The sequence below is a fragment of the Diprion similis genome, chromosome 6 (genome assembly GCF_021155765.1).
Source record: "Diprion similis isolate iyDipSimi1 chromosome 6, iyDipSimi1.1, whole genome shotgun sequence".
Lineage (NCBI taxonomy): Eukaryota > Metazoa > Arthropoda > Insecta > Hymenoptera > Diprionidae > Diprion > Diprion similis.
In genome coordinates, this window is record NC_060110.1 from 23531712 (window position 1) to 23591677 (window position 59966).

Genomic DNA, 59966 nt, shown 5'->3' on the forward strand with positions numbered 1-59966 from the left:
CATCCTTTGCACTCTTCCATGTAAAAGCTGACTCCGGTTTTGATTTTGTATCCACGAGTGCCGGCTCTCTCCGAACAGCGAATTCAACTGTTTTCCAAAATTAACATCTTTGAATTCCATGGGAAATAGTTCATCGAGCATGACAATGCATCTCAATTTTTCAGAGGCAAGTTGCATAATACAATCACCAAAAAGTCTCTGCATTTTTCTCGACAAGCAGAAAAGGAAATTGGAAAATTGAAACATTACGGAGAAAGCAGATGATTCGACGCATGCCCTGTTGCGGTCAAATGTTTCTACTAAGCTAGTATGCAGGCACATACGTGTACCGTAAGGATCTATACTCATCTATAGATATACCTATACGGAATACGTAGTTCGTGGGCGTCGGTTTCGGCCTGCGCGAACGCCGCGGTTTTTACCAACCGTACAAAGTCCCTAGACGCCTCCCCAGCAGCGTCGTTAATGTTTTTCTCCTCCTTTTGGTTTACCTTTATTTTTCATAGCTCAACATCATAATACATGCGAGGTATTACGTGTCGTCACCACACGCTACGCGTAAGGACATAACCGACGGCGTCTGAGGCTGCAGGCTCCTCTCATGATGAATAACTAGCTCTCGCCTGCAGCGAAAAATCCAATTAAACCTAATTAGAATGCGAGCTTGGATGGAATGTGTTGCTCGGATTGTATTCTTATTACTGAAATTATCATTCACGAATATATATGTATACATATGCAAGAACATATTCACGGTAAAACCATTTTTTCTCGACGTGGTCGAGGCTCAGCGACGATTTATGGATCGATGTGTAAAACCTACGCTGTGGTGCATTCGTCAGCTGCAGTAAACGGAGGCCGGGTTCTTGCCTGCGACGTATTAGGAATAGCTGACAAAGAAATAAGTAATAAATAAACGAAGAAATGAAAACACAGAAAAACTAGAGTCATGCTGTTTTTTCGACCAAAATGTACGACGGTGTTCGAACACCACCTGCACGAAGGACGGTAGATATTGGTCGTATCGAGCTTACTATCTTCTAGCTAGGCATTGAAATCGCATTAGATAAACTGAAGTCAGCGCCGCATTTGGCGTATCGGTAACGAATTTCTGAGGAGATAATGAAAACACTACGTGCAGCTTGGGCAGTGTGCAAGTGGGCTCGAACGCTTGGGTGAATTTAGGTGAGGTTGGCAGGACTGAGTGACGTCGACCGACCTTATACGGGTGGACCAATGAAAAGCCGGCGTAGGGCGTTGCTCTCCCCCACTTTCTCGCCCGTTCGAGGCTTGAAAATCTGTAACGGGCGCCGGTGCCACCGCATTCGCATAAACGCTTCTCGGCTCTCGCGACGCGTACGAGCTTTCAGTTGTCAAGTAACAAGAGTTAGAGGCAAACCACCAGATCAACATGAGGGAGATCGTTCACATCCAGGCCGGTCAGTGCGGAAACCAAATTGGAGCTAAGGTGAGTCTATTATTCGTTTGATAAAATACACATTTTTTTGACAAGCTTTTCAGGGGTTCTGTAGCCGTAACGAGACGGAAAAAATTCATTAGTCTCTTCTTTGTTCGCAACTACTCGGAGATCGAGGTCTTGGTTGAAACTGCTCAGTGTTTATACACCGCGACAAATTTCCCCCAGTGCATGCCTCTGTGAAGTGAATTACAATTATCGGAGATACGCGCGTTCGAAATTCCGTGAGAAAGTGGACGAGACTCGGAACTCGGCAGTAGCGACTGAGAAGCTACGAGAAAGAATCGATTCGGGTATGAGAGTATAGGTATGCCGGCCGGTCGGCGTCCGACTTTTTCCACACGTAAAGGAGAATCTTGACGAGACGAAAGTAGAATTTATACGCGTTAGACGCCGCGGTTTGCCGATAGCCTCACAAAGTCAACATTAATTCGTCCCTAGCAACAGATCTTATCTAGAATTCCGTCGCCGGCAAGTGTATTGTAACGTAAATGTACCATCTTTCTCTCTGCTCCCCCCTTTCGCCGCGACTGTTGAGTTGGCTGTCATGGCGACAGCGCCGGCCGGCGTAACGGTTTTTTTTCGAACATCCTCGGGTCGAACGTTCGCGTTCAACTGCTCGTTGGGAGAGGTTAGAATCTGCTGCGGTCGCTTACTTATCCCGTGCATTTTCGCAGCCGAGCTGAGTTGCATCAATTCGTCACGTTCGATCGGCTATTGGCAATATGCATGGATTTGGGACAGGGTGTGGCTGAGGTGCGGATGCGACATTGCAGCATCGAGCGGCTGCGCACGCATCTCTTGTACCGTATGAGCGTCTCCTGCCACCGCGCTCCCCTAATGTAGAACGTGGACGCTGTTGCGGAGAGCAGGAGAGAGAAAAAAGGAAGAAAAAAGAGATAAAATTGAGGAGCGAGCGAGAAGGAATACCGGCAGAGGCGTTAGTTCGTGCACAGGATCGTTCTGCCCGCGCTCTCTCGTTCGCTTGTTTCTTCGATCGCTGACAAAATAGCGTTTAGAACTAGTTTCAAGCTGGCTTACCTTCGGCGTTTGACCGTCGTATTTGAACTGTTCTATCTCTCTTGTTTATTAATTTAGCTGTATTTTAACAAGTGGCGTCCAAGGACGATGTAGGCATGTATTTGTTGGATGAAAAATTTAATTCCGATAATGATATAAAATTTGTAAATTTATTTACGAAGGCATTCCTCCGTCATTTTTTATGAAATAAAAGATGGGAGCGAAAAAAAAAACGACAACCTAGCAGCGCGAGACGGAGTCACGTCATCGTTACCAAGTACAGGATTCAGAATAGTAAATTTTAGTACAAGGCCATCCAGCCTTGAGTCAGTGAACAGAATGTATACACGTCGTTTATTGAAGAAGCCTAAGGAGTTGGCTATCCGAATGTTCAATTTTATCGATTTTTATTAGCCTTGATTGTAATTTTTATCGAACTTAGACGAGCCACTCTGAGTCGTTTTCTTACAAAAAACACGCAATGCTTGCTCTGTCGGTTCTTATACTGCACACAACTCGGAAGTTCTTTCTCCATGTGAAATTTTGCCTGCGTTCCTCGGAGCAGCTGGTTATTGAGGACAAAGAAGTGCCAGGTGTTAGACGCAGAGGGTTCCATTTTCCGTTAGCTACTATCCTGACTGAAAACGTCTGCCTGTTTCACAGATCGCACGTACAGGGCTCCTGATATGAATTTATTGTTAGATTGACGTTTATTATCGAAGGGTCGTTATTTCGGTCTTGATAGCTAATCGGTCGATGCATCGATAAAATGATGAACTAGTTATTTTGAACTAGATATATTTGCTATCAGCTTGACAAATTCCTCTATTATAAAGCTCTAAAAATATTGCCCAAGGTGTTATTATTATGTCGTCCAATTAGCTGTTCCAAAGGTCGATGTCATTCCAGTGAGAAATTGAAATTGGGTGAAATGTAATCTGTCTCATATATGCATAATACTTTGATTTTCATCCTATAAAGCAGGAATTAAAATCGTCACAAGTAATTGCTGTACGGAAAATAAATATAATTGCATTTATTTTAACAATTTCACGACCTTTGTAGCTGCTTATCATACCATGTTCGTTCCTTAGTTGACTGGCACGGTTTGCGCCACTTGTGTATTTCTTTTTGCACTCTATTCAGAGCCATATATGCAGTCATAGGCATTGCGTAATAATGATGGCGAAATATTGGGTGGCAAGAGGAGATAAAGTTCACCTGGACCCTGATGCTAATTACCTGTTATGGCAATATGGGCATGATCATCATTTCTATATATAGCGGTGACATTGGTGACTCATGTCTACTTTATTATTCCCGGACTGTAGAGGGGATGACGTCCCACCGCACGATGCTCATATATGGTCAGCCATTAGGCTGCATAACTTGTTACCTAATACGAAATTCATAAGAAATTGCCTCGTTTTGGTTGAGCAATGGATTTAAAAGGCAAATACAAAATAAGCAGAAAAGAAACGAAAACACAGTTATCCCAGTGACCCGATTGATCCATAATGTTTTTTGCATTCTTGGCTTTCGTTCACCACTAAATTCCTACCTCTGAACCTCTTTCGGTTCTATTTATATTCGCAAAATTAATATTTATCCTGCGCGAAACTGCTGCCCGACCGCTGCATTTCCCGATTAGTCCGAGTTATGCTTTACCGGTGTCGTTGAACTCCTGCTACTCGAAGATGCTCCGTTGTTGCTCAGTCGAGTGTGTCTGATTGGCTAGTTGGCTGCCTGGCTCTCGAGCGGATGAATAAATCACTAATTAAATTTAATTTGCCGTTCGCCATAAGCCCCTTAGTATTTTCCCTGTTATTTGCATTTATGAAAATACACAAGGCTGTGTAATTTTCTTTAATGTAATTCCACACTCGCTAGATTACTCTTATTGTTAGTTGAACCATATCGGTTGCGGCGATGCCGATGATTATTGTTTTTATTGCTGGGGGAAGAGTTTTATTTTGATACGGAATTTTCAATCCAATATTTGAATAATAATTTTTTTGTAAAACTATTCAAAGATAAATAATGAATTTATAGACACAAGTGTTTGATAATTTACGGAGGTTTGACTGGTTTGAAGAAAAAAAAATTCGTGTTTGTTACACGTGATATAAGCTTAGATAAGATAAAAAAAAATGCATCAATCGACTGAAGCTATATGTTTGATTTCAGTTTTGGGAAATAATCAGTGACGAGCATGGAATTGACCCGACCGGCGCCTACCATGGAGACTCTGATCTTCAGCTGGAGAGGATCAACGTCTACTACAATGAGGCGTCAGGAGGAAAATACGTCCCTCGTGCGATCCTTGTTGATTTGGAGCCTGGTACCATGGACTCCGTTCGCTCGGGACCATTCGGTCAGATCTTCCGACCGGACAACTTCGTTTTCGGTCAGAGCGGTGCCGGAAACAACTGGGCGAAGGGTCACTACACCGAGGGCGCTGAGCTGGTGGACTCAGTTTTGGACGTAGTGAGGAAGGAGGCCGAGAGCTGCGATTGCCTGCAAGGTTTCCAGCTGACGCACTCTCTTGGAGGCGGAACCGGATCGGGAATGGGCACCCTGCTGATCTCAAAGATCCGCGAGGAATACCCCGACAGAATAATGAACACCTACTCGGTCGTACCGTCGCCAAAAGTGTCCGACACCGTAGTCGAGCCCTACAACGCCACCCTCTCAGTCCACCAGCTGGTAGAAAACACCGACGAGACATACTGCATCGACAACGAAGCGCTGTACGACATCTGCTTCCGCACCTTGAAACTCTCGACCCCGACGTACGGTGACCTCAACCATCTAGTGTCCCTCACAATGTCCGGAGTTACGACCTGCCTCAGATTCCCGGGTCAGCTCAACGCCGATCTCCGCAAACTCGCCGTCAACATGGTTCCGTTCCCTCGTCTCCACTTCTTCATGCCCGGTTTCGCTCCCCTCACATCTCGCGGTAGCCAGCAGTACCGTGCGTTATCGGTACCCGAACTCACCCAGCAGATGTTCGACGCCAAGAACATGATGGCCGCTTGTGACCCACGTCACGGAAGGTACCTCACAGTCGCCGCGATATTCCGAGGAAGGATGTCGATGAAGGAAGTAGACGAGCAAATGCTGAACATCCAGAACAAGAACAGCTCGTACTTCGTCGAATGGATTCCCAACAACGTCAAGACTGCAGTGTGCGACATCCCGCCCCGTGGTCTTAAGATGTCGGCGACCTTCATCGGCAACTCGACTGCCATCCAGGAACTGTTCAAGCGAATTTCCGAACAGTTCACCGCCATGTTCAGGAGGAAGGCTTTCCTCCATTGGTACACAGGCGAGGGTATGGACGAGATGGAATTCACCGAGGCTGAGTCTAACATGAACGACTTGGTGTCCGAGTACCAACAGTACCAAGAAGCCACCGCTGACGAGGACGCCGAGTTTGACGAGGAACAGGAAGCCGAAGTTGACGAGAACTAAAGCGTCGCCCTGGCCTTAGACACCCTAATCCCACCCATCCCTTCTCCCCTAAAAGCTTATTTTTCATTTTTTACTTCTCCTCTTATCGTCATTATAAATTTTTATTTTCCTTTCACATCTTCCCCCTTACCTGTTATTATTATTGTTTTTTTCTTCGCTATTCTTCTATATACCGACTCGTTTGTTATCACACAACCATGACAGCAGCCAGGACGCGCCGCGCTTTACTACCTTCATCGGTTTTCTCCCAACTTCCCCCTTGTCTTATCGCCCCTGTTCACACCTGTACACAACACCTGTATAAAAAAAACCCATATATACGTACGATGGGTTTTTTTTTATGTAACTGTTCGGCGGAATGTTTTCTGTAAAGATCGACGACGCTTCTTGAGAGAGACAGAGAAAGCGTTTGTTTTTTTTTAATGTTCTTTTTTTCTCATCGTTGAAAAAAAAATAACAATAATTTTCATAATAAAGACATCATTACAAATAATAATTAAATAATTGTCTTTTTTTGAAGGTTGCATTATTTTCTCAATTCTTTCGTCTTTACAATTTATATACAAAACGTTTAACGTATAGCAAAAAAGACAGGCGCGCTTGTCAGCCAGCTTTATTAATATTGGAAAAAAGGTCCTTTTCTATTTGGTATATTAGTTGTACGTATAAATATATTGTATATTTCTCTGTTGTAAAAACCAGCAACACATTCCGAATAAAACTATATAGGTATCGTTACTACCGTGTAACAAAGACTGACGCCTTGTGTTTTGTACTTTTCTCTTCGTCTTCTTCATAAGTTTTTTTTTCATAAATATTTTAAATTCTGGTTGCTTTAGCGCGTCTTGTATTTACCACCCTACAATTGTAGTATCATCAGCGAGATTGCCACAATCTTATAATAAATTATTACAAAATAAAAAATACATTTTATTAACACGTAATTATTATACATTATTAATCATAGTAATAAGTTACTATCCCGTTCTTCGTACCTATTCCCCAACTACGCACAAAGTAATCTTACAAATCCTTAATGTACGTTTCATCCAATTAGATAATAATTATTTAATTCAACCATCACTTCCTTTTCGTACAAACACTCTTCTCGGTGCTACCAGACGCAATTTTCTTATCGTTTTTCTTTATTTTACAATGCAGAAATATATCAAAATAGGAACACGTGTTGCTGCTAACTGCGTTTCTACAATACTATAAGCGAAAAGTCTTGCGGTTTTATTCTCGATGATCATACGACCTTAAGTCTTTATTAAAATTTCTTCGAGTATGCATTATTTCATATTTCTTACCTTTCCGCCTTCAGCATGAACCAGAAAATTGTCAACTATAATGCGCAATTCCATAAAGACTTTTGAGATCTGAGCAGTGAACTACGGCAGTCAAAATCCGGATCAGCAATAATAATTTATCGAAATATGTAAGTATTGAAAGAAATTCATTATCAAATATTTCATATTTTAATTAAATAAAATGTGATTCTAGGAAATATGAATTTCGGAAAACAAATGAGTAAGCCTTCTGCATGCATAGTTGAAGACCAGTAGTATAATTGCTGTAAGTAAAAGAATTTTTGTTCGATCAATACAATTATGCATATAATTTAGGATATTTCGATTATTATATTTCCAACGCAACGAGTTGTCTCCGACGTTAATAACATCCAATGTTTACTAGGCAACATGATTCGGTGATTGTTATACGTACACCAACTGCAGCAAACTACCTGCAAAATCCAAAAATCGCCGATGACGACCTGAGATTTATTTAGTTTAACTTTCTATATTACATGGGCACTGCGATATAGGCATTGAGATGGTCATAAATCATATTAGTGAAAACTTTTTTGCGATGATTTAGAATTAAATCCACCAATAGTGGTTATTGAATTATTGGCGCTTGAAATTACTTACTGAATCAACGTTCAAATTACTTAGGAAATATGTAGAATTATTGTAAGTTGATTGAAGTTAATTGGAATCAATTAGAGGGATAGTAGGTTTTGGTAGCCTTTGGAAATCTTTGGAAGTCACTTGTACATCCAAAATCGAAGTAAATAGCCCCTCGGTATACAGTTCTTGCGTCAAGCTACTCGGAAATCCGTCCACTTTTCACGTGGATAGCAGTCGACAACGGTTCTGTAAGGGTATAAAATTTTAATGGTACGAATGTGTGGCACTTTAATTGAAGTTTATTTAACCTTGGTGGCTTAGCACCTGACGATACGAATGCCAAGTTCACGTTTCATTATTCACCTAATTAAAAAGTTAGTGAAGTTAAGGGTATAATAGCAATTCCAATTGAAAAAATTTTATCGAGGAATGTTCCACGTCAAGAATTCATCATCAAAGTTAGATGAATTATGGTGACAGTTGTTTTTTTGCGATTTGAAATGCTTAACTGTTTTTTCAAAATAAAAGCAATAAGGATTTCTCAAAAAAATTATAGTATCTAGGTTTACATTCGAATGTCGATAAAAACTCTGCCGTCGACATGCGTCTGGAAGCTGCTTATCCGTATACAGGCACGTTGCACAAGTTGCAGACAATTAGGAGTTCTGACGTTGGCGGTATTTTACGTACTAGAATTATTCTCACATCGATATTCAATTAGATAGATAACGACCGCTTGAATTGTGAACAATTAAAATGCTAGATTAAGAAATATTTTCTGAGAAAATGACGATGATGGATCTAAATCTCTGCAAAAAATATAGGGACAATTGCTGTTATAGTGTATTTTGACGAAGTTTAGCTGTCCTTCCATCATACTTTTATAACTCACTCATTTCCTTAGACAATTGAATTAAGTTAGCTTAAGACGATAAAAATCTATAATTCTAAATGTTGAAACTATTGACAGCGAAGCTAGTTCTCAGCGTCACGAATTGGAATCGTGAAATTTCGCATAATATACAACGTCTCCAAGTGAACGTGCGAAAGTCTTTTATACGTTGTCTGGACTAGCACTGAGCTCGCGTACGGTTGTTAATGTCTCATGAAATTCTTCACGATCCAGTTCTCCGTTTGGGCAATGTAATACGAGACAAGACACGTGTGTAGCGTCGGTTCATATCCGCGGCTACATTACTTTATCTCGTCTAATTAATCAGACGATTAAACCATATTATTACGGAGATACGATCTCCTCAGTTATCCTCTGATTCTTTTCTCATGTCAAGGAGTCGGTTTTATTGCCACAACCAGCCGTGGCTCGAGGAGATAACGAACCCGCAGTTTAAATTTATCAAGATAAACTCGCGTGCCCCACTCAACTGATGTATGTCTCATTTTTTTTCTCACTTTTTCCTTTTTGGGGAATATCCTCATTTTTCCCTCTCGCGGAGGCAGGAAATCCTCAAATCCCGGTGTAATGTGATAAAATTGAATTTTATCTTCACAGACGCAATAAGAGCACAGCTGCGATCCGGAGTCAGTGTCCTGAATCACATCGAAAGCGAGAATGGCGAACGCGAGGGAATATTTATAGATGTTTTCCCTCGCTTCGATTCTCTTTGCGGTAGCCACGTATTGTTGGAAGTTAGATAAATCGCAGGAGGCTACGGATTAGGCGAAATCGTGACCGTTCAGCCGTGACTTCGACCTTGGGATCGTTCAGAAAAAGACTGGATACATGTGGATCTGGTTTTGACGACTCAATTAAATGATGATTTCAATTTTTAGCGTTCGTTATCAAAGTTGACGCGTGGACAAAATGCTCCGCATTCAAGGGTGTCATGATTTCTATGTATGACAAAACGCGCGAATTACGAACTGATCTCATCACCTGACACTCATCTTTCATCTTAGTTACCTTACCGCGATCTACGTAAAAATAACACAAGGAGGTGCTTGCATAATAAGGAGGAAACGATCATCGAAGGTTTCGATTCACTGCATCGACCTTGTATGGTTATATTGATTAAATTATGGTTTCACTGGGTATTATTAGCTGTAGCTAACCAACTGATACTCATTGTCAGCAGGCTGTTGTATTTGACTCATGCGAGAAAACCAGGCGACTGAGCGTTGATTGGATATACAGTCTTTTTCGCGCCCACTTTACAGGCTTCAGGTTGGCCCTCGATGCTCGATGAAAATCCACCCCAAACGCTTCCAAGAATTTATACCATCGCTTGATCCTCTACCGTTTCTTGCTATTTTTCCGAATGATACGTGAATTTTAGCATGTTTGAAGGGGATAGAATATTTGTTCAGAATCTGAATTTGAAACCAAAGGAATCATCCGTATATAACCCATACAGATTACGCTAACCGCGTTGAATATTCGATACGACTGTTGAAAGTGAAATGAAATAGTCACTTGATATACAGCTGAAAAATTGTGTTAGTAATCCGATATTCATAATCCGGCACCCGGAGGTTGACGAGTTCCAAAAACCACAAAAATGTTCCACTGGAATATCCAAGTGAAAAAAATCATGTTTTTTGTCATGGTTATAATAAGGATTCTGTCGGTTTTAAAAGCACTCTATTCTTCATCAGTAACTATTTGTTTTACTGTAAATTGAAATACACTTATGTGATCTGATCTGTGGTCTTTTTACGTAAGTTTAAGTACAACGAACTACCGACCGAATTCAAAATTTTTTCTTCAGTTTAACTGATCAGGATATTGCCTGTAAAGTAAAATTCATTTACTGATATCGATATCTGACTATGCTTGAAGAATATTAAAGAAGCAATACAAAATTGCTTTTTTATTTAAAATCAAAATTTTAATGTTCATTTCTGCATCCATGCTACGAGATAAGTCGTAAGAAGTATTTTAATTTACTCAAAACTGTTGCAAATTTTCAGTATGAGTTTTTGATGCAATTATGAAAAGACCAGGTCCTCAACAAATGCTGCATATTTGCATTATCTAAATATATACCAATTCAATTACTATCCCATTTCAATCCCACTCAAATACTTCACTATAACTTCGAAGTATCTAATTTTCCCCACAAAAAAAAATAAAAATAAATAAAAACCATTTATTTTTATCCCTTCCATGTATATATCGGACTGAAAATGTCGAAAAACGTATTCTGGCATTTCTCGAAGATCTATCTGGATCGAATTTCATGTTCAGGTTCATCAGTTTTTTTTCCCACAAAAAACAATTTAGGACATATTTTTTCCGACGATATTAAGTTATCGAAGAAAAACTCTTAAAGGATGTTAATATTATTCTAATATATACCCCATAACATATCCAAACAGCAGCCAGATTGAAATTTTTATCCTAAGAAAGCTCTTTCCGGGTGCATTCAGTGTAGTTTCGATTTAAATAACCATTGTGATTCATGAAATTTCCATCGGCAGTACCGCATCCGTTCTGCTCGAATTCCATGGAGTTCTTTAAGTCCCAGAGCCTCCTGGTGGGGATGGATGACGGGTAGCTGCAGGGCGCCGGGCGTCCCGGCGACAACGTCGACGAGACAGACGGTGCTTCTCAGCCACTCGCATTTCACCGGCGCACTTGATCGTCCGCACTTCTGGTGGTACTTCCTCAGCGACACGCTCCCTTACGCATCAGAACAGGAGACGGCTCATCGTCATCGCAACGCCAATTCGTCCAGCAGTAGTCGCCTTTCGGTAAAGACGTGATCGTCAGCCAGGACACTCCGCAGGAGACGCAGGACAGAAAACCCGACAATGAGGGAGATCGTTCACCTGCAGGCCGGTCAGTGCGGAAATCAGATCGGAGCCAAGGTACGAGACGAATTTCACCTCTTTTCAAATCCGAATCAAGCCAAGCGTTCCAAACATGGTTTTAGGAACACCGGCGGTTTTTTTTGAATTTAGGTATTCAAGGGTCTTGATTCCACATCTAAATACCGTTACGATTCAATACCGATTGTCTATTTTTGCACCCGACACTGTCAAACGAACGATTTTACGAACATGGTTTTAGGAACACTGGCGGGATTTTTGAATTCGGGAAATTCGCGGGTCTCAGTTAAATCCACAAATTTTGTTACAATTCATTGCTGATTGTAGGGTTCTCTGCAGGGAATACCTACTATAAAATGAACGATTTGGACATTGAATTTCTAACCCAAGGAAGTGTTCAACTGACACAGTAAGTTTCCTGTGCTTCCTGTCACTTCTCGACGTTTTATTTTTTATCCTCGTTCTCATACACGAAGGCAGTATGTGCGGTGCATATGCACACAGGCCGGAATAAGAAAAGTAAATAAACCAACCGCGGGACCTCTTAAACCGCAGACGGTACGCTCTGATTCCTTGACGATTCAAATCCAGCTCAGAGTCTCTTTCAGAGGGGGCTCTTGACATCCACTCGAAACCGGCTAATTTGATCCCCGAGGCAAGTATAAGATAACGTCGAGGCAGAATCTGACGCCGATTCTTGAAAATTAATCGTTGTATGAATCATCGGGAAAGAAATGATCCCATAAGTCATTCGTTGATGTTATATTGAACGAGAAATCGATCCCTGTAGCAAATTTTATTCTACATATCGAATTTCCAGTATAAATTGCATCTTACGATCTATAAAAACTGTGAAGTTTTTAAAACAAATGAGTATCCGTTGAATTTTTCCCCAACCCGCATTGCATGTAAAATATATTCATAGATATGTACAGGGCATTCTGTATATAATTTCCGGCGATGCGTTGGCACCGACGTGACGCTTGCAAAATATTGACGCCAGGATACGTGTACGTGTGCATTTACTTAATTGCGAGCTCTGCGTATATATCTTATCGACCCGCACTCAGGAATATCCTACCTGCGGTGTATAATATTACAATTGACGACAGCCTGTCCCGCTTCGTACGGTTCTTTGTCATGAAAAAGCGCTTGGCTCTGATGGAAGAGAAGTAGTTAAATCTGATGAAAAAGAAAAAGTTTGAGCAGAGATTATCGACCGTAAAAAACCGAAAATGATTCAGACCCGTTCTTCCGGAAGTTGAAGCACTAAACCGTAGATTAAAAGAGGAAACTGAAGCTCGCACACTTATCGTTAATTAAAACTTTCTGATCGCGTTTGATAAATGTATGATAATTAATTGCCCTCACGATTTAAAAGCATGAATCAAGAGTTTTTAAAATTTGATCACCGTTTTGCCAATTATTGAATTTAATTATCTTTTGTTTCTTATTTTCTGTACGCAGAATTTTTTCATTTTGTTACTACAATAATAATGTGACACAGTAAACGCTTTGTAAGCTTACGGGAATAAATATAGGAGCAATATAATGGTGAGTTTGTCTTCGGGTACACGGAAACAAGATAAGATTGCTCGAAATAACGCCAAGTGTTCTAACGGGATCGTGGTTAATTTTTATCGCGAATAAAACATTTTGAAATCGATGAATAATATGATGTTGCAAGAAATTGACACAGTTCGACATAGGAAAAATTGCAGGTGAATCTCCTGGCTGATCGTGAGATCGATGCGGTACAGTTTTGTCGTTTTTCAAACGTTTCTTTACGTTTTAATGCCCGTTCGAGTAAACTAGAGAATGTTAGAGTTTATTGAACTTTTTGCGAGCCAGTCGCAGTGAGCGAGCGAATGACTCAGAGCTGGAAGGCAGCAGTAGGAAAACGCTTGATTGTCCTTGGGTCTTGGATGAGGAATAGAAATAATTATAGTAAATTGACCTTTATTCGTTCCAAGACTCGCGGTTAAGGGATTAGCCAACAAATTGACTACGAAGAGTGCTCAGCGACCGTTTAACAGAGCAATTGCACGTGAAATTCGGATCGAGATTCTCCCGCAATTACCGGATCTTCTTTTTTCCCCCCGATCTTTCCCCAGCTGAAAATCATTTCCTCTTTTTTAGCCGTCTCAATTATCCCCTCGGGATTGTGCCAGAACATCCCACTTCAAAATCAAAACCATACGATTTTGTTTCTCGGTAAATTTTTTCCGCACCAAAGTTTCACCTCAACCCTAACACCTCCAAAGTGAATAACCCGTTGACTTTAAAATGAAAATATTAACGCCAAATGCCTTTATTTGAGTACAAAAACACTTTTTGGCCGATTTTGCGATGTTCTGAACATGTTTCAGAAATTGAGGTTTTTTTCTAAAAATTAGTGTTTTTTTCACATTGTGAGAATAATTCTACAAAATAAATTGTGGCAATCGATTTGTCAGAAAATCTCGGCGGATCGTATAACTGAACTTCATAACTTGACGTGAGGTCTTGCCGAGACTCTCGTCCTGTTGATTACCGATTATCGATTTTTGCTTTCCTTCTTCAACTTCTTGAAGGAAAAATTTTCGATGCCAGCAGGATTTCCTGTACATTTAAAAAGCACCTCGCTTTATTCTCGCGTTTCTTTGTGCTCGGCGAGGTCGGATATGTACGTAGAAACTCCGGAACTCAGGACTTCGGTCAACATGCGGCAACCGTGTGGTGAGATGTCACAGAATACTCGAGTCTCCGGGTGCAATGAAGGACTGTCGTGCACGTGGAGTGTTCTCGACTATCCGACCAGCCATGCTATCCCTTAATTATGCGCTATTTCATAACGATTTTAACGAGACTCCCTCGCTGAACTCGTTCATTCGTGACACTGCAAAGGCGTAAAAAACGCTCCTTTACGCGTACTCTTGATATGCAGCTATAAATTTTCATCTATAAAAATAACTGGTCTAACATCCTGTAATCGATCTACTCCAGAAGTCAATTTTCAGGAAAAAAAAAAGAGATCTGAAAAGAAAATTAGCCAAAAAGAAAGTCCGGGATTAGCCATCAAGATAGGAAGTATTTCACCCGCACATTGGTCCGAATACAGAGTAAATTGGTTACGATAAAAAGGTCAAACAATTGCAGGAATCTTCGAATGTTAGATGTGTATAATAAAAATTCATTCAAGGTTTGATTTATCGTTCAGTGAATACTGGACGCGATTTTCTGCACGAGGGATTTCGCGATCGGAGCGTGAAAACAAAGCTTTACTCAACCATTGGTTCGTTTAGTTTACCCACATTTATAAACACCGAGATACAGAGGAAGTTTGCATTTTTGTGGGTCCAGATTTAGTTGCAATGTAGATGGACGGGATAATACCAGTTACGCTTGAACATTTCAGCCTAATTATTATGCTTTAATCTTGGTTTTATTCAAATGAAATTCATCCGCGAAACGGAATGCAGATTAGAAGATCACGTAATCCCATCACTTTTTACAGTAAATTAAAACGCAATTTTGTCAAAAAATAGTTGAAACCGAGGTTGAATCTGTACGTATTTGCCCAATTTTCTCGTGAAACTACGCAGAAGCGTGAAGGGAGAAATTGGAGTCCCGGAGGCTTAGAAGCCTGGGAAATGCGTCTGGGTTTATATCTATGTCCATATCTCGTAGCGCGTATGCAGGCTTAGCAGCAGTAACAGAAGCACACAGTGGGGTCTATTAATAGTGAAAAAGAAAATAGTAAAAGATGAGGAGACAAACGTAGAAGGAGCTGTGCAGTGCTGCAGGGGGCTGGAGCAGGGCGAAAGAGAAGAAGAGGCTGTTAACGGAGCGCCTTCTCTAACGCAGTGCATGCGACAAATGTCTCCGAGTGCAGCGTACCGGCTATTTATACTTACCGGAGATATATTATACCTACCACCTCGCGCATCTCATCCGCAACGGGATGATTTTTGACTTCCGAAAAGAGTGCTTCAAGCCCGGCGCAGCTGCGTTTTCAGAAATTATCTCGTTTGCGCCTCACAGTGTTTATGCGAATTAGACGAGATTCATTGTAATTATACATGTATTTCAATTTATTTGTAGTTCTGGGAGGTCATTTCCGAGGAACATGGCATCGACCCGTCCGGCATCTATCACGGGGACAGTAACCTCCAGTTGGAGAGAATCTCCGTTTACTACAACGAAGCCTCAGGTAAAAATTCTAACTTGTATTTTTTAGTCGATTATAGAATTATACGAAATAGGAAGAACAAAGAATTCTCTAATTCAAACGGTAAATAAAACAGATTTTTTTATAAATTTTATTCATTTAATTTCACATTGAGTAACGAGTCAAAAGTTCCAAAAAACCAATTAAGGAACCGAAATTGATCCGCTGAAGTTTGCTGATAACGCGGTTTTATTGCAGCAGCCTGACTGGCTTCTTTGACTATGTATACACTTACATGAAAGTGAGGATTTGTGAGACGTCATCTCTTAGAGTTAAATATACAGTCAAAGTAAACATAGTTTCCCTCATGAATCGGCTTAGCAGCTGTTTCGACGTTAGATAATTCGGTCTGCAATTAGTCAGAAGAGAGACACTCTAATGTGATTTCACGACGCTGACGAGTTTCTCCAATCATCGCTTTATTTTTCTTCAAAATTTGGTATTAAAATATGAACTCAAATCGATCCTCTGCAGTGAAGTTTGTCCATTAGAAATTGACACGTCGAAGAAAATTTTCTTTTACCAGAGGCAATAGTTTTTCTGATCAATTAGAGACCAAAGGAACTGAAAGCCAAACAGCTTTTGATCTGATTCTCCGCATGTCTAATGCTTGCACTTTGACTGCATCCAACTATTATAAGCCATCAGAGGCTAAGTCCGACGGATCAGCTATTTGAAAATTTTTTTTACATACCTCGTTCATTTGAAAACATTTTCTGAAGAAAAGCACCGGTGACTCAGTCCAGTAAAAGAGAATCGCTTGGTAATACGTTCGTCATACCGTTGAAGAATGATTTTTTTATGCTTTGTTGTTTCAACGATAAAAATTTTACGACACCCGTTTACGAGGTGAGTCAAATTTCGCAGTATACAAACTGCTGCTCTCTCTGGGAATGTGTAACATTACCTAGACGCGTAAATAAAGGCATACTTGCACGTTGATTTTTCTAACTTATCGGTGACTGGCGGTGGAAATGACACCAGAATGAAAGAATTCGGTGCTCGAGACGCCGGTCCTAAGAAGCGAAATTTCCAGTCGTCGTGCACCGACCTTGTTGGGTTGGAGTTCTCAGCGGATAGCGATGTCTCTCAGTTCACGTTGCTCAAAAATAGATTTCTCCCGCAGTGTCGACGGTGGTATGTCAAAGCCTCGGAGGCAGGACGAATGAATTTGAGAAGAGAAAGAAAGAGAAAAAGGAAAAGGAAAAGGGAAACAGCGTTCAGAGCGTGGAAATAAGAAAGGAGAAACTGGCAGTCAAGGAACCTCGTTAGGTTACGACTGAAATAACTTTGCTCCAAGTCATACACTGTCCCTTGGATGCGATAGCTTAGCGCAGGAAAACTTACGTGTAATAGGAAGTAGCTTAAGCTCACAAATAACTGGTATGCGAGATAAGCTTCTTCGTGACCAACAATAAGACAAGAGAAAAAGGTAACAGCCTCCGAGCCCACCGGAGATGTTATTTATCTCTTATATCCCATCGTCAAAAACAATACACTCGTCAATCGTGAACGGCTTGTGTCTGGTGGTCAGAAATGTCAGGAATTCAAAAGGGCCGCCACACGCACGTCAAACGGACCAGATCATTTCACACAAAGTATTCTGTTCCCTTCAGCGTTTAATCTTTTAAGAAATCGAGGAATCACTTAGATGCTAGATATATGAGAATCAGTTTTTCCAACAGAAAATAATATATAAATAACTTCGTAAAGACTGATTGTAGATAATTGGTTGAAACCCTTTTGCTGAATACTTGTCTCATATTATTGTTTACCGAGTTACAACGCTACTATAATGAACAGTTATTATTTACCGACAGCGATTGAACGGTTTTTTAGACCCATGACCAGGTGCCATAACCAAATAAAGATTTCCGCCTGTGAGTGTTAATTGTGATAATGAGTTTTCAATTGAATGACAATTGAGCTATGATTAATATTCAAGATTAGCCACACAGCGGTTAAATTTCATTTGGCAATCACTGACGCAGGTGAAAGAAAAGCTTCGTTTCCTGCGTCTGAAACGGTGTTGAGAAAGATCTGCAAGAAATTCAACGTAATCCTTGTACGTGCAGAATTGAGAATTGTATCGTGAGAATCTGGGACTGAGTCATAACGTTTCGCGGTCCGATTAAGGCGAGGTCTCTCTTTAAACCCAACTCCTTTTGAAGGCCATAAGAAAAAAAAAGTTAATGTCTGAGGCATATCGCTACCCGCGAACGTAAATACATATCTATTCGAATTTATTATTAGAACGTGCTTAGCGCGGCTAAATTGGCTTCCCTAAAAGTCGCGTTGGTCCACGACTCGAGACTTCCCCTGCATGTAGGTACGCGGCAGCCGTGGCTCTTTGTCACCGTTTACAATCACACATATCGTATGCGGTACACGTGCAATTTGCGTATCGTTTGTTCCCTTCGACCATGCATGCAGCAGCTCCATGTACAACGTACCAAAGCGTAATGACGATAATTATCCACTGCAGTGTGACTCGATCAGGAAAGATTTCACCCCGTTTGTCACCCCTGAGCAACATTTTCACCGGTAAAACGTTAGACGCGAACGAGTGGAGGAAAAAACTGAGTTGGCACCTCGGCAACTTTTCATGTTCATACTCCGATGGTATTTTAAGTGTCTGGTTTAATTGTAGAAGAGTTCAGTATACACGTGGCATGAATGAATTCACGCGAATGCAAGCAGGGTAGCTAAAAGGACAAAATTTAACGAGCAGTGCATGCGGCGTGAATTTTGAATGACGACTGCACCGAAGTTGGAAGTAGAGGTTCTGGTTATCGAGGGGTGAAATTTAAGAGACCCCTAAACTCGAATTTCACTTTAGACCATCAAAGGGTGAATTGCAGAGTTGGAGGATGAGAAGAAATTTCTGGCTTCAATTATTCTCTTCTATTATAGAATTTTATTTTTCGATCACCTCACTATGATATGCGGCCTTTGTTTCAGTTGCAACATCGACAAATGGAGGAAAGTACGTTCCCCGTGCGATTCTACTCGACTTGGAGCCCGGAACTATGGACGCAGTGCGTTCGGGAACGTACGGTAAGCTGTTCCGTCCGGACAACTTTGTCTTCGGTCAAAGTGGGGCCGGAAACAACTGGGCGAAGGGTCACTACACGGAGGGTGCCGAGTTGGTCGATGCGGTTCTGGACGTCGTGCGAAAGGAGTGCGAGAACTGCGACTGTCTTCAGGGATTTCAGCTGACGCATTCCCTGGGTGGTGGAACAGGATCAGGAATGGGAACGCTCCTGATATCAAAAATCCGCGAGGAGTATCCGGACCGGATAATGAACACCTACTCCGTAATGCCGTCCCCGAAGGTATCCGACACCGTTGTGGAACCGTACAACGCGACACTGTCGGTTCATCAGCTGGTGGAGAACACCGACGAGACGTACTGCATAGACAACGAAGCACTCTACGACATCTGCTTCCGGACCTTGAAGGTATCCAACCCGTCTTACGGGGACCTTAATCATCTGGTATCTCTGACAATGTCCGGAGTGACAACGTGCCTCAGATTCCCAGGCCAGCTTAACGCCGATCTACGTAAATTGGCCGTGAACATGGTGCCTTTCCCACGACTCCATTTCTTCATGCCGGGATTCGCTCCACTCACTTCTCGCTCGATGCAACAATACTCGGCGTTGTCAGTGCCCGAGCTTACCCAGCAGATGTTCGACGCCAAGAACATGATGGCTGCCTGCGACCCGAGGCACGGACGGTACTTAACAGTGGCCGCGGTATTCCGGGGAAGAATGTCGATGAAGGAAGTCGACGAGCAAATGCTGAGCGTTCAGAACAAGAACAGCCCGTATTTCGTCGAGTGGATACCCAACAACGTGAAGACGGCCGTCTGCGACATACCACCAAAGGGACTCAAGATGTCGTCCACCTTCATCGGCAACACGACAGCCATTCAAGAACTGTTCAAGAGGATCTCTGAGCAGTTCACCGCCATGTTCAGGAGGAAGGCTTTCCTCCATTGGTACACTGGCGAGGGAATGGACGAGATGGAATTCACCGAAGCTGAGTCCAACATGAACGACCTGGTCTCCGAGTATCAACAGTACCAGGAAGCGACCGCAGAGGAAGATTTTGAGCCCGAGGAATGTGGAGATGATTTCGAAACCTGCGAACAAGAGTGAAGCTTCGTCGCGGCTTGCTTTGACGTGGACGAAGGCCGAGAACTTCATCGATAAAACAGACTCGTTCCAGGGAACGGCGTCGATTGATCATCTGAATGTAACACCGTTCATCACCATGATATAAGAATGTCCTAAATACTTTAGTCATATTTATACTATACTATTATATGCTAATACGTAGTATTCGCTACTTTTCTAATTTTATACTCGAGTATAATGATAGATAGTTAAACAGATATACGGAAGACTGAAGATGAAAAGTGTAAACATTTACTTATGTGTTGGTTTGGGATTAAGCCAGGCTTCTCTCTGTAATACGATTGTACATGATCCATCATACGAGCACCAAAGCTCTAACCAAAAATTTAATTGTGATTACACCGTATATATACACACTTCTATACACGTAACAACTGTTGGATGTCAAGGAAAAGAGTTTTCTTGTCCCTTATCTTCAGGGGATACTTTGACGATTATAATTTACGAATTCGAAACCTCAGTCAAGATCAAGTTCTGGACATTGCTACAGCGAATGGAATGAAATTACGTTATTATTAAACGCTAGCACAAATCGGATCAAAAGTATTCATTCGTCTGGATTTTATCCGCCTTCTTCTGCCTGTTTTTCTTCTTGTTCCCTTGCATTTTCTGGCCGATTTTCTGCTTTCTTTTTACCTTTATTCGCTACATAAGTCTCTCTTTCTTTTCACTTTCTTCTACGTGATCCTCTTCTTGGTCGTCGTCTACGATGATGTCCTTGTCAGGTTCGGCCTCCTGGTACTGCTGATACTCTGATATCAAATCCTGCACGTTTTTGATAGCAGTAGTGAAATCATTCTCGTCCATACCCTCAGAAGTGTACCAGTGCAGGTAAGCTTTTCTTCTATACATCGCGTTGAACTGATCGGTGATCCTTTTGAACAACTCCTGCATGGATGTGGTATTTGATACTGACGTGGCAGCGACTTTGAATCCCCGCGGTGAAATGTCACAGATTGCAGTTTTAATATTGTTCGGTATCCATTCGACAAAATACTTGCTGTTCTTGTTCTGGACGTTGAGCATTTGCTCATCGACGACCTGAAACGTGAAATAATCGCAATTTAAATGATATTTTCCAATGACAAAACCCCCATAACGAATCACCATCTCATTTCACATAACCTTAGTGGATACGAGTCCTCTGAAAATGGCTGCCACGGTGAGAAAACGACCTTTTGTGGGGTCGCAGGCTGCCATCATGCTCTTGGCGTCGAACATTTCCTGGGTTAGCTCCGGAACGGACATAACACGAAATGGCGCAGCGCTGCGGGAGGTCAAAGGGGCAAAGCCAGGCACGAAGAAGTGGAGTCTCGGAAAAGGCACCATATTGATGGCGATTTTCCTCAAGTCAGCATTCAGTTGGCCAGGAAACCTTAGGCATGTCGTGATTCCCGCCATGCACGTCGATACAAGGTGATTCAAGTCGCTGTAGGTCGGTCCAGCGAGTTTCAACGAGTTGGAACAGATGTCGTAGAGGGCCTCGTTGTCCATACAGAATGTCTCGTCGCTGTGTTCGATCAGGTTATGCATCGTTAGAGTCGCGTTGTACGGCTCGACGACAATGTCTGAGATCTTCAAGGATGGTATAATCGAGTAAGAGGTCATAACCCGATCAGGATATTCCTCGCGCATTTTCTTCATCAGTAAAGTCCCCATCCCTGAACCCGTGCCTCCTCCGATAGAGTGCAACAGCTGAAATCCTGTCCTAGTATTGAATTCACTATTGATCTATAACGATTCGCTTGTTAACTTGAAGATTACCTTGAAGAAGATCGCAGCTTTCGGCTTCCCTCCGAATCATGTCCAGAGCAGGATCCGCGAGCTCAAGTCCTTCTGTGAAGTGACCTTTGGCCCAGTTGTTTCCAGCACTAGCCTTTCCGGCTATGAAGTTGTCTGGCTTGAACAGCTTACCGCAAGGTCCAGATTTTACTGAGCTCAGCGAAGCAGGATCCAAATCAGCCAGAACCACTCTGGGGACAAATCGCCCATCTGGTGAATGGAAAGATGACATGAGAAGAAAAAGAAGCAGTTTTAGAGTTTGTCGAATAATGACTGGTTCAATAAGAAGACTAAGGGATCCTTTACCTTGTCCCTCGGTAAAGAAAACGTTTATGCGTTCCAGCTGCAAGTCCGACTCGCCGTGGTATTTTCCTTCGGAATTAATGCCATGTTCGTCTGCAATGACTTCCCAAAACTTGGGAGAAAAATTACCGAGGTCAAGTGATGATTCATTTTCGCTTGCCACATGGTTGCCACAAATGCTAAATCGTCTTTATACCGTCATCTGATCTTACCTTGGTACCTATTTGATTGCCGCATTGCCCTACTTGTATCTGCACGATCTCCCTCATTGCGTTATTTTACTCCGAGAATTTTGTATGCCAAATAAAAATGAGGTTAAATTTTGTGCCAAAAGGTGATGAGGTCGAGAAGTTTAATGATTGCGAAGTTTGATGGAAAGTTAAACAAAGGATTGTCATTTTCTCATGGCAAACTTGAGCTTACGGAAATTAACTTTTTTTGCTATGTAAAATAGCTTGTTGAGAATGGTTATTCGGAGTGATTTCACTGTCCAGGCTACAGCTTTATGAGCGGAATAATTTGGTTTGAAATGGTCAATGGTCGTCTAATCACAATCTATCAAATCGTGTTGTTCATAAAATTACTTTCCCGCAATCGTATTGTGATTTAAAAAATTCTATATAAACCTGATTGTCAGTCGCCATACAAAGTCTTGTGTTACTTCATGAGGTCATTAATTTCCAAGTATATGAATTTTTATTTTTTTTATTGCAAAAAATGTAAATGTACGGATAAGAACATTTTCAATCCATCATAATTATAGGTTATATGTTAAAAAAATTGAAAGTACACGTACATAAACACCATAAAATTCTGATAAAAAGTAAAAATGGTAACAAAAAAATAGAAACATGTAAAAATATAAAATTGATCTCAAAAAGGTGTTCGACGAGGTGGCGTTTGAATTCCGCAGTCTGTGCTAGGGCGGTTCCTACTTTTCTTCGCTCTCCTCTTCCTCGTCAAATTCACCGTCTTCTTCGATCGTTGCCTCCTGATATTGCTGGTATTCCGAAACCAAATCATTCATGTTGGACTCAGCCTCAGTGAACTCCATCTCGTCCATCCCCTCGCCGGTATACCAGTGTAGAAAAGCTTTCCTCCGGAACATGGCTGTGAACTGTTCAGAAATGCGTTTAAAAAGTTCTTGAATAGCGGTCGAGTTCCCGATGAAAGTGGCGGCCATCTTAAGACCACGAGGTGGAATGTCGCACACAGCGGTCTTCACATTGTTAGGAATCCATTCTACAAAGTACGAGCTGTTCTTGTTCTGGATGTTCAGCATTTGCTCGTCGACTTCCTTCATCGACATCCTGCCGCGAAAAACCGCAGCAACAGTCAAATACCGACCGTGTCTCGGATCGCAGGCGGCCATCATATTCTTAGCATCAAACATCTGCTGGGTTAGTTCCGGGACCGACAAAGATCTGTACTGCTGACTACCGCGCGATGTAAGCGGCGCAAATCCTGGCATGAAGAAATGGAGCCTTGGAAATGGTACCATGTTCACAGCCAATTTCCGTAGATCAGCGTTGAGCTGTCCGGGAAATCTGAGGCACGTCGTTACGCCAGACATTGTTGCAGACACGAGGTGGTTCAGGTCACCGTAAGTCGGAGTTGTGAGTTTCAAAGTGCGGAAACAGATGTCGTACAGCGCTTCGTTGTCGATACAGTAAGTCTGGTCAGTGTTTTCGACCAACTGATGGACGGATAGAGTCGCATTGTAGGGCTCAACGACGGTGTCGGACACCTTGGGCGATGGGACCACTGAGAATGTCGTCATTATCCTATCAGGATACTCCTCACGGATCTTGGATATCAGCAGCGTCCCCATACCGGATCCTGTACCGCCGCCGAGCGAATGGGTTAGCTGGAAACCCTGAAGGCAGTCGCAGTTCTCGGCCTCCTTTCTCACCACGTCCAGGACCGAGTCGACCAGCTCTGCACCCTCGGTATAGTGTCCTTTCGCCCAATTGTTTCCAGCGCCGCTTTGGCCGAAGACAAAATTGTCCGGACGAAACATCTGTCCAAATGGACCCGACCGCACTGAATCCATTGTTCCCGGCTCCAAGTCTACCAGAATTGCTCTGGGCACGTATTTTGGTCCCGATGCTTCGTTGTAGTAGACGTTGATCCTTTCCAGCTGAAGATCGGAGTCTCCATGGTACTCGCCTGTCGGGTCGATGCCATGTTCGTCGGAGATCACCTCCCAAAACTGGAATATACGAAGGTTTTAGTAATGCTAAATAGAGCAATACCATTGCTTATACATGTTTTTTAGAATTTCAGAAAGCTTGAAGGCTTATACGTAGGTATTATGTACAATATATATGTAATTTGAAAAGGGATAACACATTGTATCTATTCGCAAGGCTAAACTGTCACTAATTTAAATACGTGTTTCACATTCATGAGAAATTGGCTAACGTTCAGCGAAGGTCGATGGTCCGTTGGTTACCTTAATGACAGTGTACGGACCCTCTGACCCTATATGACCCTACATGAAACTGACCTTCGCGCCAATCTGGTTGCCACACTGGCCCGCCTGGATATGGACAATTTCACGCATCGTAGAACCGTTGATACTTTAAGAGGTGATGTTTGGCTGGATTTCTGACGGATGGTTCAAAAAACTAAAATTTTTTTTAAAGAGACGGTGATTGAGAGCGAGATAAGGTCGTCTGTTTACCAAATCTACAAAAACAAACAAAAACAATGCCTTTCTTTCTCCTTGACAACGATTCCTCAATCCAACTTCCCGAATGGGGCGATTCCACTATGCATCGGTTCTCAAGAAATGAAATCCACTTCACGACAATGCATAAAGAACTTCATTGATCCTTTCTGCTCAACTGAGGCTGAAATTTAATAAAAATCCAAATTTTTTTTCTTCGGATCATAGGTCCAATAGTTTAACTCCAATTTTGAGAATGAATTGAAATGTTAGGAGATCGGAAGTGGGAAAGGGTTTGGATTATGCGCAGATTATAAGTAATTCACATACTTACTTATCGAGACGACAGAAGTGTTTCTTAGAAACGAAAGACGATATATTAAATGGAAAAATAAATACAATGTGTGCCTACAGCGATATAATACAAAGTCGTTACAAGGTATCTGTCGGGAAACCGGGTCATTTTTTTGCCCACGATCTTCATTACGGTGAGTTAAATCACGAAGAGCAAGCTGCTGGGTCCTTGGCGCAGGAATTCTGCGCGATAACCTAGTACTCAGACCTTCTCGTCGCCCCAGGTTAAGTCTGTTCCAGATTCTGGAGATTCTGCGTTCTCCAGATTGCCCTCGGGAAACGGTAGAGTGATCCTGGCAGCATCGGGAATATCCTGAACGTCGCCTGCCGTCTGACTCCCCGGTCGACCGTTCACCAAATACCTCACTGGTACTTCCGCCTTTTTGTCGATTTTGGGTTTTTTTCTAAAATTTGAAAGTCAGTCACCATGTTACTCAACCGAAGAAAGCAGGACTGAAAGAAAAATATTATGAACTTACGATGCACTCGTCGGGCAAGACCAGAGTTTGAAATCTGCGCCAAATAACTCGCCCTCTTCGATCGTTTGCGGTAAATGAATGTTTAAGGTCTCTGGGAGGAAAACTGAGGTCAGAGCTCCGGCGACACTCAAAGAGCCCATCACTATCAGCGGTAGTACTCTTGAGTAGACCGCCAAGTGTACTATGTACGGAAAAGTAAGCAGGCCAATCCCGGCGATGAACGATGCGATTCCCATTGCCTGCGACCTCAGTACCGTGGGTAAAAGCTCCCCCACAAATACGTAGAAGACCGCAAACGACGCGGCTATTCCAAATTTTCCGACCATCGCCAAAGACACGGTTACCCAGACTGCGTCTAAGAATGATGATTTGGTAAAGTTTGACATTCCCAGTCACCCTGCTCTTCGAAAAATATCAAATTTTCTTACCTTCCGGAACGAACATGCAGGACACGCATGCAACACCCCCGAGTAGCATCGTCAGACAGAGAACCCAGCGTCTGCCTAACCTGTCCATTGCGTACCAGGTAATTACGTATGATGGTATCTCGACAATGCCTCCTGAGGAAATCAATTCACAATATTTATTCAAGTACACACCTAAACAAGTTCATTCAAATAGAAGTAATTGCATCGGAGAGTCACTTGATAAGCCGAACCCAACTTGAAATAACAAACCTGACCTACCGATAAAAAAGGCCAAGTAGTCGGATACCCCTAGGTTGGTAGTGTTGTACGAGAGGCCGTTGTAGACGACGGCGTTCGCCACCCAGTCGAAAGCGAGGATGAAGAACTTTTTTCTTATGTTTGGATTTCTGATCAAATCCATCGGGGTCGCGGAAGGTGGTGGTGGTCTGTTTTCCGCACCAGCGAAGTTCCTTCCGTTGCAGGATATGCCCTGCTTCTTCAATATATCCATCTGAAAGATATTCAAATTCAGGAAATTACGACCAGTATAAATTCCAATCTTCATATCCCGAGCACGATAAGGTTTTCGCGAACTCTCACCTCCATCTTCCTCAGGAAATTTGACGGGACCGTCTTTCCGTTGACCTTGGCCATCCGTTGAACTATTACCTCTGCCTCATCGATACGATTTTTGCTCAGCAACCAGCGTGGGGACTCTGGGATTATCCAGTAGTAGCTGAAGAGAAGGACGAAGGGGACCGAAGTGGCCAGAGACAAGGCGTACCAATGCCTCAAGAGGTAACCCTAGAGGATACCCGGAATTTTACTCATTCGACTAATTGGTCCTTATATACGATTCCATTCTTCCCTTTTCAGAGGATTAACTATTGACTAAGCCATGAGAAATGTATTCATACTCACAAGCAAGGCCAGCAAAGACATCGCCGTTGCAAAGAACATGCAGATTACCATCCCAGCAAAGGTTCTGTACCTAGGTCCCATTAATTCAAGGGCTGAAACCGAAATATGTGTTTCTTTTCTAATTTCTAAAATCTTGTGAAAACAATAAAAAATCGCAAAATTAAAATAATCAAGAGAATAACGTACCTAGAATAAATGGTATTTGGTAAATAGCTGGAAAAAAGAGGCCATTGACGGTCCTCAAGGCTGTGTAAATGACGTAGTTGGGGCTGAAGCTCGTTGCGATGGATATTATCACCTCGAGAAAAAGTATGGCAAAGAAGGCTGTTCGTCGACCCCACTTGTCCGCGATCCATCCAAAAACGACATTCCCAAACAGGCTTCCAACGTAGAAAAACGTCGTTGACGTTGAGGGCCACCAGCCGTTGTCGCATACCAGATCTAGCTATGTGAACATATACGGTATATTCGATAAAAAAATTTCAAGCAAATCAAACACAGAATCTGCACCCTATACACGATTCACTCTTTAATACTTATGCCGCAGAGAAACGCGACGTGACATAACAATTGCCACGGGGACAAGAACAAGGAGCTCCTAATTGTCGGGATAGAGAAATGCATCATGTTTCTCAGTACACCTACGCCGCTTTAATTTATTTTTCACCACACTTCCTGTTGAAGTATTTAAGCAGCTGAAATTCACCGACGACTGCCAAGTAGCTGACTCAAGTTTCGCAAGATCGCAGGAACCTTTTGTTATTCCATCCTGAACCCCATTAGCCGGAAATTCTGTGTATTCGGTATTGCGCAGCGTAAAAACAACGGACTCATAGAAAAATGCGATGGAAATTATCTTCAATTTAAGGTCAACGTAAGTAATCAGAAACGTCAGCCTGACCATGACTTTTACCCAACAGCGTTCAGAAGTACTATGTTTTGGTTAAGTCGAACTATAAATCAAGGTTGAGGGGCTGCACGACCCCCATGGTTCACAATTTTCTTCTCTCACGATCAGTGTGAGCAGACAACACTGCTAGGGCTTCTAATTGTTACGTTGCATGTACACGGTGACCATGTCTATCATTAAGGTATAGGTAGCTGGTAGATCTAAAGTTTGGCAGGAACTGACGATGATTGCGGTGTATGTCCGGAGGATATCGTCGGAGGAGAGATTGAGGGTCAGGCGTGCGTGAACGCGTGAATGGGCCAATGCATGGACGCGTGGTTCCAGCCTCCCACACACCAGTTGGTTGTGATCTCTGCTCGGGCGGAGCAAAGTTGAACGTATGTAAAGCGTCCTCCGCGTGTTTTAACCTCCACATTATAGACACGTGTATGTACAATGTATGTGTAATCCTACGTCACACGTGAATCATTACGGATATAGTAAGGTATATACTTATGATAGGTACCGCATCGACCTGCGAAAATAAACGATAATAATCGTTGCGAACGTACCAATGTCCAAATTTTTAAATAAATGTGTTGTTTTTTATTTTTTTTTTTGTGATAATTGTAAAAGACCTCGACCAGAATTTGTCGAATTTTTGACTGAGAAACATTGCGATAACCGAAAATAAAATTCATTTATGATAGTTGTGAGGCTATTTACGGAGACGATGAAAAATTAATTTTTTACTACTTCGAAACGATTCTTTTATAACCATTCGTGATCAGGATTCGCATTGCGCAGAGGCTTTTGTTGGAATTACTTGGAGCCTTTTGTCGACAGTTACGATTATTATTCATAGATGACCAGACAAGTTTTATCGGTCAATTACTCTATACCATCGATCAAAATAATTACGAGGTGAGCACAATAAATATAATACAACAATTGGATTTGTTCAAAGTTTTAAAATTCCATGCTCCTCACACCAGGTGATTGGAATATCACCCTAACTTTTACAATTTCTTTTGGAAATATACGAATAAGACATTCACTAAATTACGAGTGCTGTGACAAAGCCACCATATTGTCATCGTCATTGTAATCTTTTTCCTTTTCTTCTGTCTTATTCTCAACCGAGGTTCTCAAGACCCTCAGCAGAAAGAGGACGGGTGAATATCCTGATCATTGACTTCGACATCAGGTCCAGGAGTCGATTAGTCCGTGAAACAGTGAGTCGCGCGGCACGTACCTGGAAGTATCATTGTCGTCATCAGCGTCGTCGCAGCCGAGCTGCCGCCGCCGTCGCCGTCACCGTCGTCGTCGTCGTCGTCGCTGACGTGAGCTTGTGTGGGTGGCTCCCACAGGGAGAGGTGTCCATCACCCTCGGCTGACAGGAGGAGCGTGCTCCCCCGTGGCTGCTTGGTCTATTAAGCTGCGCGCTACTCGTACGTCCATCCGTCCGTCCGTCCGTCCATCCATTCATCCGTCGGTCCGACGGTCTACATGCGTTCATCCGTTCGTTTGTGTCTCGCGATTTGAATCCGACCCGAACTGACCATCGAATTTCTCCAGTTTCTATCCTTCGTTCAGACTTCGATTTTATGGCTCATATCTTTTTTTTCCAATGTTAGCTTTTCTTAGAATTATACATTTTTTTGTAATTCCATGGATGCCGAAGAACGTAATGCAGATTACAGAGTAAACCTTTTACCAATATGCACATGGTGAACGGAATCGTTATACCTCTTTAAGATCCAATATGATGTGGACAACGGTTTTCAACAGAGGCGTTTAAGTCTTATGGGTTCCAGAAGCTGTTTTAGTACAGCTTATTTCATTTGATACCAAACATCAATATTCTCAAACTCGAGCACAAATTGATCTCAAAAGTCCGTGTAATTTGAGGTAAACACTAACATTGCTTACCAAACAATACCAACTTCTCAATGTTCTACTTCCATTAATTTCATGCCAGCTTTAGATGAAAAATATGCATGTGCCCTACACCCGCAAAGTATCGACGTTGCAGAGTAGATGATCGCCGAGGATTTGTAGAATGTAACTGGTCCAGGGGCGAAAACAATGTCTTAAACGCCTTGGATCTAAGAACGTGGGCTACATTACGCTGTCATACTTCCGGCGTTGAGATTTATTAGTCCCAGTTTTACGCCTTGTGGGGGGCTCTTAGAATTGCTTTGAATGTCCAACTCATCGGTCGTTGTCTTCTGCCTGTGACGGTTCCGCACGTGGCTAAGCGTCTAATTTCCTCCCCAGTTTACAGCACACAACAGAAGAGGTGTGAAACCAGTGTCTCTTTAGCGCATTTCTGTTTTCTTTTCGAATGTCTCAATTTTCAACGTCGATGTTTCAAAAATTTTTGGATTCATGGATTTCTGAAAGCACTGCTCCGTTCTGTGTTATTATTACTGGCGTTCATGTTCCCACTTTACAAAGTTTGGAACATTAAATTCAGTTTTATGAAATTCTTCATTCGAACATTATCCAGGGAAAATCTCTTGCCAGGGACTTGGAATCCACGAATGAGAAAAAGGAGAAGAGCGACTATAGTAACCTTCCACTAGGCAAAGAAAATGTTTGAAAAATAGAAGAACGATGGAAACGAACTTCCTACTAACGGACTAACCGTTCTTTTCCATCTACACTTGCGTGACATGATGCGCGTTCCTGGAGGTCGTGGTCATCGTGTGTGTATTTGCCTGTAGCCCGACCTAAGTTGTGTTCATGTGTGCAAACCGAACATGTGCACGATGAAATACACACCTCTATGCATTAGCATTGGCATTAGGCGTGCGACGTGGTATCGGGGCAAAGCTAAGTTATCGTGTATGAGTGTGGGGCGTAGGTACGCGTGGTTACACAGGCATGAATATATCCTCGAGCTCTCCCACACCGCAAGTATTCGCGGTAAACAGTTTATACGCGTCGAGAAGCCATATCCGTTTGGCCTCGATCGGTCAATCACAATTTAGGAAACGTCCGTTTCCGGTTAGAGCCCGACACCATACTCCGCGGTTCCGTCCTTGCGGCAAACTCCCTGGCGCATCTTATACGACTAACCGGAGATTCTTCCTTATCTCCACGTTGCATCGACGCACATCGTACCTCCGTCAGCGTAATCACAGAGGTGTGTGAGTGGCGGATGCATGCATATATACGTCTTACAAACGCACATGCTCACAGCGCCATCTACTCTTAGTGGGGTCCAACATATTGGAAGGCGCCATCTAGCGGAATTCCCATCTATGGATTAGGACAACTGTGATTTGAGTTTAGGATAATTATTCATAATCAACTGCGTACAGGAATAGAAATTTCAAACAAATTTTGTACTCCAAATGTATTGTACTTGTCAAGAATTTATACAGAATCGATAGTAGCATGATACGAAAGATGGCGCTAAGTAAATTTATCAACGTCAAAATTGTTCTATGCTCAAAACCAAAACAAAGATACTCGCATCTCGAAGAGACCAAAGGAACAAGAAAGTTCTATTATCAGTAAAATAAACTTTGATTTTATTAATTAAACATCAATTTTGGACTTCGGGTGACTAGAAACTTTTTTGTATATTCAAACTTCACGGGATGCCGACAACCTTTTTTCTTTTCCAATTTTTGGCACCGAGAATCATCCCGCGGATGGAGGGTGGAACAAGACTTGATGGAAAGGGAAGGAGGGGGGGTGGGGTGGGGTGGAGGGGGACTGGGATCCTCTCGCGGGTGGCTCTGCCACTGGGAATAAATCCGGCGAGTGAGAATAGTCACCGCGTAGCCAGTGGAACCGCTCAGCGACCACCGCTTGCTAGTTGAAGGCTTGGATGCGTGTTTGGCGTCACGTGACAGGAAGCGGGGGTAAATTGGACGGCAATTGCTGACGCCACCAGAGCTGCAATCTATCAGTCGCTCTTTCACCTTTTGCCAAACCCGATTTTCGCTCATGCATCATGTACCTATGACCATTATGGACCACGAAGGAAAGTGAAAAACATTGAAACAAGCAAGAACTAAACGACTTGAACGAGAATTTCCAGCAATCTATCATTTTACTCTATGTTGTTTTTTGAAGACACAGGCGTAACGTTTTCTCTTTCGGTAAAGATTCTTCCATGGACCATAATATAAAATTATCGTAAACTGTTTATACATAAGATTCAACAAACATTCCAATAAAACTACGATCGATCCTTTTTTCCAGATTCGGACACTTTGAATGTTTCGTGTTTTATACAATCTTCGACTAACAAATCTAGAATCATTTTTGAAGTGACTATCACAGAGAAGTTTAAATCTCTTCCGCCAAATAGCAGTCTAGTAATTTTATAATAACCGTCCCAAACAGACCTATGGAGATGAGAAATGCTAACTTTTCCAACGGATTGCTATGGACACTCTAACAATGAGTTCCCTACTTTCGAGTATCCCATATTGCAATGCATGCGAAGATACAAATTCATAATTAACACTAACGAGTGTGACTAACCCTTGCTTTGTAGAAGATGTGAAAGCTCGGTGGGAGCTTCAGAGTCATATTTCTCGAAGCGTGTGATCACGACGTGAAAGAGAAGCACGACTCGCGTGTGTCGCGGTATGGAGTCCACAGAAATTTATATACAAATGAGCTGGCCTAATTATGCAAATTCCTTCTTGTCATATTTGCAGTGTACCTACCGACGCTACGTGTGTTATATCTATACACGGCTGTCGAGTACAAATGCACGCGTACGATGCTGGACCACGTTCGCAATACTCAGATTGTATCTACACACGTGGAATTCACGCTCGGTACACACGATTTGAACTATGCTGACAACGCTGGCATGCGTTGAACGCTCATGCCGGGCAACGACCAGCCACCGCTGCTGCCGCCCCTTCATACCGCGTTGTGGGTCACAATACATCTATGCTTTCTGGCACTGGTATCGGCTGCAAAAATCTGTGAGAAACCACTTTAACCTCAACCTTGGTCACCGTGACCTTCGATCGAAACCCACCCCACTTCGTTCATCCTTTGCACGTCTAATGGTTGCGCCTCTTTAGTGAGGCTAAATTTAAAAGTTGTCGTTATCGTTAATCCAATATCATGACTACCGATAAGACAATTGATGTCTCCTCAACTTCAAACTGAAATCAGATGTTCGAGTAATGATCAAGTAAATCAGGGCTCTGAAGTGTCGCAATTGGAGATTGTAAGTCTGAAGGATTGAATTCGAGTATTCCAGTGACAATAGTGAAACGCGGATTCGCCTGACGACGTCACTGAAATTTGACAGCCAAAATCAATACTGCCAGCTCAAGAAGCAGCCTGATCTAACCTGTCCCAACCTAGCTGGGAATTGGACTATGATGATGCTCAGCGCTGATTAAGACTGGAACTGCATCTTAATGACACGGACGAGCCATAATGTCTCGTGGTTTAGACTAGTTGGCAAAATAGCGAGTAAGATTGTTTTCCAAGCAAGTATAGGGTAGATTCGACATTTGTGGCCACATTTTTAAAGTTCCATATTCACTAATTTGACTTTCAATCTCTTTAACTACTCGATTCATGGCTAAGATCCGACTTCGAATAAGTTTTGGCCACAAGTCATCAATACTCGGCAGATACACTTTATTGTTTGAAAATTAATGGTTTCATAGATTAGAATGGCATAGCATCAGAATGTCTGGCCACAACTGGTAACAACGTGACCAAAACTGGTAGATCTTGACATCGATCCCATCTTTCTGAACGTACACAACTTGAACTCTTGAGCGATAAAGTAAGGGAGAGACAAGAGATAGTTTACCTCTGTGACTAAGGTGCTGTCGTAGTCCTTTCTGTCGTATATCCATCCGTGTTGGCATTTACTGATGGGCCAATCGGTGCTGCCCACCGGTGGAAGCCCGGGTGAACCGTTGTTCGAAGTCCTCGATGAGTTCGCGGCTGCCTCCTGGTGCAGCCAGGCCTCGATAATGGCGGTGTAATTCACGTCGTACATGTAACACCGAGAGTACGAGCGCCGCCCGTCTGACTTTGGGGTGTAGGGTAACGACAGTGCCTTCCTTTGGTCGAGGGTCAAATTCGAGTTCTCCAGCTCCGGGATGCGGCACCAGTGCTCCGGCGATGCGCTCACGAACACCTGGTCAATCGAGGAAACGTAAGGAACGTATGTCAGCTTCTCTCCGTCGTTTTTTACGCCAATTATTAAATTTTAGTAACTAAACGAAGGAACGAGTTTAAATGGTAAAATGAATTGCTGTCGAAGACAATCACGAAGCTTCGTGAGTATCGCGCAAGACATTGAACGTCACACTTCTGACAGCTTTCTGTACAATAGCTTTCGTTAGATTCTTTTCAAGAACTTCTTAAACGTGTATATTCAATTGTATCTGTCAATTATTATGGTCAACTATCTCTTGACACTTTTTTATAGCTGCTGCACTTTTCTTACTAATTTACAGAGCTTAGTATTCCATTTTTACATTTTAACATTAGTGCAGTAGGAAGTGAAGAAAAATTTAGCGTAGCTGTAGTGAAAATATTCCACTTTTAGTATTTCTGTCGGATTGAATCTGTCCACAAATATAATCAAGTGAAATTCTTTGTAACAAATAAAAAAAGAATTTTTTTCAAACTCAACCAGTTCTAAGTCTCAAAAGCACAGTCCAAATATAGCATCAAGTATATCACATATAAATAATTAAAGCGAAGTTGCAGGTATTTGGAAATCTTGACAAGCATGCGACAAAAGAACAAAATTTTTCCTAATCGTATAGCTAAACGATATAAAAGTGTTCGTACCAAAGCGGTAAAGTTAAAGCTTACAGCCGGAAAACGCGACCATAATGGCGTACTTTACGGCTACTACATCGGAAAAGAGCTTTGGCATTACTTACTTGCGAAAAGGCAAGGAAGGCGGCTGGCAGAGTGGCTGGTATGCAGAGAAGATAGTACATGATGTTTTGGTACCGTCCTTTCTCACCCACGTGCACGAGCACGTCATCGAAGTCGATGGTACTCATCTTTCGAGGATTTGAATCACTTTTGAGTGCTGCAGAGGGGAACGCTGTTTCTTCGGTTCAGCCCGCATGACCGCCGCGCATGTCCGCCTCTTGTTCCCTCTGCGTATATACGATTTTATTTTTTCAACCACTTTTATTCAGTTTGTGGTAATAGTAATTAACTGTAGTTGGTTAATTAACTACCTGATCAATCAATCAGATATAAGGTTGCAATTATTTTATACTCTATTTTTTATTCTACTCCTATTCGTTTATTTTAACGTATTAATTTTATATATCATATATTCCGAAATCAGAATTTAGTTCGATATCATATATTGTGCTGCGCGATATTTAATAAATTTTTATTGTTTATTAACTACTCTTCACTCATCGTTATACTCTTTTACTTACAAAGTAATTAGACACACTGATAACACTATGCTATATTTGTTCTATACGTTCGTATATTGTTACACCTGGATCGTTTTAGCAGAGAATTTTTTACCTTTTTGACACCGAATTATGACTGCACTTCACACCTAACACGCGCACTTTCTGCACCGTACCTATCATGTATCATATATATAGTTTTGTATTTGGCGTTACTTTGGCTCTGGTAATTCGTCGGCTCACTTTAAGCTTTACTTTCCATCCCAAGTATTTTAAACTTGCGAATAAACTACAATGAATTTTTAATCTCTTTTTTTTTTTTGTCACTTCTCACGTCAAATTAAACTGCGGTCCGTATCCCCTTTCCTCTCACCCTCGTCCTGCTAGTGGCAATAATGGAGAACTGTCGATGCGCAACGTGCAGGCTTGATGCGATTTCCGACGATGTGGACTGTGAGACGATTCGTTTTTTCCCTTCTATTATTTTTTTTTTTTTTTTAGGTTTATCCGATATGCGAAAATCGAACACTGCACAATTTCTCATCCACAAAGAGTCGGTCTATTTGCACATTTACGTCATTTCATTACGGAGGAATCGAAGCGAGCCAGTCGGCGCTGCGAGGCGTCAACCGTTCCCAGGAAACGTTGATGAATCTTTCCCAATTTCTCGCACCATCTTCGTGCCTTTGACGAATCCCGGATTGAACCTACTCTCTTTAAAAAGAAAAAATAAATAAATAAATAAATGAATGAATTGCTGAGTAGTGTGAATAGTTGCGAGTTGATTTTTAAATTAGATGTTATACAATGAAACACTCCGGTGCGTAATACGGTACATTATGATCGGTACTCCTTAACGCGTTATGATTGGCAGGTACAGTCTAGCGTCAAGTGGTATCGTCTGTCTCTATTTGCACTGCGTGCAGTTAGTTACCACGCGTGCACATTTTCGCACAAAAGCTCATGTAAGCCCTTGGCGGGAATACGTGCGCATGATTATCGGATGATGAAACGATCACTGCGAAACGCCGAAGGTATCTGTAGATTCATTTTGAAGGACAGCAGTTTTTATACAGCTATTCTGAGCCTCTCTCTTTTTCTCTCTCTCTCTCTCTCTCTCTCTCTCTCTCTCTCTCTGTTGCTGCTTCGTATGCGAAATTTGATGCACGGATTTAATTTTACTTCCAAGATAAATATTTTTATCTGTAAAATCGGGTAGAATATTTTGCTTCCTACAATAAAACGGCGACAATATATACTTGCAGGCTCAAATAATAATAGTAAGACGTAATCAACCAGATTGTGTTAAGATTTGCTTACACTTGATGCTGATATTTAATTCAGAAAAAGTTTACACTCAATGTTCTTTTGTTTGAATATGTATCAAATTACTTATCTCACAGACAGAGAAAATAAATGTCCTCTTTGATATTTGACAAAAATAACTGAAAATACGATATTGCCTTTTTCTTTCTCTTCACCTTCAGGAAATTATCACGGGCCTTATATTTTCTTTATAAACATCAGTGCGGTAAATTGATACGGAAACATTACTGATCTATAGAAGACTGCCCCTGATGGATTCGGTCCCAGAGTGATATGAGATTGTGTTTTCAGTGGATCCTAAAATCAATGATATCAAAGTGACATTCCAGGTAATCACTCGAATACCAATCGATTCTTCGGTGTATTTGTGAAATATTTTCACTGCGATTTTACCAAAATTACACTCGAAAAATCCACTCTGGTATCACCAAAATATCACTATTTTAATCCACTGGCGATCTCCAAATTTCAAGTCCAATACTTACGAATTTGACTAACAAGGGGGTTTGATGGGTCTCAGGTATATTGAAGGGGACTCTTCCCGAGTACTAGGCTATCGGCATTTCGTTCAAGAAGCGTTAATTTCGGAAAAAAATTCGCAGAACTCCATTTCGCACTAGATATGCCTCTGATATTTGTTACCTGCCGAGTAAGCGAGCGTGGTGCAGTGGGTAAGGTCGGCAACTGGCACGGTGCCGGCCCGGTTTGAAGTCTCGCCGCTTTTATCTTTTCAATTTTACTTTAAATTATCAATAAAGAGTAATTGAAAATAAAAATGGACTTTTTATCATGTGTAGTAAATGTTTATTTCAGTGATGTTTCGGCGCTTTTAATGCGTTTACAGTGAAAATGCAGTGTAAAAAATTCTTAACTACACCGTGAAATCTAAGTGTAACTTCAGTTCAATTTCAGAGGGACGGAATCCGCCAGAGGCTCGACTATTCTTTTTTAACTTTACGCTTATGAATGACTCGAGAACTGGATTTCAATTTTTCTTCAGAAACTGGATTTGTTATATTCAGTCTTCACGTATCGATTTGCTGTTTCAGCATGATCGAAAATCTGCGATTTTTCGATGGAGTAAGTTCGACGGTACGAGTATATATGATACTTTCGTATCAGGGGATGAAGAATGTATCTGTGTTAATGGCGATCGATAGTTATAGATATACCTATAGGGCAAGTAGGAGTGAGTTTTACAGCTGATTGAATTTGGTTGAAATATCTTGCGAAGCCTCCGGGCAAATCAGCCAATCACGCCCGATCAATGAGTAAATGAAACGATCGAATTGACCAGCATCCGGACTGCAGTACCGCGTCGCCTACCGTCGACCGAGCTCATCTCATCCGATTTTACAGCAATGAAAGGGCAAGGTATAAAATTTAAATAGGAGATGCGCGGGAAGGAATCGGTACTGCAGACTTCTGCGGCTACACAGGAAGTACTGGCGAGCGTGCCGCGGTCTTTCACACTGTTGTCCGCACAACGCGAAGAGGAGAACGCCTAGTGTGCGTTTTGTAGGTATGTTATAAGGACGGCGCGACTGTTCCGCTGCAGGGATGAATTTGCCGCGCACTTTGTATTTTGAAAAATGTCTCGTCTATCGTGGACACGCGTCTATCGGTTTAACCACGGATCTGTTTAATGCGTCGCGATGTACGGGTAGAGATCACCTCTAGATAATGTGGTCTGTAGTCTCCATCGCGAACTGAATCTGAAACAACTGCAGAGCTGGGGGCCTCGTCGATCCAGTATCCCGTCCTTCCACCTCCTCCACCGCAGCATCCAGCTCCACCTCCACCACCGTCACCATCTCATCTCTTCTCTGTATACGCGTTTATGTGTTCATCTATCTATCATTTTGAGGACCCCTGCCTTCCCCCCGATCCCTCGCTCCTCGTCACTCCCCCGTCCTGCTATAGAGTGACTATTAATATAAAAGGGGTTCCTCGACACTTGTTCGGTAATTGCCGGTCGGCATGCTTCAAGTTTGCCGATTTATTTTCTATCCGCAATCCACCCGAAACCCGATCCACCTATGGTGTATCATCTGCATATATACACACCACGGACAGGACAAGGATGTCGGAAACCCGTTGGCGTGAAAGCCACGTGCTCTGGGCTTAAGGACGCGAGTGATTTCACCGTTATCCCCGTGCTGCGCCATTTCCAACCCTGGATATCACAATTCGATTAATTACACCTAAGGTATTATATTCCATTTTACCGAGTCACGACGGTATCGGGCATCTTTTTTTTCTACAGGCTGACGCAGCATAGAATGCGATAAGGGCGATATAAGCATCTCAATTGGCAGTCAGGCTGGTCAGCGCCTTGAAGATTGGTAATTTCAAGTTTTTCAGTCCGCAAATCGGCGCAGTCAGACTAAAACACCATGTCCACATAATACGTGTTCAGAGAAGCATGTCAAGTCGAAAAATCTCGATTTCCAGATTCAACTAGAATAAAATCATGTAGATTCTGCTTGCCTGATGTAATAAAAAAAATGTTTACATACGAGTCGAATTATGGAACCTGCACGTGTACGATTTTCATTGTAGCTTGTTATACTGGCACGCTTACGAAATTTCTTGATTTTGGTGCTAAAGATTAAACTCACTGTACCATTTTCTATAAACCTCCGAGATCTTCTTCTTATTCCTTTTCTTTCTATTCGTGAACCCGTGTGCCACCCACCTTTGAAATCTCTTCTTCTTCCCCTTAATAAAGTCGAGGATATAATAGATCGACGGCGGTGTCGGTTGCCCGCTGGTGTTCGAACACTTCGAACGATGTATCGTTGCCATGGCGACGTCACGCGTCACCACAAACAGCAAGATGGCCGCGGACAATAGAGGCTTGTTAGTCCACGTGCTGTTTACTTCGTAGTGAACCATTGACGTTCTCATGTCTTCGTTCAACTGGAAAAATGAACATCGACGATGTGAGTAAGACGATAAGGATATTGAGCAACGTCAAGCGATCGAAAAATCCCTTGATTCACTATAGTTCGATTACTGTTAACAATGAAAAGTTGAAATCTATAGGTTTAATCACATCGGTGACGTTTGTTTCAATATGGCGGCTGAAGTGGGAACTAAAATCAATTTGAACATGAACATTGTTCCCCTCCGTTTTGTTTTTACTATGAGCAAAAATACCGGAACATATATTTCGTATGATGAATATATCTGACATTAGTTTGTTGGGCATTTTGTGCTTCGGTTTTTTATTCTAATTTTTTATATTTATAGACATGGTCTAGATGCGCAAAGGAGTTTCCAGCCTCAAGGACAGCGGAAAATAATGTTTCGTTGTCAAAAAAATTGGACCACTCAGTCTCGACGCCGGTCAGAATAAAAAGACAACTGAAGTTTGACCATGTGATGTCATCCTGCAAAGGTGTCGTAGCCATGGATGTTGCCTTGGCAAATATTGAGCAGATAGAGAAGACAGAATTAGTCTCCAAATGGATAGCAAGGGGGAACTATACACCGTCGATATCAGAAAGTGATCCTAGCTGTACACCGTCACCTCCTGTATTAGTCGACGAAACACAATACAAAAATGACATAGCATTGTCACCGCCCAGTGAGCCTCCAGATCTCGAAAGATCCCCTGTATTCAAATGTCACAAAAAGATTATCAGGCATACTTCGGTCACTAGCAATAGATCCGAAACAGTCAATCATGATTCTATGCCAGATTTGACAAAATCTCCAATTTTTGTGTCCAAGTTTGCCAGAGATAGCAAAGCTAGCAGCAGATCCGAAACAGTCAATGATTCTATCCCGGATTTACCAAAGTCTCCCATTATCAGTAAATCTAAGTATACCAAAGCGAGCAGAAGACACAGATTTGGTAAACTGAAGAAACGGAAGATCGAAGAAATCGGCCACTCGTCTCCAAAGTCTTCTTCTGCTCTTAAAAAGTCTCCTGTATTAGGAAGAAACTCGTCTTTGAAACGAAAAAAGCTTGGAGTTATATTTGAAACGCTTCAGAAGGCAAATGATGATTCATCTGGAAATTTATACTTTGAAAGGACTTTACCTGAGAAAAAAAAAGTGCGTGCAGTTGCCACAGATTTGACACTGGTTTCCACAACTCAAGCGATAGAAGCCTCTTCCGCACCAAGTAGTTTAGAATTGATTCGTGACTTCTGCACTAAGCGGGAAAGAACTAGAAAAAATTTAGAACATTCAATTGTGAACCATGCAAAACAAGGTTTTTTTCCTCCTTGTGTAGACTGCAATTTAGAATCAAGACACGATAGTATCATTGAAGTTACTTCCGTACCTTCGACATCAACAAAACGGAATAAACACCTTTTATCTTCTGTTCAATCACACCAGAAGGACTTCCACCAGCATGAGAAACCAAAAGAGTTAGCTGTCTCTTCTTCTGAATTAGATAATGTACTAACTACAAACTACAATAGCACATTGAGTCAGGATATCTTCAGGGAGGAGAAATTTGCTGAAAGCCCCATAGCTGTCTTCCAGAAAGAACGGAATTTGCTGTCACCTTCTAATGACAAAAATGTGAAATCAGTACCTCAACAGATAGAGTTTATCTGCTTACCATTTATAGACCAAATAAATGATGAGGACCTTTCCTTAGGATCAGCAATTGAAGGAGCCACAACTCATCTTGGCTTTGAGAATCTTTTGAATTCAAGAGTAGTTTCTACCTCTGTAGTTAATCGAGCGCTGGTCAAGTGCGTTAGTACAATATCAAGTCAGGATCTTTTTGGTGACGAGCTGAGTACGAAAAGTCCGAAGCCAATATCAACAGTTTCTGTTCACACCCAGCACCAGGGGATATCAACAGTTGAGGAGGAGGAGAGAAATTTATATTCTTGTCAATATGACCACCAAATTGATCCACTCAAAATGCAGTCTGCTGATGAAGAGGAAATTTTTAGTGAACCAGATACATCTAATTATATCTTACCTCATCCACAGGAAGGAAGCGAAGAACTTTCCCCACCTGCATTTACTGCACCTGTAATAAAAACAGAGGAAGAACTTACCCAGTTGAATACAGTTGAAGAACAATTATCTGGCAGCATTATTCAAGATACGGAACCATCCCCTCCGCGCCAAATGCTCGAAAAAATGATCATGCAACACCCAGACAATGACCAATCCATACATGTCAATAGATTCCTGATTCTTGATTCAGAACTCAGTCCAAAGAAGGAAAAGTTTGTCACAGATACAGAATGTATCGACTATGACACCAGTAGTGAGAATGGTGAAGCTGGTCCTCATGTTGAACAGGTAAGAATAAGTTCAGCACAAGAATCTGAGAGTGACAAAACTGTCAGCGATATCATTGAAGAACCCATATCTCAGGATTATCCGCAACAAGCAAAATTTGGTACGCCGGCATCGGCATTGTTAGTAAAAACTGTATCTACCTCTCCAAAAATTTCTGAATTATCATCACCAAAAGAACCTTTGTCTATCATCGATATAAGCACTGAGATTACACCCCCACAATCTCAAGGGTCTTCTGCCCCAGCTCCTGAGCTACTGGATTCTGCAAAGAAGAAGAAGTCCCGACCAAAGAAGTAGGTCAATGTTTAAGTTTCTCAAATTCGAAACACCTAATAGTATTATCAATCCGAATTCTCAGTCGTGTTTATTTAAAAATCTTTCTAAATTTAATTTGCATAAATTATATCTACTCTTTCTTCCAGGGGAAGCTTGAGCGCAAGACTGCAGAAGTTAATCAGTGGGCAGGTGTCCTGTGTTCGACTATGGCGGCACCAAATGTCTCAAGATTCAACTTTTCAGAAGTCATCAGCACCTTGTACAACACTGAGGGTTATTGAAACATGGGTGGAGTGTGGGAAAAATTTTTATAATAGTACAGTACTTGACGATTCTTACAACTTGTTGAATGGCTGCTTCGACAAACCCATTGAGAGTGCTGAAAACAAGGACTATAGAAAAAGAAATTTGGTTATCATGACAAATCCAGATTTTGTGGGATCAGTTAAACTACTGCCAGGATCTGTTTTCAAGGTTCACTTACCTTGGGAGATTTTTAACCGGAACTCAGGGCAAGGGAATATAATATTACACGCTTTGTATTTTAGGATCGTAACTAATCCTGTTAAAGTCAAGTCTGAACTGGACTCTCATACTACAGAGTTATGCTGCGACAAACTTACGCGCAGTAAATTAATTCACGAATACGATTGTTCATGTTTGCAAAGTGGGAAGATCGACGATTCTTGTTTAGTGAAATTCACGAGCCAGAGAGTAGACGTGATGGGTGAAATTTTCAAAGGATAGTTAAAAAAAAATATCTCTATTTTTCGTTATCATTTTTATATAGTTTATTGAGTTACGAAAATTTTCTTGAAGGTTTTATTTTTCCAAATATTCTAAGAATTAAATAATCATCTTGTAAATAGAGCTCAGTTAGAGCTGTCTAAATTTAGTAAGTTAAACTCGTTAACCTGAACAAAGTATTCACGGTATTCATACAAAAGTGCCTCGATCCTATCGGATCTATCACTTATACGTGATCGTATCTCAATGATATCAATTAACAGTTGTGTAAATATAAGTCAACAAGTGTTTTGGCCGAATGCTTATAATACGTGTAATCATATGAAATCAGCCAATTTGTTATAGCTTTCAGTTGAAACTGTATGTAAATATTATAAAAATAAATTATATTTTGTTTATGCCTGTTTTTCATTTTACGTGTGTGTCTATTCGAGGAGTTTCGCGCCTGTATCTGGCAACCAGATATACGCGAATTACGATATTGCGCCTGCACGGAGCAACCAAACATACATGCATGTACTGCGCTTGCGCAGATTTCAGCGATTGCAGATGAGTCAGGGCGTAAGTGGGGTTTGCACAGTGCGTTCGTAGTTGTGTCCTAGTGACGTTTGTTTTGTCACTTTGAACATTCCCCCTTTTTCATAATCTTTCCTTGGTTTATCGACTACTAACGTGCAATAATAATTGTTGCAAGGTAAGTACACGGCATGTTGAATATTATATTTTAAGAAGTGCTGTATAATATGAATAACTACAGTTAGCAACAGGGCTGCGTTATAATCTAGGTATATAACGTTGTACGACCAATGTCATTTCTATCGTTAAATTGATAAGCACTTATCTTGCTTATACACTTGCCCCAAAATTACCGCAAAAAACCAGTTATTTTCTTAACTGATTAGACATTCTACCTTCTCCCAGTACGTTCGGGATGATTCACGAAAAATTATCGTACTGTGCACAACCTAACCTTAACCTTAGTCTGACATAACCTAACCTGAGTATACCAATAAATGAAGGCACAAAGAATTGTAGTTTCATTGAGGCGTTTTACTTTCATTCTTATAGACGATACATCAATTTCTCGATTTTCCTTAATCGGTATGAGTCGTATATACCACAACTCGCTAAAGCAAAACAAAACTTGAGGTCTGTCTTGCTCTGTCTTAATCAACATTCGTTGTGTTATTCAACTTAATTAGGGATGATGTCAATCTTAATCCCAGTTCACAGTCAACTGGATTTGTTACTTGTTCTTTAAATTTGAGCTCAAGTGCAACAAAGAATTTTCATACCCTTATTACTAAGCCTCTTTCCTAGAAGTAGCCGAGTAACTTAAGTTGTTTTTAATAGTTGGAATATTTTCTCTTCAGATAACCATGTCTGCTGCTCAAGATCGTCCAGAGCTCTACGAGGAGGTGAAATTGTACAAAAATGCTAGGGAGCGTGAAAAGCATGACAATCAAGCGGATTTATTCGCGCTGGTGAATACTCTGCAACATTTGGAAAAGGCTTATATTAGAGACTGCGTTACACCCAAGGAATACACAGCTGCCTGTAGTAAACTGCTTGTTCAGTATAGAGCGGCTTTCAAACAGGTACATAATATGCTTGTCTTGACACTGGGAGGAATTTTTCCAGCACCTGTTTAAATTTAATGCAATTGTCTTACCTTGAAATTTTATTACCAGGTACAAAACGAATTCAAAACCATTGATGTGTTTGTGAAAGCTTATCGTCTTGACTGCCCAGCAGCATTGGAAAGGATCAAGGAAGACCGTCCGATAACGATAAAGGACGATAAAGGCAACACTTCGAAATGCATTGCGGATATTGTGTCGCTATTTATAACCCTGATGGACAAGCTCCGTCTTGAAATTAAAGCCATGGATGAGTTAACTCCAGATCTGAGGGACCTCATGGATACCATGAATAGGCTCAGTCTATTACCGAGTGACTTTGACGGAAAACAGAAAGTTTCCGGATGGCTGCAGACTCTGAACAGCATGTCCGCCTCAGACGAGCTATCAGAGACCCAAGTTAGACAGCTCCTTTTTGATCTTGAAACGTCGTTCAATGCGTTTAATCAGATACTCCATAATTCCTAATTCATTGATTGTGATTTGGGTTATATAATCATTCACAGTTTTGTGAAAGCACTTTGCTATTGTAAATAATGTAACGTTATGTTGTCAATTTACGCAGTCACTGTAATTGACAGGTATAAATAATCAATTCTATTTACGTATGCTGTCACAAAATGTGCATACAATTTATGTTTCTTTGGATATCAAAGACTGAGGACAGTTATGAGGGCTTTGGTCCAATCGCATAATAAAATACATTCGTTTTTAACGTTTTATCGCAATCGCAATAATTATAGACACAGATTAGTTTGGAATTAATAAAAATCAATCAGTGAATCAAATTTGAAACCTGGTTGTAGTCTCAGAATAACAAATCCAATTTTGATTTTGTGAAATCAAGCTTTGCCAACTTCATTCTCCTTTGAGTAAAAAGTTTTTTTTTATCGCGTACGGATTTCACTTAATAGACACATGGTAACATGATGGTGAAATGATCAACCATGCAGCCAGAGTGTTTTGTTCGAAAATCATATCCGTTGAGTTCGGCAATCGAATTTTTCTGAGAGCCTTATTTTTTCGTGATTTTTTTATTGTCCTACGTCTCACTTGTAGTAGATTCGTCATAAAATAAAATCTTTATTTTCCATTTATGCTATTATTCCGCTTGTGACTAGAATTGTTTCAAATATCTCATTGGTGTCCAAGTCACAAATATAGTATTTCTACAGAGATTTTTTTTATTCCCTATTATAACGCTTTAATTATAGTTATAATTACTATTATCATGTACAAAATTACAAATCGTACTTTATTTACGTGTATCTGAAGAATTGTAAAATGTTTCATTTGTTTTAATAAAGTAATAAGTTCATTTTTAATACTCCGCAATATGGGTATAATTATTCTTGTATACGATGCAAAATTCAACGGTCAACGAAAAGTTGAAGTTGTAAAACTCATTTTGAAACTAGGGGCGTATCTTTCCCACGTACTTATACAATTTTTGGTTTACATCATTTTTACCAAGTAATCAAAGGGAAGTCTGCTCAACGATTTCGTTATCGGTTCACAGGTAAAATGTTTCATTTCTGCGGCTAGCGACGGTTTCAAGCGAGTGTCGGTAAGGTAGCATGTTTTATCAGCAGATGGTAAGACATGATCTACAGTTTCTTACACTTACGGCTGTTCGTCAATAGGCTTGCTGCCCTTCCGGCAGAGAATTTACAATTGACGTTTTGAATGGGTCGAATATACCAATTATTCTTGTTTATTTATTGTCGAAGTACAAAACTGTGCAACTGTTAACAGGCACTGATTAACAAGCTGAGAATCGAACGTCTGTCCAAAATCTTGAAACTCATCGCCAATGGATGCAGAAATGAGACTTCGAGTTATCGTCACAAGTAGTTGACTAGATCTGATCAGTTATTATTATTTACATCAAAATATCGGTTAATTTACCGGGATTTTAAATTGAATCTGCGGTTAGACTGGAATATTTTTAAAGCAAAAACGTGGTCTGACTATCCCTCGCAAAATCAGCGTCGTTATTTCCTATGCAATTGGATTGCCCTTCGTTTCCTAGGGAAGAAATTTAGTTATCGTTTGAAGAATTGATCGAGGTAATAATTCAGACCGGCGTCTTGGCGCGGCTAGTTCCGCAAATTATCGGTTACATTCGAACTGAACACCGACGAATACTTGCATGAATCAATATCTCTTTTCGAAAACAAAAATAACGATATTATATTGAGAAAGATTGAAATCACCAAATATGAATATCCAATGTAAATGATTCTTCGCGAATCTGGATAATGCGAATTGCAAAACGAATCCGATTTGCTATTTCTGTACTAGCGATCTGCATTCATTCCAGCTGTATCATGATCTATCTGAACCGATTACACAGAACCAAACATTACGGATTAAAAGAAAGATTCAAAAAAAGACACAGAATATATATTTACAATTTGAAGAGCAGATGCGGATATAATTTAGTGAAATTTCGAGAAATAGCGCTGAAGAGAGGAAGAAAAAGACACGAATCGCTCTAGGACTTTCTGAAATCTATTTTGTAGCCCCACAGCGCGGGCCTGGGGATATAAACGATATTAGTGATGATCAGGGCGGGTGTTAATAACGGTTAGGGGTTGGGGCTATAAATACAGGGTGTGTAAAGTACGTTGCGTGGGAAGAAGGAGAGGTAAACTACGGAGGTCGAGTCGTATCGGGGAGAAAATGAACAATTAATATAAGTGACAGAACGCCGGCGCCCAGGTCACATCGATTAAGCCCTATGGGTACGTATGTACCTTTGTATACGTAGAGATATATAGATAGGTGTACGTGCACCCACACACCATCCTTCGCGCGATAAAACTTCGCCATATATTGCTATAAGCTCCTCCTACTCTAGGCGCATCGTTTATTCGCTTATTCGTTGAATTGTACATATGTAGACGTCCTCTATATACGTACCGTCTGCACCCCCAGGTATTACAATCGTAAATAATAAATAACGCTACGCCGCAACACGCAGACTGTGCAGAACGCCGCTGGATAAAATCTCCGTTTTCAACGGAAAAAAGAAAACCGAGTCTGATAGACCGAAGTGGTCGAAAATTGGGGAGGGAAAATTGTGCAACCCTATGGTGGTGATAAATCCATATGTAAATTTGACACCCGGTACATTTTATAGTTAATTTATTATCACATATGTCAGTTATTGTATTATCTATTTTTATTTTTATATCGAATGATTGTATTATTATACCCTGTTATTTCTCATCTCATATATTGAAAAAGCGTGAGGGAATATTACGAAATAAACGATGATAATATTTTTTATATTGAATCATGGAGGCATTGGCATTCGGGTGATTGAATGAATGCTTTTCGTGGATTCGAATCGCTTTAACGTGCCGTTTCTGTTTTCTTTTATTCCTACGGAGCAACATTATTCTTCGTTTAACCGAAGCATTTTCCTCGGTCTTTTTTCACTTCTGCTCCCTTTGAATTTTCCGATGCCTTCGCATAAGCGTTTCTTGTTTTTCGCTTTATTTATTCATTATTTCACTTTGTCGATGCACGGGACAGGCAGCATAGTTTATTAGTACAAGAGATATTTACACTCCAAGACTACTAAGATCAGTTTTCAACGCAATTTTTACTCCACACTAAAACTTCATGCTACAATTAAATAAAACTAAAAGCCTAATAACAACTCGTGTACTGTTTTCTGTATCTGGGTATTTTTCTAATTTACTAAAAACGAACAGATCATCACTCTCAAATAATTATATTCAATGACAATGATCGAAACACTGCCCAGACAGCAAAGTAAATCAGAATGGTACATCCGAGAAGCCAATATAATAGTTGAATGTCGGTTGAAATTACATCTCAATTACAGAAGGATGCACTTGACAAGCGATCAGATTCTATACGCAGTTGGACTACATTACTGGACGTATATCTATAATATAGCTAGCAGCTTCTGCGCCTATTCACGTAGATAACTGAAAATACGTGAGTCTGCAAATTGTATGATAGACATGGTGCAGACATTCGGTGTAGCGTAAAATTGGCCGTATAATCGGATCGATTTATCGCGTCGGAAAATTTTCCCATCAGACAACTGTATAAACAACTAGAAATGAATTATTTCACGAATGGCAAAAATGAGAAGCAAGACAAATAATTCAAATGGATTGACTCCTCGACTCTCAGATGGCGGAACAGGAAACCGTATTACCGATTTCCTCCTACGTATTGCGGAAAGCCGAGACAGCTAGCGGTGTATATATCTATGTATACATGTATATATATTCACCGAATTTACAGAGGACTTGTGTATATAAGCGCAAAAAGTGCGGAGGCGTGCCGGGATGTCATTAACGCCTTAACAAACGGGCGAGCCACCCTGAAGAATTTATCATCCAGTTAGACTCCATAAATTCTTTCCTTTCCTCAAATTCTCCCTCCTTACCGAAAACCCTAAGGGTGTCTACCGGTTGTAAAAACTCACGCACTTACCCCCTGTAAATAATAAATACGTCCCAAAAAGGTCTTGTTTCGAACTGTGATACACGCTGCCTGACACTTTAGCGTCATAACATATTGCATAATTATTTCTTCACAATGTGTCACTTAAAGATGAACCGGTTGAAACGAGTCACTTCTATCTTGTAACAGAAAATGAATCCGAATAACACGAGCTACATAATTATTAATTTTAAGATATCAACAATATGAGATAAGATTTTGTAATTGAAACTTTCGAAGTGATTAAAGTCTGTTGTTTTTGAGCCGAATTAAATGTTTTGGGCTCATTCTGTTTGCTGATCAAAGCCACGCGTATATTGTCTAAAAAATATTCGTTATTAACATCTCGCAATAAACTTTTTCGTATCTGAGCAGATTCTGTTTATGCTACTCGTTCTTGTTGATGCTCAGGTTTCGTTACGATTTCTTTTGGCAATTACGATACGCGGACGATTTACTGTTACCGTTAAATCGCGCGGGTTTACGTCGAGCGAGAAGAATGGGTCAATCATCCCTTACGAGACTGGATGTTGGTTTATCTAAAGGCCTTTTCAGGGGTCGCTGGGACCGAGCTTTTTCCTGCTTTTTCCTGTTTTTCTTTTTGCCCTCCCCTCCGGACTCGGAAGAGATTTCGTAAGACCAGAGTTCAGATCCTTTTCCTCAAAAGGGGTTTACTGCACGTGGGTGTACCTCGAACAACAATTCAGGGAGAAAAGTACGGATGTATCCGTTTCCGGAACGACCTGTAACAGAGGAAAAATCACCATCGTTCACCGTGCTGGATTACGGAATATATATGATAACCAGATATTTCAGGAATAAGTGTCTTTTTCTTTGTTCAATGAGTTACCAAACTAACAGAGAGAAAATTGATGGTATAATTAATAAAGTTTCGTTCTTCAGAACCGAAACTCAAATTACATATGATGCTATAGGGTGAACAGACATGCCTATAAAAAGCGGAAAGCTTATCGCAGTTGCTGGATATTCCGGTTGGGCGTATAAAGCATAACGGAGTAACGTTTTCGGGGGTGATTATCGCGGCAATTTCAGGTGTATAGATTAAACCGATACAATAGGAAAATCAAACGAAACGAGCAGCGAACTGCTTATTACTGGATTATCGACCAGGCGGACATTTCGTCCGTTTTAGGTATCGTTGTTGAGTGTCGTCGTTAGAAAAGCTGCAGGGTCAAGGGCCGAGCTGTAACAGGATTCGCCCCGAAAGCTCTACTCTCGACGCTGTAACGATGACTGATCGTTCGCTCGCCATCCCGGCCTAATATCGTTCCTCTCTCCGTGCGAATTTCGCCGCTGAATACCCAGCTAATCCTAATTACGAATTACTAATTAGTAATTCGCTCAATCCGGGGCGGAGTAAGCCGGAGAATGGATCACCCCGTGCATTATATGACAGGTAGCTAATGTTACTACTCACCTCGAAAACTCGTCGTGACAGCGTTTAATTTTTTTCTCCATTTCCTCGTCACCCAGTAATCAAATTCTCCATGCCAATTACTGAGACTTGTAATGAAGTTCTGACAATCATTGCTTTTTACAGACTATTTTAGTACTTTCAATAAATCAACGAACATTGTACACTGAGAACGAATAAAAATAAAATTTACTTATCACTGACGAACAATTTATTGTGTTCGTCTGGAAAGTCGACTGATCAATAAACTGCATTATCAGGATGAGGAACGGAAGACGGACTTCGATGTCGTTACTAATGTTGCGAATGATTGGGGCTCCGGGACTTTTATTAGTCCTAAAACATACCGATAATTTACCTTGCATGCAGGAGATATAACGCACTCGGCGTAAATTCGTATCTCGAATGCTCTCTCCCCTCGAGTAGGCATATAGGTGCATACATGAATGGCTGCAGTGTGCGGTACAGGAATATATACGCACGCGTTTGTAAGGGTGTGTACATGACAATGTCCATTATACGTATTGCCCCCCGGGCTTTCGTTGGCCTCGGTAAACGCACAGACATCATCAGACTGAGCATATCTTTATACGTGTTATGTGGTATAGATATGTGCTAAAGTGCACGCACGCTTGTGTGCCGTCGAATATATGGATTAACACATGCCAAGGGTGTACAGTCTTGATAAAAACACCGGAAGACACTGGATTTATTATTACGAAATGAATAAACAGATCGAAAATTTGACAGCCACACGAGAAAGTCAGATGAATTTTTAAACATGTTGACAAAGATCTTGATTCCACCAAATTATTCAGTTACTCCCCCTTATTAATGGTGCAATGTGTTATACGAGCATTTTGAATTGAAAATAATTTTCAAAAAATTATATTTTCTCAATATTTGGAATAAAATTAGATTGACAAGATACGAACAAGAAGATCAATCCGGAGAGTAAACGCGCTTGGTATAAATTTTCATGCTAGTATGTGATTAAAAGTTCGTAAAACAAAATGTAACGTTTCGTTGATCTTCGTCCGTTTTATGTATTCCCTTTTCTTCTTCTTTATAGTTCTGTTTAACTTTTTCCACGGTGATCTCATCCAGATATATACATCATTTATTTTTATATATCTTCGTATCCGTTGCTATAATGAGTGAAAAGTCAAACACAAGCATTAGCTGAAAACATAAATAACGTAAAAACTGAAGGCAAATAGAACGTGAAGCAAGTGCGCAAGTATAAATATAACTCACTGAGACTTTATAATGCCGGAAGTTTTCTATGAAACTTGTTCATCAGGTAGGTAACCGAAGCTAAATTTTAGGTTCGTACCGCCATTTCAAAAAAGACATTTCATTATATTTTCGAATATGGCAACCAGTCCAAAAATGTAACTTCCGTTGCGCAGCTGACGCTGCTTTGTAGCACTGAGTTTCGGAGGAATTATATAATTATACACGGAAATGAATATCGATAATGGATATCCTCAAGTTATTCAACTATTAATAGAAAATAAATAAAAATTCTAGTTACATCCATTTGCGAAAGAAGGAAGGGCATCGAGTGGGTCGAGTCAAACTCCGTAAGAATCGGGGGTTCCCCGCTCGCAGACTGCAGAGCCTCGAGGGTTTGTAATTAAAAAGGTCCTGCAGAAACGGCGGTATAGAGGCGTGCCAGCCGCAGGCAGTCGACCAAAGGGTGGCCAGCTAGGCGGAAAAGCTCACTCGAGAACAAGCTGCACCACACTAGACCGCAAATACTTTTAATTATACCCGTCTACCCGTATATGGGACTATAAATATACACAACCTAGGTACATGAACCAGGGTGAAGTGGGAGTATGTATACCCGAGGAAGGAATACCTATAAGGCTGTAACACACGTCACAGTTAAAATACCCTAAACACTGTTACAGGGTTGATTTTACGTTCTCCGCTATGAATTATCATGTCACATTTCCCAACGAAAAGTGTTAGGACTTGGCAAACACGAACGCGTTATCGCTGTTTACTCTCCCTATCGCAATATCTACTTTATGCGATAATTATGTGTGATAACGGGACGTTTTAGCATCACATGAGTTACCAGTTTTGCAAAATTCCTCGCCTCTTTTTTCGTGCTTGTCGATTTTGCAGTGAAGACGAAGGGTTTTTGATGGAGTGTACGTATACGTGTAAGGTTATGTGACGTTTCGACGACAGAATTTCTTCACCGCGCCGAGTTAATATCGCGTCACTTAACACCACGGTCTTTTGAAGTAAATATAATCAAGTCAAAGCCTGGAAGTGCGACGCGCTGCCTAACTAACTAGAGCATGGTAGTCGGAGTAAAAGCGGTTGACGTAAGACACAAACCGCACCATTCACGCCAGACCGACCTCTGAAATTTGGTTGGCATATTCCGAGAGGGCTCGTATCATGTCAGGACCAACCACGAGTCGAACATCGTGATTGTATAATTGATTCGCCATTATCGAATCGACGATGCTTATTTCCTTAGGTATTCAGGAATCGTGTCAAAATGGCCGCCATTCTTTCGCCTCCGATTTTATTTTAACCAGGTGAATACTTTCCGGGCTCAAAATTTATCAATCGTCACTTCAAGCGTGAGAAAATGATGGCAAGAAGAGTTCAGCTATCATCATTACCTATTTTCGCTGAAGAATTTTAAAATCAGATTAAATAATGTCGCTGTCTCGCGATCTCGAAGATGAAAGGAATGAACTTACAGAATAAAGCTGAGGTGCTGCTGGGCAAGTTGGTGAGGCTTTTTGGCTTAAGAATGCCTGGTGCAGTATACATATACATGTAGCAGCAGTCTAGCTTGAATTAGTTAGGAGACAAAGCATCACGGGAGAAACTATTTAACCGACGGCAAACCCAGCAAAACTAACTAGAGTTGGCAGAAGGAGGATGGTGAGTAAAACTACAGTAGACCTTGCCTCACACTGCGATTCAGGAGGCGGACTACTGCGCCAATATCGAGCTTCTGGCGCGTGCGAAGCGAGTGTCCCTCGGGCGCGGGCGGGACCAGAATTTGCATGTCTCTGCGGGAAACGTCGCACATCGTGCCGGATTCAGGCGTAAATTTCAACAACAGTCGAGGCAAAGCTTTGAGCTTTGTGCCGCCCCAAAGTTACGCGCTTTCTCCTGGTCCTCTCTGCCTTACAGAGACCTCAGATCTCCGCTACACGGGACTACTAGGTCTTAATTAAGCTACCTGACGACGAGTCCATCATAATAGTTGAGCTGGTAACTCGGTAAGTGTAGATATATTTAGGCAAACCTCGTAGAAATTACTAATCACAGCAAGGCGAGTGAAACAGAAAATCACTGATTTTCAGTCGTTAGTTCTACTCAAAGTTTTTTTATTTTTTAATATTTTACTCACGATAGTATAAAATAAATGTAATTAACTTACGGCAGGTAGTTCAAACTCAATTTGCCTTACCTCTCACAGACTCTTTGCTGTATCTCGAGATCTTCCTTGTTATTATTATTACTTTGTTATATTATACTCAAACCCTTGCCCTCTGAACTCTCAAGATGCTGCGGATCCACAGCTAAACACGGTCAAGCAGATCTTATCAGGCTAACTGGTTTCATCCGTCTTACTTTTTCTTTTATGTATATTCTTCACGAATTTATTTATACATACAAACGCTCTTATCTGCGAGCTCGATCGTAAGACGGAGTGCCTTACGGATTTGTCATGCCGAATAACCTCCCTTCAAAAAAATAAAAATCCAAAGAAACAAGGAATTACCTTTTTCAAGCCAGAAGCACGTTCCATCTCTCGCGTGTTTCAGCTCCAACTTTTTATTCTCGTCAAATGATATTCTTTTTTCTGAATTTCATCGATCCAGGTAATAAAATTTAATAGAAATAAATAAAATGAAATTCTAAGGTAACAAAGGCTAGTGTATCGTACCAATCAATTCACTTTAAACTTTCCACACTGATTACGTATATTGGCTAATACTACCTAAAGCGGGGATTTCACGTCAAACGCGGACAAGCAGCGATTTTCATAACGCGAAAATATATTTTTCAGAAATATTTCGGCGCGTCACGACTCAGTGATTGACGTGAAGCGTGCCTGTATGTGCTGAAGTCTAATCCATCCGTCAAGAGCTGAGCTCTTGGCGATCCCCCTTCCCCGATAAATCCCGAGTGGAGGAGAACACGGGGCATAATTTAATAACCGGAGTGGTTCGAATATCCAAAATGCAAAATATATTCAAGAGGCTGGGGAAGGCCGCGTGTACACTGAAGAGCTCTATAGATATAGCACAGGGTTTTCTGCGACCCCCTTCCGGCCCCTGAGGACATATCCGGAAACACATAAAGACCCCTCGCAGATGGCGGGCGATCCGGTTATAAGCAAACTCGAGGAGAATATCAGACTCGAACATTACAAAGACAAGCTGGACTTGGGCCAAAATAAATTCGACGCATATTCATGCATGCAGCTTAAAGAGGCGAGCGAAAAGAAGATGCGCGAAGAGGGGAGAAGGAAAAATCGAAATAACTGGGACGGAAGGAAAAGGGAACGAGACAAAGAAGTTCGGGAAAATTTTCTTCAATGATGAGAAATGAGAAATAATTGAATCAGCATGTCTGTTTTCATAGATAAATTGAAAATTCACGCATTTTGAGATATTTTGTATGCTATCGGTAATATTTTACACGGACAATTTACCATAATAAATCCGCCTGCACTTAGGCAACGCAGGTACCTTGATCGGATATCGCCTGCATTTCGGCAAACACGAATTCATCTTACCGATCGGCATTTGTCGCATTCCTCGCGGTTGGAGATAATCAGACAGATGCTGATCGATAGATCGAACTTGCGAATTGCCGAAATGCAGGCGAAGTCCAATGAAGCGTACCTTGAATTGCATATATGCAGGCGGATTCATCGCCGATTAATTGGCCATGTATCATTGTCAAAAAATAACAGCTGGTATTGTAGGAATCTACGTAAATTCGACATGGATCATGTACAGGATGTAGGAATGTGGGCGTAAGGATATCAGGGGAGAAGATTCTGTTGGAATTCTATAAAGTTTAATACAATTTATAATAACGTTGCCCTGCAGAAACTTTTGCCATTAACTTTTGACGGTCTCAATATTTTCAAACAAATGTAATCTTTTATTAACAAAGTTTGCGTATATTTTATACTCCTCGAGACGAGCTTCGGAGGGATTTTTCGCGTTTAAGGTTAAACAGAGACTTCCTCGCTTCTTGATATCTTGTAAACCCGAGAAACTTGCGTATTAATTTGATTCCTCCCCATACTTTTGGACTTTTCGACATTCTAATTTCTTTTCCGTGTCAAATTGAAAGCTACAATGAATATACAATTGGGACAAAGTTTGAATCAATTGATCTGTCATGCTTGTCTGAGGAAATATTTTACTCCTGCTTTTTTCACTACCTTACTGTTGAAAAATGGGTGAAAGGCGAAGTAGGAAATGTTGGTTATTCGATTTACTTGAAACTGCGCATCGCGGTTTCCAGGTTTTGCAAAATTGGCAAAACTAAATTAGAGTTGGTCGATCCCGATATTCGGGAAGAGTGGAAGAGCAAGGGAGGACGAGTTTCCAAAAATCGAATCACTCAAATCAGTTCGCTCGATACGGTGGCACAGCCGCGCAACTTTTGCCTCCGGAAGTTGAATTTCACCGACCCGAGTGAGCAGATACGACGAAACGTGACTAAGGCTGCAACCTTCGGAAGAATCTCTGCCAGTGTTCACAGGCTGAGCTTTCGGATTAAAAACTTCCGGCAAAAGTGTAAGAAAATCCTTAAGCAGTCGGCTCCAGGCTGAGCTTCTTATCTTATACATCCGTTCGTAAATTTAAAACTGTTATTTATTCACTGGTTAATAATTGTATTTTTTTTTGTTATAGTTGAAATGGAAATACGACACCTGCACGTTGTGTAAAAAAACCAACGTACTTGAACATTCAAGTTAAAAGAGGAGGATTTGAGATTTGCATTTGGATCCTGCAGCCGCGACGGAGTACGAGCATCTGTTTACAAAACAATGATTTCTACTTTTTGCTCGTCACCGACTGGATGAAGCTTAAAATACGACTGTCACGGAAGATTTATTTTCCCTTCAAGTTTGCACTTGGTGTGTCCGCGAAGCTTTCTGGGGTTCTAGATAGTGTGCGCATACCTCTACACTTTGCTGCTGCAGTCTCGAATGTTGAGATCACACGTGAGCTGATATTAGTCATTTTATTTGACTGGCAGACAACCCAGACATTCGGCTTTACACATTTTCTTTGCATTTCGCGCACAAGAAAAAGTTAATGTGTACACACACACTTTTCCGACCTCGCGACGTTTCTATTTATAATTGTAATACGATGGGCAAGGGCTGTGCCTCTCCTTTGGCAGGCAGCTGGCTCAGAAAACACTTCGGGAGAATCAACTTCACGAAAACTCTGCAATTTGTACAGGAAACTTTACATGAAATTCAAACTTTTCCCACTTCCCGCCTGTTTCTAAAAGTCGACTGTCATTCGCTGGAGATGGATGACGTCACGCCTCTAGCGGGAGATAATAGCAACTACAGAAATTTATCCGATTCAAAGGTCATTTCCCTGATCTATATTTACCCGATCATTAAATACATAAAATCTCTGATTAATGTATGTCTAGAAACTTGAAAACTCAATAAAGTTGAATAATTTTATTCGACGTAATTTTATTCGATTGGTAATGATTGTGAATACTTGTCCAGAAAAGAAGATTTCTCGTTGAAGGGCTGCATCGCGGTTTTCGACCCCGATTCAGGATGTTAGGTCAATAGTTGGATAGAAAATTGGAACGTGGTTTCTAAAAAAGCAATAAAAGCAAATTACGAGATCGCAGCTGCGGTTGGTTTTACAGATGTATATCTGTATATGTCTATTCTCGACTTCTCGAGGGTCGAGAGAGTTAAATCCCAGCGTTTCTGATTCCGGGGATGATGACTCACGGCGTTTCTATCCGGCATATCTTCCAGAATCTCTATCTATATAAGAGCTTGGAAAGCGGAAGCTTCGCTGCAGCCGCAATACGTTCGAGAGTTCTTCACTACGAAGAGAAGAAAGCTTTCATAATGCGAATTAGATTTCGAGTAGAAAGTGAGTACCTGCATCGAATCCGTCCTTTTATCCGGTCCAGCGCAGGATTGCAATAGACACAAGACACATTCTCTAATTTATTCCACTTCCACAGGAGTATTTTTCGAATAATTTTTAAACAGTTGAACCTGCTACACTTGAATAATTTCCTCAGCTTTTGAATTTTTAAACGGGTTTAAACTATCCAGTATTAATCTTACTTTTTACGAGTTATACTTACGCGTTTTATTTCCAACTAAGTAGACAAGAAAGATGCAAAATCGCAGCTTGATTGGTGCAAAAATTTCAGGTCCGCCTACGAAACCGATCAGCATCAATATTATAAGTCGTTTCAAAATATCTCCTCCAAATTTTCGTGCTGTAAAAATTATTTTATTTTTCTCGATTGTGCAAAACGATTATTGCTCGGTTCAGTTTATTCGTTTATTTTTTCCTTTTGAAATCCGTAATCAGACTTTTACGCCGTTCAGAAAGGAGCCATTCGAGGAACCGTAATCCCATTATGAGTATTGGCTTTTCCAATGAGTTGCAGCTGAGGTTTTTATTTCCGTATCGTGACGAATGGTTCGCGTGTCAAGACGGACTATATATTACAACACGTCAAAGCCCTGCAGCAGTTTCATTCTAGCGGTATTTCTATTTAAGAAGTTTCATCCGGTTCATGGATAAGCCGTTTCTTTCGCGGGCTCCGAAGCGCTGGTCACTTTCTCGTCCAATTTTTTTACCGACATTATTACACAACTTCCGGCATAAAAATTCCCTCATTGAAACGTGTATTTTTCAACATATCGTACAATGATCAAACGAATATGATACGTAGTTTATTTAAAAGTTATATATCGACAATTTTCATTCCCCTAAAAGTTTTGGTAATTTCCTGAATAGTTCCGCAACAATCGTCAGAATATTATCATCATTTTGAGAAATAATGATAAACTAACCGACCGTTTTTTTTCGCTTTCTCTTTTTTTTTAAACTCGATTTCCATCCGCACACTAACGACGCAACTGTGAACGAGTTTTCGGCTCGTTTGAACAAACTTTTTGGCTATCGGATTTCAAAAAGTTGTAGACGGATGGTGATCCACAGTCGATTGCGGGATTCCCATGCGGTGTATAAAACGGATCGGTGACATTTCACACCTCCGACCGCCCATCGCGGCGAACTTTGACCCTTTGGTTTCCCCCTGGGAATACGGGGCTCTTGATTCAACGACTCGCGATCACCCTTCGTATCCCGAACAAATGTCAAGCCGCAATTAACGCGGTTTTCCAATAATCTTCAACCCCCCCCCCCCCCCCCCCCCCCCCCCTATACGCCGGTCGTTCTATTCTGCCCCGATTCATCCCGTGGGATGCAAACGTAACCCAAATTTTGATTATGTATTGCCTTTGATTTTATATTGAGATAATAAATTTCTGCGGTTTTTGCACGCAAAGCAATAACTTATAGTAAATTTCTACACGCATATTATTTTCATTGCAATTTTTCTCTATAAATTGGAGAATTGTCAAAAATCAGAACTGTTACCAGCAGGTGAAGAACATAAGAGGAAAGGAAAAAACAATTATATAACAATATACATCTTCTACTATATTAAATGAGAAAATAAAAAAAAATTTGTATAATCTCTTTTATCTGTGTAAAAAAATCTGTCGAGATAATTTAGCAAATTTCCGTCAAACTTTAATCAGTTTCTAAACCAAATGAAGCCAAAACACCGTACCAACTTTCACATGAATCGATGCATCGAATTTTACATCTTTGTAGACCAGCTCGAGAATGGATCAACCATTTTTTTTCGAAATCCAGTCAGTTCTGAGTTCTGAGGAATTGCATCGACTAAGACTAAGAAAGATCCGTTTTTGGACTCGAGATACCGTAGAACGCAAAAATCGTCAGGGATGATTTTCTGGACTCAAAAACACGTCAATACCAATTGAGAGCACAAATTTTGATTCGTTATTTTAATAATCTTAGAGTATTCTCTTCTCTGAATATAAAACGTATATAATAAGCGGAAAGTTAATGATTGAATGAAATGCTGCAAGTCGTTGCTACTCTGCAACTTTAATCCTGTTACGTCACACTTCTCAGTAATAAACTAATATCCTCTAACGTGTGACGTGTACGTTAGTCAAAATTAGCGATTCAGCTAGGCGCGAGATTTGCAATTGAATTAGATGAAAGGGATCGTCGGACTGCGCATGCTCCAGAATAGTGCGTGTAATCCATTAAATCAAGGGTGGGTAACGGATTACTGCAGATTGCGTAGCTCCTCGTGTTGGGGCGGCATGGAGTCACGAATTTCTTATTCGATTCAAGTGCC

The 59966-nt window shown here is 41.2% G+C and overlaps 5 protein-coding genes, 1 long non-coding RNA gene and 1 pseudogene across 6 annotated transcripts; 3 read left to right on the forward strand and 4 right to left on the reverse strand.

Moving 5' to 3' along the window:
* The first annotated feature begins 1309 nt into the window (after positions 1 to 1309).
* Positions 1310 to 6915, forward strand: LOC124407558 (tubulin beta-1 chain). The gene is made up of 2 exons (XM_046883807.1): positions 1310 to 1468; positions 4685 to 6915. The coding sequence occupies exons 1-2, from the start codon at positions 1412 to 1414 to the stop codon at positions 5969 to 5971; spliced, it is 1344 nt and encodes a 447-aa protein (XP_046739763.1). The 5' UTR covers positions 1310 to 1411; the 3' UTR covers positions 5972 to 6915.
* Positions 6916 to 11446: 4531 nt separating this feature from the next.
* LOC124407489 (tubulin beta chain-like) lies at positions 11447 to 20428 on the forward strand. The gene is made up of 3 exons (XM_046883671.1): positions 11447 to 11709; positions 15754 to 15862; positions 18842 to 20428. Exons 1-3 carry the CDS (start codon positions 11653 to 11655, stop codon positions 20041 to 20043), a joined length of 1368 nt encoding a protein of 455 aa, XP_046739627.1. The 5' UTR covers positions 11447 to 11652; the 3' UTR covers positions 20044 to 20428.
* A 250-nt stretch (positions 20429 to 20678) lies between these two features.
* Positions 20679 to 22436, reverse strand: LOC124406570 (annotated as a pseudogene).
* A 549-nt stretch (positions 22437 to 22985) lies between these two features.
* LOC124407490 (tubulin beta chain-like) lies at positions 22986 to 24834 on the reverse strand. Its single transcript, XM_046883672.1, has 2 exons — positions 24677 to 24834; positions 22986 to 24379 (listed from the first exon to the last, which is right to left on the reverse strand). The coding sequence occupies exons 1-2, from the start codon at positions 24731 to 24733 to the stop codon at positions 23099 to 23101; spliced, it is 1338 nt and encodes a 445-aa protein (XP_046739628.1). The 5' UTR covers positions 24734 to 24834; the 3' UTR covers positions 22986 to 23098.
* Positions 24835 to 25178: 344 nt separating this feature from the next.
* Positions 25179 to 35108, reverse strand: LOC124407488 (organic cation transporter 1-like). The gene is made up of 9 exons (XM_046883670.1): positions 34791 to 35108; positions 33701 to 34033; positions 27186 to 27444; positions 27000 to 27091; positions 26679 to 26882; positions 26358 to 26589; positions 26100 to 26231; positions 25672 to 26026; positions 25179 to 25596 (listed from the first exon to the last, which is right to left on the reverse strand). The coding sequence occupies exons 1-9, from the start codon at positions 34914 to 34916 to the stop codon at positions 25395 to 25397; spliced, it is 1935 nt and encodes a 644-aa protein (XP_046739626.1). The 5' UTR covers positions 34917 to 35108; the 3' UTR covers positions 25179 to 25394.
* Positions 35109 to 35611: 503 nt separating this feature from the next.
* On the reverse strand, positions 35612 to 38121 carry LOC124406929. The gene is made up of 2 exons (XR_006929270.1): positions 37787 to 38121; positions 35612 to 36002 (listed from the first exon to the last, which is right to left on the reverse strand). It is a non-coding gene; the product is annotated as an uncharacterized LOC124406929 (long non-coding RNA).
* Positions 38122 to 39470: 1349 nt separating this feature from the next.
* Positions 39471 to 45890, forward strand: LOC124406571. The gene is made up of 7 exons (XM_046882003.1): positions 39471 to 39559; positions 39870 to 42190; positions 42320 to 42919; positions 43266 to 43280; positions 43355 to 43481; positions 44294 to 44518; positions 44612 to 45890. The coding sequence occupies exons 1-7, from the start codon at positions 39545 to 39547 to the stop codon at positions 45026 to 45028; spliced, it is 3720 nt and encodes a 1239-aa protein (XP_046737959.1). The 5' UTR covers positions 39471 to 39544; the 3' UTR covers positions 45029 to 45890.
* The last annotated feature ends 14076 nt before the right edge of the window (positions 45891 to 59966 follow it).

Excerpts from the sequence above, each read along its gene's own strand:
- LOC124407558 (XM_046883807.1), top strand. The coding sequence starts at position 1,412 with ATGAGGGAGATCGTTCACATCCAGGCCGGTCAGTGCGGAAACCAAATT. Across the intron at positions 1,469-4,684 it reads GAAACCAAATTGGAGCTAAG|TTTTGGGAAATAATCAGTGA; the intron begins GTGAGTCTATTA and ends GTTTGATTTCAG.
- LOC124407489 (XM_046883671.1), top strand. The coding sequence starts at position 11,653 with ATGAGGGAGATCGTTCACCTGCAGGCCGGTCAGTGCGGAAATCAGATC. Across the intron at positions 11,710-15,753 it reads GAAATCAGATCGGAGCCAAG|TTCTGGGAGGTCATTTCCGA; the intron begins GTACGAGACGAA and ends ATTTATTTGTAG. Across the intron at positions 15,863-18,841 it reads TTACTACAACGAAGCCTCAG|TTGCAACATCGACAAATGGA; the intron begins GTAAAAATTCTA and ends CCTTTGTTTCAG.
- LOC124407490 (XM_046883672.1), bottom strand. The coding sequence starts at position 24,733 with ATGCGTGAAATTGTCCATATCCAGGCGGGCCAGTGTGGCAACCAGATT. Across the intron at positions 24,380-24,676 it reads GCAACCAGATTGGCGCGAAG|TTTTGGGAGGTGATCTCCGA; the intron begins GTCAGTTTCATG and ends CGTATATTCCAG.
- LOC124407488 (XM_046883670.1), bottom strand. The coding sequence starts at position 34,916 with ATGAGTACCATCGACTTCGATGACGTGCTCGTGCACGTGGGTGAGAAA. Across the intron at positions 27,445-33,700 it reads ACAGCACCTTAGTCACAGAG|CTAGATCTGGTATGCGACAA; the intron begins GTAAACTATCTC and ends ATGTTCACATAG. Across the intron at positions 25,597-25,671 it reads TCTTGCCCGACGAGTGCATC|AAAAAAACCCAAAATCGACA; the intron begins GTAAGTTCATAA and ends TTCAAATTTTAG.
- LOC124406571 (XM_046882003.1), top strand. Across the intron at positions 42,191-42,319 it reads AAGAAGTCCCGACCAAAGAA|GGGAAGCTTGAGCGCAAGAC; the intron begins GTAGGTCAATGT and ends TCTTTCTTCCAG. Across the intron at positions 44,519-44,611 it reads ATAGAGCGGCTTTCAAACAG|GTACAAAACGAATTCAAAAC; the intron begins GTACATAATATG and ends TTTTATTACCAG.